This window comes from Silurus meridionalis, chromosome 22 (genome assembly GCF_014805685.1).
Source record: "Silurus meridionalis isolate SWU-2019-XX chromosome 22, ASM1480568v1, whole genome shotgun sequence".
Lineage (NCBI taxonomy): Eukaryota > Metazoa > Chordata > Actinopteri > Siluriformes > Siluridae > Silurus > Silurus meridionalis.
In genome coordinates, this window is record NC_060905.1 from 11,769,891 (window position 1) to 11,841,979 (window position 72,089).

General features: G+C 38.0%; 2 protein-coding genes across 3 annotated transcripts; one reads left to right on the forward strand and one right to left on the reverse strand.

The window, feature by feature from the left end:
* Window positions 1-7,238: 7,238 nt before the first annotated feature.
* gatad2b (GATA zinc finger domain containing 2B) lies at window positions 7,239-46,318 on the reverse strand. Its single transcript, XM_046835376.1, has 11 exons — window positions 44,570-46,318; window positions 20,443-20,793; window positions 19,254-19,383; window positions 17,816-17,947; window positions 16,621-16,734; window positions 16,100-16,270; window positions 14,232-14,601; window positions 13,363-13,565; window positions 13,153-13,263; window positions 12,403-12,598; window positions 7,239-12,281 (listed from the first exon to the last, which is right to left on the reverse strand). Exons 2-11 carry the CDS (start codon window positions 20,790-20,792, stop codon window positions 12,154-12,156), a joined length of 1,905 nt encoding a protein of 634 aa, XP_046691332.1. The 5' UTR covers window position 20,793; window positions 44,570-46,318; the 3' UTR covers window positions 7,239-12,153.
* Window positions 46,319-55,668: 9,350 nt separating this feature from the next.
* On the forward strand, window positions 55,669-65,535 carry gnrhr1 (gonadotropin releasing hormone receptor 1). Of its 2 annotated transcripts, none has more exons than XM_046834936.1 (4): window positions 55,669-56,025; window positions 60,440-60,971; window positions 63,688-63,895; window positions 63,968-65,535. In XM_046834936.1, exons 2-4 carry the CDS (start codon window positions 60,441-60,443, stop codon window positions 64,381-64,383), a joined length of 1,155 nt encoding a protein of 384 aa, XP_046690892.1. In that variant the 5' UTR covers window positions 55,669-56,025; window position 60,440; the 3' UTR covers window positions 64,384-65,535. The 2 variants fall into 2 exon arrangements, with proteins under 2 accessions (XP_046690892.1, XP_046690893.1); XM_046834937.1 differs by having other exon boundaries at window positions 63,971-65,535.
* The last annotated feature ends 6,554 nt before the right edge of the window (window positions 65,536-72,089 follow it).

Consider the following 72,089-nt stretch of genomic DNA (forward strand, 5'->3'; position numbering starts at 1 on the left):
TCTACTACTCTTTCCCATAACTTCATGGTGTGACTGATCAACTTTATTCCCCTGTAGTTACTGCAGGTCTGCACATCTCCCTTATGCTTAAAGATCGGTACCAGCACATTCCTTCTCCATTCCTCAGGCATCTTCTCACCAGGTTAAAAACTCCACTGCCATCTCTTCTAAACATCTCCATGCTTCTACCGGTATGTCATTTAGTCCAACCGACTTTTCACTCTTCTTCCTCTTAATCGCTGCTCTCATTTCCTCCTTACTAATTCTATCCACTTCCTGCTTCACCATCTTCACACCATCCAACCTTCGCTCTCTCTCATTTTCCTTGTTCATCATCCTTAAGACCATACCTACCCATCACCTCCTCATCACCTCTGTTCCCTTCACCAACAAGACCTGTTGAGGTCAATGGTAACCCGGGCCTCGACTGATCCGGTATGAAATTCTGGTTTGTGATCCGCATACAGTAAAAACCCTGTTGTACGAGGAACCTATAGTACGAGCAAACGGAGATACGAGCAAACTTGCTCGCAATATTTGACCCTATTTCACGAGCAAATTTCGAAGGCACGAGCAAACCTACGCTGCTGGTTCCCCGCTTTCGGCTGAGGGTCGCATCAGTTGCTTAGTTGATGACGTATCACTCGGCCGCTCTCGTTGTTCAGTGCAGCAAAAACGTAACTTTTTTTAGTTTTATATTTTTATTTCACTAGAATTCTTGAAAAATGTCTCCCAAAAAAATCGGTGATGGTGCTGTGAAAACAAAAGTAAATAGAATTACCATGGAAACCAAAAAGGTTACGAGCGTGATGTGCATCTCACACTCGCAATCAACCACTACCACATGGGTCAGTGTTAAATTATGTTTATATTACAGTAATTTGCGGTGTATTTGTTTGTTCAAATAGGCTACAAATACTTGTTAAGTGCAGAAATAAGCGATCGAATGAGATCTCGGAACGGATTAAATCGATTTTACATTCATTCTTATGGGGAATATTAGTTCGAATGTACGAGGAAATGGACCTACGAGCAATTTTCAAGAGCGAATTATGTCCGTACAACGGAGTTTTACTGTATTTGATTTGGCACGTTTTACGCTGGATGCCCTTCATAACGCAACCCTCCCCATTTATCCCGGCTTGGGACCGGCACTAAGCACTGGCCTAATGACATTGCTTTATTATTTAATATTATTTATGATAAACAATTCATCAAGTCTCTTTTCTTTCTCCCTCAAACACACAGTCACACACATGATGGATGTCACAAATAGCTTTAGGATTCATCAGTGTGGATTAAAGTTTTGTTGTATTAATAAATTACACTTTTTAAAGATTATAATCTGTAAACTCTCATTCTTTTCTACCTATCATTATATGGCTTTAGTGCTTTTATGAAATAGGAGATATACATAGTCAAGAGCGTACAAAGAAGGGTAGTATTTGTGATTGTGTGTAGTAGGCAGATCTGGGACAAAATGCCAGGGCCGATTTTTACATGTGTACATAAAATATTGTAAAACACTTCAGATCATCGGATCAGAAAGCCTACTTGAGGCAAATGCAAAACAACATGTTTGTGATAGGGTATGTATTCAACTGTGTACATGCGCTTGTTTACTGTGTCTTCACTGACTTCCCAGTTGTATCACACTCTGATACTCTGAGGATTGACAGGAAGTGAACTCCAGCTTGTGTGTGGGACAGTGATTTAGAGTGTTATGTGTGAATTCATTGTTCGAATGAATCTGTTGATCATCAGGGTTGGGTCAGTGTGGGACTTGTGGGGAAAAACTTCATCATTATGTTCCAGCTCTTAACTTGTTTACAGTTACCATGGGGATGGATATACAGAAAATCCAATTCAGAAATGTGCCATTGGGTCAGAACTGTAATGCATTTAAGAGTCTGAGATGATCACCACTGTTCATTGTGGTAGAGTTGCTATTTACACCCAACAGCACTGGTGCTTAGAACATTGCTCAAAAACCTTTCAAACAGCAATATTTTCATATGCCACAAAAGCTGGCTTAAAGATTACTGTGTTTGCTTTTTTTGTACTTATATACTGTACTGTATATAAGTACAAAAACAGCAAACACAGTAATCTTTAAGCCAGCTTTAAGACAGCTGTACATTTTATTTCTAATTTTTTTATTCATTCTTTGCTGCTGTAACATGAACATTTCCTGACGTCCAGTCATGCCCTGTCTTATATTTAGATAAAAGCATTTATTAGGTGATCCTCCATCATGTGTCCAGAAAAGACAACTTTATACATTACCCCCTGTTTAGCAGGAGTTTATTATATCATGGCCAAGCTACTGAGTTTACTCAGGCTAAAGGAACGGGGGTTTAATCTATGAGTATTGTTCTCTATCAGTGGCATGTGTGTGATAAAAATATTTCATTACTGAAGCCACTGTATGTTCTAAATGTTTCAAAGCTTTCAAAAATGATCTGGAGTGGTTGCAAAATAAAATATTTTATATATATAAATTATATACAAATTATAAAAGCTAAAGAAGCATAGTGATGTCCAGGTGTTTCTACTGAGGTGAATTCACGTACAGTACATTGTGATCAGTGTTCTTAGGATTGGCTCAAGATTCTCAGTGACCCTATATGGCTATAGTTGATCATTGTAAATGATAGCATAGTACCAAACATCAAAAGCGACAAAAGTGTGAACTAGTGTCTAATTCAATCCTTCTACTTTCTCATATTAACCAAGAAAAACAGCTAACTACGACTTGTCAGATTTTTCCCATGCCCAGGTCCTACTGACCTCCAGAATGTTCCTGCATAACTTAGATATGCTTATCTGTGGGTGCAAAAAAACATAAAAAGAATTAAAGAAAACAATGGAGAGGAGAGAGAGCCAAGCAGAAAAATAAGACAAATCAAAGTATTCCCATGTCTGATGTTGTCCCAAGAGGACCTAGATGTTCCTTTGCTAAACAAAGCAAACTTAAAATAATCAATATTTTCTGAGAATTTATTTAGAAAAAGCATCACAACTCACAAAATGGTAAACAAGGTAAATTCCTGCTTGTAAATAAAAAGTTTGATATTCTTTAAAGGCTTCTGGGTCAAGTGACATCTCCAATGAGCCATGCTCAACATTACTGAGCCTGAGGCAGTGAATATTGGTATGAATAATAAACCAAACTCCACCTTGATCCAGGAGAGCGTGTTGGGAATAATCATATGGTTAGTCCATTCTACAGCAAATAAGATATTGAAAAAGAAATAATGTAGAAAAGTTTTTTATATTGATTTAGTTTTCTATTGTGACATTTACACTACTTAAATATTGTGTCTCTGTTCTATTTGCTCCCTAGTACACTGGAAACCATTTGAGGATGTTGACTATATAATTGTGGAAGGTTTCAGCAATCACTGATGGATTAAACCCCAACAAAAGCATCTGTAGATGAATCTCTGGGTGAGGCTCCTCCATCAAAAGACAAGATTGTGGTAGAGAGAAGCTTTTTATAACTCAATAATTTCATTAACTATCAACCAATAAAAGCATAAGGCTTTCATTCTTTCATGAAGGTACATGCTATTCCTGTCATCTATGAAACAGAAGAGCAGTCTGATTGATTTGTCACATAGCTGAAGAATGGCACTGCATGATAAGTACCTGTTCTTTATACACAGGAAAAAGCATTTCTCCTGGGCATTTGAGTTCCCAAATCTCTCCATAGCTCTGGGGACATACTGATCCCTAAGATTACTATGCACTATTGGTTAAAACAACGTTCCATTAATCTCATTGGGTTTGGTCAATTTTAGTGCAATACAATGACACAAAGTTTGTATACATATTTGAAACTAGAAATAGCCTGGTGATTGATAGCTCAGACAAATCATTAGGCGCGTTTTCATGGAGCATTGTCATCAGTTTAAAAATCTAATCTAAATAAAAATGTTCACTATAAACACCTCAGTCATATTCAAAATGCCCAAAGCAAATGAAAATTGAATCGGTTTGATAGAGGGTTGGAATAAACCTTTCTAATACCCAAACTAAAACAAGAATTGTGCCATGTTAAACCGATTTCTTGCAGAAGATATTCACAAAATTTTTTACTGTGCTCTTGTGAACACCGAATTGATTTTCCTGATGATATTCATGATATTCTGCACAGCTTCCGAATTTGCATAAAACAATCGCAACACACATAATTAGAGGAATTGGATTTTTGACGTTCTCTTCTTCTGGGCCAATAAATCCCTCTACCAGTCTACACAAATGTGTATAACCTGCAAAAGTTTAGTTTGCATTCTAGGTCAGTAAATTGCCAGTCCTTACTGTGGACCTTCATCCACACGCTTCTGCTTTTCAGAGGAGGAGGAAGGGGTGGTATTGAGATGCTCCTTAGAGATGCACAGCCACCAAAAAAGCTCAACTTCCTGCAGCAGTTGTTTCTGCATACCTTCCAGCAGTAGTATACCTACAAATTCATGCTGTTGCTTGATAAAGAGCAACACTTTACATAATAAAAATAGCAGGTAAGAAATTATTTAACTCCATGTTGACAGGAATAAAAGGTGTCAAAAAGGACATAGGCTAATGTGCACGTCACAAAGACATTCCGATTGAAAATGCCGGCACATGTAAACACCATCGGATTAGATAACGTCTCATGTAAACACCATCGAATCTTTCATTTGGAATGACAAAAAAAGTTTAGATGTAAACGTGGCTATGTCTATTGGGAAATGCAACTGAAGGATCATGATCAATTCACCGTTTGAGTTTTAAGTAGAATCTACATGGAACTGTTCTTTATAGATAAAATCTTCATCCAGCTTGAACTAATTTCATTCTGCTGGGACTTTGCAAACTTTCTTACCTAATATCATGGTGCATTCATTTGGCTCTCCATCATTATAAATTCTTCCATGCCAGCATTTTCTTACCTTTCCTGACTACTGAGCTCAGTACAGTTGGGTTCTGGTAAATAAAACATTTCTTCTCTCAACAGTGCCTCAGCAAGGAATTTAAAAAAATGATGCTATTGGGGAAAGAGGATGAGATTTAAAACTAAACAACTTGTTGGACTATTGAATTACTGAAGTTCAGTAAATGACTAATACACTAAACAATTTGCTTATGACACAAACTGTACTATTTAACCACTACCTGTATTAGAACCAGTAGGGGAATGAGAATCCATAGATTTTGAAAAAAAAGCCAGTACAGTCATGTGGATTAAAGGCAAGACAATACAGGTATACTTTTTTTGCTTACATTGCTAATTTATTTAAGATATATTTAAGTCAATTAATTTTATCTTTATTTTGCTTTAACAATGAACATTGTCTCAAAACAGCTTTACGGATAAAGTGTTTATATAGTTGTATAACAGAAGGTATACGTTTAGTGCCTATAAGCAAAAAAAAGTAATCATTATTCAGAAGGATGTTACAAAGGAAATCCCACAAGATTGATCATTGTTAAATGCATCTTATATTTTTATTTGGAAACAAGTCACAAAATGCTGTGCTGGTTTGTTGACTGAGTAAGAAATTATTTTTCAACAAACGATAAATGACTTTCTCCTCGCTGTACCTTCACAGGATATTATTAATTGCCAAGTACACTGCTAAAGTCAAGATTTTTTGTTTTGTAATGTATGGAAATCTATTTCTATTTAATTAGTCAAAGCCTTATTTGCATAAACACAAACGTTGAAAAAAATTCCAATACAGCAAATATCAGCATATCAGAATAGAAACAATCAGCTGATCAGGAATGATTGCGATTTTTATTTTATTAAAAGGTTTAATTCACTTATTGTGTCCTGCCTTAATTGCACTCTGGTTTGCTACAAAACGAGAACCTACTGTGCTCAAAATATAAGAAGAGGATTGATTTTCTTTATTCATTTGCCATCTGTTTTGCACAATCTCTGATTACACAATGGTAGAACTTCATAACAAACACATACCTAGGGGCTGAGGGTGGGGTGAATGCATGCATTTGTTCTGGAGGTCAGATAACACCACATTGCTCTCCCAACAAAAATAAATAAAAATAAATATCACCATCACTGGAAGTGTCTCGTTTTAACAGATATTTATCGGTCGTCCTTTTTAAGGAATGTAGGCAGTTACACAATATGAAACAGGTCGGTGGATTAAAATTTTTAATGATTATCTAAACTTGTTGCACAGAGAAGTAACTCTGGTGAACTGGGTTTCTGGAAAGAATGGCTGCACTTTCAAATAAATTAATAAAAAAATTTTTTCAAAGCTGCAAGGAAAAATGACAGTTTGAGTGAATGAATTTTTGTTTAACATTTTTGTCCTCTCTGACCTTTTTCTGTTTTTCAAGTACATACTTGTAAGAAATCTACAAACCGCTTAGATCACAACCACTTCAGATTTCATTTTGCATACAAATGCATATATCTGAAACATGAAAAAAGATATAGATACAGATTGTATCACTGTGTTACCCTGCAAGTGCCTAGTTTAAATAGAACTTCATAATACATAAAAAACCAAATCGATTTTCCCTTCAGAAAAAGGCTTGAACTAGTTGGAACCTCTAACAAAAAGCATATGATCACGAAATCACAATCACAGACAAATATCTGTATTTAATGTGAACGTTAACTGAAGCACTTAAGCTGTATCTGCGCTGATGATAGAGGATTAGCCAATAGTAACTGCATGCATTAGAAATTGTATAGGTGTTCCATTAAGTGAATGCATCATATGTTTAGTACAATAAAGGTAAAGTCACACAATCACCAATGGAAACAAAGCCCCAGGAGACACATTGCATAGAGGAAGAACAAACAGTACTGGCAATCTTTTTCCACAGTGTTCTGCAAAATCACTTACAAGCAATCACACCTTTCCATAGACACGAGGCAAAAAGAATACACCGAGCCTTCTCTACTCTATTTCACAACACGACCTGCAACCGCGCACATAAACAATGGTGAAGTATCCCCAAGGGAACATCGCCCTCACCCACTGCGTTCTTCTGGCTTTGGAGTTTTTCTACTGCTTTTTTACTAATGTCTTGGGGACACATACATAATCTAGAGCTTTCTATATAAACAGTTAAAGCACAAACAGCAATATTGCTAACATATTAAAGTTTATATCAAAGAGAAAAAAAGCCAATATTGGATATATACATAAGAGTTAAAGGTCTTTTTTGTGTAAATAAATAACACCACATATAAAGAAGTGACTCACTCACAGATGTAAACTGTTCCATCCTTTATTAAACATAGCTTGCAAGAGATAAATATTACAAAGTTATTTCCTCCAAAATTAGCTTATTTTCTTTTTTTTTTCAGTCAACGCATAATTGTTAATCAATCGGCAGTAATCAAACAGCAATTTCTTTATTTTCAGCGTCATTTTTAGACAGTTAAATATCAAGGATGTGCAAAAGGTCTGGATTAAATGTTCCAAAAGAAAAAAAAAAAAAAAAAAATCCCTTGACAAAAAGCACAGTAGCCTTGATTCAAAATTCATTACTGTTCAAGCCAATCACCAGTTGTCCATACAATAGATTTTCAAACTCAAACAAGGTTTTATTTATGTATTTTTTTTTTTTAAACAAAACAGATTTATATATTGCCAAGTGTTCTAAATATTTAAATTGGTGGAACCACAGCGGAGTCTGTGTAAAAAAAAAAAAGAAAAGAAAAATATTTTTTTTTAAAAAAGACTATTTTCTTCCACACTTAATCAAAAGTGACTTTCATTTTCCAACAAATACTAAATAAAGGTGTGGGGGGGGGACACAAACAAACACTGAATCAGAAAAAAAGAAACTGACAAAAAAAAAAATAAAAATAAAAATTATAAAAAGAAGTGAAAATGGTTTGAGTACTTGAGAGACATTACATGGTGGAAAGACAAACTAAAGTCTCCAGAAAAGCTGATTGTCCAATCAAGGAGTTACGGACAGTTAAGTCTATGATAATGAAAATTGAAAAGGAGGTCACACTCTTTATAATTAATACTTAAGTGTGCAAAAATTGTCATTCTTTTTTTTTGTCTTAAAAATGTACTAAACTGAAAGCAAGAAGCAATAGAACAGTCAAAGGCAAACATTTTCCTTAACCTGTGGACGTATACAAATGTATACAATTATCCATGAAAAATTAAGAGCATTGCGAAATCCCCCACTCGGGGCAAGACATGAAGAAAAGGCATAATGAGATAAGATGGTAAAGTATGAGAAGTACAAAATGAGGATTTACATTGTCTCCCAAAAGTGTCAAGTGTAAAGGTCACCCTGGGTTGAACTCAAGGGAAATGAAGTGTGCATTGCCTTATGTCGTTATCTACAGCTGAGTGCTTGGGGGTTTGGTCAGGTTTAGGGTAATACTGTCAAATATCTGATATGCTGCAGATGTGTGAGTCTGACCCTTTGCAAGAGATAGCAGGAGAAATTCAATGCATTCACCAAACATTGGTTAAACTTCAATGTTCTTGACAAAAAAAAACTAAAAAAAAAAAAAAAAAAGCAACACACAAAAAAAAAGTAACATATACAAGATTATCCCATTGTGTCCGAGTCCGAAAGACTGGAAAATGGATCAAATGCTTTTTCGGTTTGCAAATACTACATACTACAAAAACATATATTCTGGGAGAAAAATGCATCAAAAAGAGCTCAAAAACAAGAGAAGTATAATCCCGTACATTTTGCACATTTGTTACACAATAATACACAGTGATCACTAAACAAAATGACAAGCTTCACAATATTCATGGCTTTTTGCTTGCGTTTCTACACAATATACAACCATTTTAATTTCATTTTTTAATTCAAAGGAGAAAAAAAAGCGTATGTACAATAAGTCATTATTACTTATGACCTAGTAAATATTGTGTTGCCATCTCATAGTTTTTTGTTTTGTTTTGTTGATTACATGTAGGTTTTATGTATGAAAGTCGACAAATTAAATAAAGAAATCAAATGAAACTAAAAAGAATAAATCAAAGGAAGTTTCATTTTTTTAAATCCTAGAAAAAAAAAAAAATAATTTTTTTTCAATTCATTTCAATATCCGACTGGGAGATCTCAGGAAATGTGTATGGATGCAGCCATTCCAGTCTGGCAGAGAGATTAGTAGAGGGAAAGGAGACTGACTATACATACAGCCTATTAGACACTCGAACCAGAGGGGCAAAAACATCATATGCCTTTATAGGGGACTGATTAAAGTCAGGAAAATGGAAACAATGAAATCTCTTATGCGTAAACTTTCTATCATATATCATAATATTGCACCTGTGAATCAAAGTCAAGGTAGTTTTAACAGCTGTGTCTGAAGTCACAATCTATGACCGCTTGCACACGAGAGAATCGAAAAAAACTTAAAAAACGAAGCGTTTAGGAAATGACATTAATCACACACGATATAAACGATAGTGCCAGATTGGGTTCAGTGCTACCTGATGTTAGCTCGCAAATGTAACTAACATTTGCTGTGCTACGTTGATTTTTCATTTTAAATGTCAAGTTTGGGTTTGGGAATGTTTAAAACAGCACCGCACACGCAGATATGGATAATGTCTGCTGTAAGCCCCTCCCCTTTGTTCTGTGGAGCATGATGGGACAGATCAGTGCCAAAAAAAAAAAAAAGGTTTTCACACTTCATTTGTTCAGAGAATAGAGCGCACCAGCCGTGTTATATTGGCATTTCTCCGTGTGAACACAAGACAAAAAGTCAAAGTCTGTCTGGCATGGTGCACATGTATGAACTCTGAAACAACGACTTTGTTTAAAAAGTTGCATCTTTTTGTCTCAAGCTAGAAAAAAAAAAACACATAGGCTTTAAAACAATGGTTTCACATGACACACATTGTTTAACTTGATTTTGTCATTTAAAAAAAAAAAAAAAATTGGCACTTAAGAAAGTGCTTGTATGTAACACATGATTTCAGTGCTTGTTGTAGTCTATGTCGATGGAACAAGTTCTTGCAGAATTTAAGCGATCAAATGAACTTACAAATGGGTGTCGAATAAAAGAGAGAGAAAAAAAAAATTGCCATCGTATTCAGGGTGTGTTCCATTCTCATGCCCAGTGTTCCTGGAATAAACTCCAGATCCACTGCCTCCTTGATAAAGCCCTTTTACCAAAAGATATTTACTCAGTTGGTATTCTGATGATGACATTGGAGAGATTAGTTCCTCTACTCTTTGCTACAAGTTCTCCCAGAGTTGTTGATTTGGGTTTAGATCTGGCGAGATCATTACCATCAGGGTAGAAATGTTTGATCAAAGAATAAATGCGTTCAGTTAGAAGAGCTTTGAGTTGATATATGTATAATAAGCCTTGAAATGCCAAAGCATAACTAAAAGCCACCAAAGCATAAAAGAACCACCAGTTTTTCCTTTGTAACCCATTTGTATTTTGCTGAGCAATCGACACATATTGCTTCAATAAAGCGATTTGACAGAAGTCAATTCATTGCGAGCTGATTAGCAGAGGGTGAACAGAAGTGAATAACGCCTGGCACCAAAAAAAAAAAAAAAAAGGGATTTGATCTAAGTCTGAAAGTTCCCAGAGATTACTGCATACTAACCAAACTCTGCAAATGCTGCCACCTAGTGCAACATCTGCCATACTGCCCTGTTTGTATTCTGGCCTGAAATGTGTAGACTAGTGTCGACAGTTGAACAGAAATGTACTGGTGGACCCGAGGCACGAACAGGACTTACAGCAGAAAACGAACTGATGGTCTGGGATTCACGACACTGTCTCTCTCCTAACTCTCTCCGAGACAAGCCTGGTGACATCCATACCTGAAAAGCCTGGGAGATGAAACATTCTTGTCCTTTTCCTAACCATTATTTTTTCAGTTCTTGATTGAAAAAAAAGAAAAAAAAAAGTGCTCCTGGAGAAAAAGGCATCTCGAATGAGTTGCCCTATCACGGTGATTGATCCTTGCCTATGCTATTATAGATATACGACCTCCATCTTTTCAACCTTTATCTCATGCTAAGAATCTATACATAAAATCATATAGATATTTGAATAGTTTCTGTCCATTTACTGTTTTGATGATTATCGTCTCCTGTGGTAAGTACCTCTCAGATACGCAACCGTTTCGGCAGGAGACGCCGCCAAGGAGGGAAATAGAAAAAATTAAGGACGCTGCAGGAGAATTGATACTGACAAAGGGAATTAGTTTCGTTTGGATGCTCACTTCCTCCATATGCAGCTAAACACATGGCACCGCAAGAAACGTTCTCACAGCATCGACGTCATGAAAGTAAAGGCATTGAGGGAACGTGGAAGATGCGTTAATCCAGGCCTCTGAATTTGCTGCAAATCCTTTATCACAAACACTGCATGTTTTGTTTTTTTGCTTCATCATCGCGATGCTCCTGTCGCTGCACATTTTCAGCCATCCTTCTGCTGCCATTTTTTGACCTAAACATCCTTCAATGATTCTGCACACAGCACCTAGTGTTCTCGTATCATGTTGCCTTCTCAAGGCAGAACAGCCGTCAGCGTCTCAGTGCATTAGGATTAGCTTACTAGAAAAGTCAGTCATTCCGTCAGACGCCGTCTCCACCAAGGCTCTTTCTCTTTGAAATGTATTTGCTACAAAGATATATATATATTTTTTTAAACACATGGCATAGGTGAGCTGTTCTTGTTCCTGAAGCTTGACTATAGCTTCAATGGGGCTAAATCATAAGAAAAAAGGGGTTTTCGAAAAGGGAGGGAAAGCTCTCGTCATTTTACAGGGTGCAAAAAGGGAAGAAGCCATGAAGGAAAATAAGAGCAACACATTTTCAAGTAACCCTGAAATCTAGCCCCTTCCTTGAGAAATAAATAAATAAAAAAAAAAATGTCAAACAGAAGGAAAAAAAAATAAAAAAATCCACAAGTCACTAAAACTACTAACAAACATAAGGATACCTTTAACACAAGCAATAATGATATTAATAATAATATTATTAATAATAGTGAGAAATGACAGAGCAATAGCAAGAAATAAAGAGCTTTGTTTTAGTAGGAAATGGAAGTTGAGACAGTCTGGTGTTCATCTGGCCGAGTTATTCAGATGGGTTAGTTGGGTAGGCACACGGACAGGCACTGCATGCGACAGGGGTGATGGTTGCAGTGTGGGTGTGTGTGTGAGCTCATTTCTGGCCAGTGATGGATTGAGATATGGAGCGTGGGGGGATCATGTCCAGCAGATACTCCCTCTGCCGGTCCGCCAGGCTGGACGCTTTGTGACCTCCTGGGTTCAAATAGGCAATATTCAAGCCTGAGAGAACAGAGAGAGGTAGAGGATATAAAATCAGGAGGGAATGAACTAAAAAAAAAGGAGACCAAACCGGATCGCATTTATACGAAACCAATCCAGGTCGACTTTTCGTCACGCTCACCGGGGATGTTGTAAAGCTGTCGGCGGCTGTCGTGCTGTGACCGACTGCTGCTGGCACTGCCTCCTCCACAGCGCTTGCTGGTCATACCCAACAGTCCGCTTGCCACGGAGAGCTGTGATGCCTGGGCAAAGTTAGATAGCACGCCACGCGCCGAGCTGGATAAACCCCGCTGCATAGCTGCCTGTGGCTGAGGAGCCTAAAACACAAAATAAATAAATAAAATGTAAAACAGACTCCACCATTAGAAAGATGTTTATGCTGCTTAATAGCTAGTTTGTGTGTGAATCTTAGGATTGACATTCATAAAGAGAAATGGTTGAATTAAAAAAATGTTTTTGATTGGCTAAGGTTAAAATATTTGAGAATCAAGCAGCAATAAACTGAAACAGCCTGAAAAATTATACCATGGCTGCATTTCGCCTGGAGCTTTTTTTTTTCTCCTTTCTATTCAAAATGTACACATTTTTTGATTTACACAAAAAGCAATCAAAAATAGAATGTTATGATGCACCTAACCACCCAAAAGTTGATTCTTTTCCCATAACAGCAGGTCCCAACAGGTTTCATTAATCTTATTTTATGGCACTTTGCTAACAACAAAGTATTTTTTTCATCAGTCTGGTGTTTAACCAGCCCTGAAATATTTGCATCTGATCAGATATTTCTCAGGCTTTGGTTACATGTCAGAAGAACTAACCAACTTTCACTTCTAAAGTGCCAAATGACATGCAATGACGGTTCTGGTGGTACCTGTCGGAGCGCGTGGTGTCGGATCATGCTCTCGGCCTTGCTGACGCTGGGGACAGTCTGAGCCGCACTTGGGGACAGAGCCGCCTGCTGCTGAAGCCTCTGCTCGATTTCCTACCGCACACAAAACCACAAGAGAAAGTGAATATCGTCAGAGATTCCCTTAATGCTGTGCATTATGCGTCTGAATATGGATTTTGGCTGTAAGTGAACCTGCTCCTGTTGCAGGGCCTTGACAAAGGCGTTTTTCAGACGGTTGGTGTGTTCAGCCTTTAGGGCCTTCTTCTGGTTGGAGGTCATGCATTGCTCACACAGGATGCGACCGCTCTTCTCCTGCTTCCAGTGGGGGGTGAAGTCAGTTCTGCACTGGGCACAGAAGAACGGCTCCATGCGTGCTAGTGAACCCCTCATTTTACCTGGCAAGACAGGTAAAGACCACTGAGACCTGCTACATGCTGTGTTATAAATAACTTGGCACTTAAGCATATAATAAAACGTTGGCTATATTATTAGGTTCTTATGGCACTTTTAACTAGAAAAATGACACCATATTTCAAAGTTGTCTAAAGGCTGGTGTGCAGCTGTCAATCAATTCTTCAGTTTATAAATATGTTTATAAATAAAAAAAATAAATAAAATAGAATGACAGACTTCACATATTCCTCTTATAAAATATGTTGGTTATATGAGTTTATGTGTGTTCTGAGAAATTTGAATGAAAACACTGGTGAATTCCTTAAACGTATACACACATATACTACCACTAGTTATATATATATATATATATATATATATATATATATATATATATATATATATATATATATATATATCTATATATATATATATATCTATCTATCTATCTATCTATCTATCTATCTATCTATCTATAAGAAATAAAATCAAAAAGAATTAAACCCCTATACGCTAAAACATAATGGGACATCAGTCCTAATGTAATAAATTTAATTTCGGAATTAATGACCCATTTTTTTCTGCCCTGTCCAGAACTCCAAACCACCCAGAGTATATAAGGAGAAAAAGAAAGCAAGATCCATCATTTTTGGGGTCATGATTCTCACCCTGGCTGTCGAGGACACTCTGAACCACCTCCTCCAGTCCCACCATGTAGATGAACTCACTGTTGGCGGCAGAGGGCAGGAAATGGAGCAGCGGTGCGGGAGGTTTGGGTGGAGGGATCTCCAGCAGTGTTTTCTCCAGCTGTTTGCGCAAGGCTAGTTTGGCAGCTGCCTGGCTGCTGGCCTGATCACTCATCGTGCCCACAGAGCCCACACTAGAGCTGCCGGGAAGTGCAGAGGGGCTAACTGCACTCACACCTACCCCAACACCCGGCACACCTGCTGCCCCGGCCGCCTGCATGTGGGCCAGGTTCATGTAGATGGCCGCTGAGGAGCCAGAGCGCTGAGAGGCCGCCACCTGTTGGCTAGCAGCCTGCAGTGCACAGAGAAAGCATTATTTAGGATTTCACAAAAACAATCATGGCTCTGTGTTCAGAAAATCAGTGTTGATACATGATGGTAAAGCCATGGATAGACTCATTAAAAATCCTTCCAGTGGAAGATATCGACGTAAGGCTGAGTATGCTGCGACATGCAAACATTAGCCTTTGTCCTGCAAATCATTCCGGTGTTCACAAGAGCACAGTAAAAAAAAAAAAAAAAGTTTAAGTACGTCTTCTGCAAGGGAATGATGACTGGGCCGATACGAGAGGAGGATTCTGAAATCGCATGGAGATTTGAGGAAGCGCATTTTCTCCCTCAAAGGCAGTAATCGGTTTATGGCGTTTACATGGCAGAATTTTTTTTGTTCGGTTTATAGAAAGCTTTATCTCACCCCTCTCAAACCGATTACAATTTTATTCGGTTTGGTCATTTTTACTCTGATTGAGGCGTTAATATGGAGCATTTTTATTCAGATTGGACTGATTTACAATGCTCCATGTAAACACGCCTATTGAATAATCCCTCGGATTATGTGCTTCATTCGTGCATCGTGTGTATCGTCTGCAATTTCTTTAGTGTCCTCCTCGGCAGTAATTACTTCCTATTTATATTTTGATGTGCTCACTTACTACTCTGAATACAACCCAGGCCAGTAGTAATTCCTCAGTTCACTAACTCATTTGTTGCTGTAAATGTTGTGAGCCTTTAATCATTATATAAGACTATTCCTGTTGTAAGGGTCAACTGTCCCAAAGCTGGACACTTCCTCAAAACCCTGATTCATTAAAGTTTGGTTTGGTCATTTGCCGAGAAGTTAATTCTGGAAATAATCAGTATTATGGAAAATGACAAACTACTGAATCTCCACAACTGCAATTATGAACCTCTTAAAATGGTAAATCAGACTTAAAAAGGACCCACTACAGCCACTTTGCTAAGTTAGAGACAAATAAGTTATATATATTTTTTTCCTGTAGTTTTTCCTAAAAACCGAAAACCAGTAACTTTTTAGAATCTGTTCCAGAACACATTCTTCAGTGAGGAGGAGCGTGTTGTGCTGATTTGTGAAACAAATCCGGACTAACCCACTTACTCAGCATTTTATAAATCTGCATCTATTCAAGCGATTATTATGTTTCAAAGATGCCTGTGTACACATGCTTGTACTGAAATCCCCCCCCCCAAAAAAAAAAAAAAAAAATGTTAAATCAGCTCTGTGTACATAGCTGGTACAAAAGATCTCATCTGCACAACAAAGCAAATACAATAGGACTTTAGTCTTAGCATTATAAATGCTCCTTGTGATGCTGTTTTTTTGTCACATGCTGAAGAGTCAGCTACTTGGTGAAATCCATGCGAATGTGCTCTGTCACTGCAGTGAAGTAATAACAAAACCAGGAACAGGGCAGTAAACCATTGTATATAGAGCATGCAAGCCTGTGCGATAAAGTAGACATCCTTGTTGAAGGCTGTTAGGATGCATGTACCTGCTGGTAGTTGATTGCATTGCTCATGCTCCCTGCTGAGGGTCGGCCCATGCCAGGCTTAGAGGGAACTCGCTGTCCTTGCAGCTGGGCTGGATTAGGAGCGATCACTCTCTGAGACATCATCATGGGTGGCAGAGATGCACTGGCTGCAGACCTGATCACCGTGTGGCCCTGGAACAAACACACAAATAAATTAAGTTGTGTAGTACAATGAATGACCACTAGAGACCAGCAGTCACTTGATTTTTTATTTTATTTTTTTTAACTCTTCAGTCACATAATACAAAGACGTTAACCAGCTGTGCAATATCTAGAATTCTATACAACCACTATGCACAATAGATGCTCCTTTTGTGTGAATAAAAAAGCCTTTTTTACGCTGTCTCTTAATTGTAATCTGGGTATCCAAAAAGATCAGTGACCTAAGATGATCTAAAGAAGTAAAACAGCAAATGCGAGGAGAAATCATTACACTGCAGAGTACAAAAGGAAATCCACCAACATGCCGCACACATACACACCTGTGCTGTGCGAAGGTTCTGGGGCTCAGGCCGCACAGGCAATTTGGTCATCCCCTGTGTGCTGTGAATTGTGGAGGGCTGCACGGAGGAGGGGGGATTCTGAACAACTGGAACCTGGAGAGTGATGTACAAACACGAGCATTAACACCACAAGGAGGTTTACATGTTCACAACTATGCTAACGTGGATCATCAGGTACGCCTTTAAGTTGTCAATATTACAGGGAAATAAAAGTTGAAAACCTGAACACATGAGTGCTGTGGCCCTAAAGCAAATATTTCACAGTTCTGTGACAGAACCTTAGAAACACTACTAACACCTGTGCTTTCTGCTTTCTTGAGGATCCCAATTTAACCCTCTGTATATCCTGAAATGGACAGGAAAACTCATTTGTACTCATTGTAATAAAATTTAGAATGAGTTATTGGACAAAGTATTTTTGACAGTGGTTTCTTTTTCTGTCTGGGGTCTAATTTACTGATTGTGATTTTGCCATTGCAATCACAACTTCTGTACTTTCACATGATCGAGATCTCATTTCACAGATTTGCAAGGAAATCTAAAAATTACAGTCGACAGAGTTATTGGCAGCCACAACAAGAAAACAGAACACGATAAAGGACTGAGTAGACAATGAGAACTATTGAGGGCTTCAGAGAACTTCAGAAACTTTTCTAACAAAACTCTTCTCATTGAATCTTTAAAACGTCTCATATGAACAGTTCTCCGTTCATAAGTACCAAGATTCCTATTGCACAAAACAAGTCCTGACACCCCTAAAAGTGAAATATCAAAATATCTTCAGGCAAATCAGACTAAAGAATCAACGCTGTTCTAACAAGTATTAATGCAATTTTCCTGTAAGTGCGATTATAACATATCATTACGTTGTGAAGGGTGCCAATTATTTAAAAAACTTGGCTCGAGATTAAAATAATTAGCAAAGTCCCCCTGCAATGATGCACATACAAGCCAAAAAATGGCATGATTGTGCTGAGCAGATTTCCTAATAACACCACTAGCTGTATGAGATTCTTAGCATAGTTCAGCTAAGACTGATCGCACACAATATTGTTCAGGTCAAATGTGCGTCTTGGCATTTCACTGTGAAAACCAAGCTGGTGTGAGCCAGGTGTCCAGCTGGTGTTAGCAGCACTGCTAAGTGGAGCTAATGGCAGGGAGTGGGAGTGTTGACCTTCTGTACGACGTTCTCCTTCTGCATCTGGCTCTGTCTCAGCTTCTTCAGCAGCACGAGCCTGGCCTCCTCCAGCCTCAGCTCCTCACGCAGGGCTTTGATCATCTGCTGCCTCTCTTCGCCCGTCTTCCCCTGTAGAGCAACACACACGCAACAGAACAGTCAGAGATATGCAGACGATGATCCTTACATGGACGACTATGATGCATCTGCACACCAGGCCTGACACAAGAGTCAGGTCTATATGTACAAATATAGCCAGCAAAGCTCTCTGCATCAGCACTAAGGCCATGTCCAAATATTGTCGATTTATAGCAGCTGTTGGCCAAGAGCTCTAAGCAAATTGCCCACTGGAGACAAGAGCTGAGAGGCATGTAGCCAATCCACACTGATTAGGTATATTTCCATCCAAATGTGAGCACAGATGGTGTAGTATTTGACATGATATTTAGTATGGTACTTTGGTTGGAGACAAGGAACCTTCCTGTGGCTAATAAAAGTGATCATTAGCTAGCACAGATGACCTACTATTGAATGCAGCACTATGTAGCTGTAGATGTTTGAATGTAGCCATGAAGTGACTCATGCACACACTTGCTGAATCCATTGCTTTAAAAAAAAACTTTACCGCTAAAGAAACACTTTTATCCAGGTCAGGGCCATTGTGGTCACAGGACTGGCTGCAGACTACTGTGTGAAGCAGAAATGCACCCTCGATGAGATGACACTACCATGTACACATGTACGTACACACATACCCCTAAGGGCAATTTAATATACCCAGCCCTGAGGAACCCTAGAGCTGTGAGAGTGCAATACTCCCCCACTGCACCACTATGACATCCGTACTCCTAACTCTATGGAAATTCAGAACTGATGGTTAAAAGTACCATGTTTTAAGAGATGAAAATGATCACTGACAAACACTCACTGGGGATTTCGGCTCAGGTGCATGGCAGGGATAAATACACACCATTCACCTTAACTCTTAAAATTCTGTAAAGCTGCTTTGAGACAATGTCTGTTGTGAAAAGCGCTATAGAAATAAACTTGCCTTGAAAAGAAAAATGGCTGTAGCAGAAGAACAAGTATTGCATACTGTGCTCCAATTGCTTTGACCTGAAATGGCAATATGGCTTCCTGATACATTTATCAGGGCTTATACCACACATATGATAAAATAATTTATCTACAAGCTGGCTGTTGCTCATGATCACATAACACATTTTTGCTAAATCAATATTACAATATATCCTTCAGTCAGGGACATGGCATGGGCAGAAGATGAAGTGTTTGTCTTATTCTAATATCCTATAGGCAGCTATAGTGCATACAGTGCAGAGGGCTGAGTGTATTAAAGTCAGTAAATGAGATGCTGGAGCAGAATCAACAATGCTGGATAGTGGGATTGAGATGCTCCATGTGAGGAAAACTGTACCTTGAACATGTCTAGGTTGGGGTGATGGCGACGCTCCTCCGGGTGTGGAGTGCTCCTTGGGCTAGATGCTTCATTATCTGACAAGATAATCACGTCTGGAGATGGAGTACACCTCTCTCGCTCCACACCGCTGAAGGAGAAAGAGCAGGGGAGGAAAAACATATTGTGAATACATTTTTGGTAAACTCTTGTTCAGTCTGAAAGCAGGGAATATATGATTTGTTTCTTTAATTCAACATTGTCTTCTATATTAATGACAACTGGTATTGTAGGTATGTGTGTGTGCATGCACTGGATGGCAGGACAAGTTAAACATGGCTAGTTAATCTTGCTACTAACATGTTGTGAATCATATTTTACATGAAGGCTATGTCCAGAACTACAAATATTCACTACAGACAACAGGGACATCAAGTGAAAAGGTTATACAAGGTCCTCCTGCCCTGCATTCCAGCTACTTTCTGCTCTAACGTGAAGAAGTTCCATACTGAATGATGAAAAAACATGAAATCCAATTAAATGAACTTCAACAGTCACATGTACAGAAACCATATGCTCATGGAGCAATCTGTAACAAAAACATTTTAATTTATGCATTTTTTTTTTTTTGCCACAAAAACAATTCTTGCTGAAATCACATCTGCCAGAATTTCAAACTGCTTTTCTGAACATTGTCTCAAAAGACTTCATTGTTTTGACTCTGGGGTCTGGTACATTTTGTAAATACACATGGCTAAGAACAACCTGTTTCCACAAAAAGAGGTATTTTAAGTGACACTGCTGGCAGATAACCAACCACCAGTAGCCCATCAGCAGACATGCAAGTTTCTCTCACTGACTTTCCACTACCTGTTTCAAACAAAACTCTTTTATATATATTAAAAAAAAAGGGGGATTTGTTTTTTTAGAGACAGCAGCCATCAAGATTCTGAAGCTGCTTGCCAGAAAAGTGAAGACAGTCTGATCAGTATATAATAATATTCTACAGGAATAATTTTTAGTTCTTTATATAGGAGATCCATTCTTGGATTTAATACTTAAATATTGCATAAACTGCTAATAAAGGCATTAATTTGAATACAAATGTATGTTAAATGTTAGCAACCAAAACCATTGCAAAGCACATGAGGTTTAAGTGTGAATGAAGAAACAACCCTGTCAGCTGAGTCAACCCTGCATGTCCTCTCACCTCCTCTTGGCGCTCATGTCCACAGGTTCATCCATCATGTTCTCTTTGCCATTCTTGCTGGGTCCTCCATGACCTGTGCTCCTCAAGCTCCCATTCAGCTTCTCCTCATACACCGCTGAGGCTCCCATCAGCCCCTGGCTGGCCCCGGGTCCTTTCCCATCCGCCACATTGGCTCCTTCCAAAGCGGCAAGGTCCTTGCGCTTAAGCAATGCCAGCATCTTCAGTCGCTCCATCGCCTCATGACCCTCCATTTTCAGGCGCTTGGCCAGCGCTTCCTCTCTCTCATCGGCCGTTTCCAGACCCCGCTTCAGCAGGTTCAACCTCAACGCCTCCTCAGACATCCGCTCCATCCTGTGTGCACAAACAGAGACAGATTCAGAGGATGACACACAAAATGCAGTTATTTAGAAAATCATGCCATGTTCAAGTGTCTTCATTCAACCTGCGATCGATTCAGATTTTTACAAACCCCGCTTGCGCCCAATGCAAATCAGTCAATTATTATAAGGCCTTTCCTGACCAAGTGCCGTGACGGAGCTGCGTGAGAGAGACGGCGAGTGAGAGTGAGCATGTTGTCATGACTCCTTCTCACACACCCACACACAGCCTGCCACTCACTAGGCCAGGAGGCTGCAGCGCTTAAAACCAGACTTAATTAATTAATTACAATCGAATCACTGTAGTTTTCATGGTCCGACAAGAGTGGGCTGAGTGAATGAAAGCACCATGGTCTAAGCCTCTCTCTCTCTCTCTCTCTCACTCTCCCTCTTATATCTGTGAGAGAAAGTGTCCCCAGCCTGGCAGCACAGTGAGAGAAACTAGCGGTCTTTCCCCAACAGCTCCAGTCGGCTTCCATCTCGTACAGTGCACATGGATAAAACAGGGTGTCCTTCAAACATCCAGGAAAGAATCATATTCCTGGCTTCTAATTACTGAGATTGAGAATTTAACTCTTATCTGAGGAATCTAATTACACGAGACTCTGTTCTCTGGTGAACAAACCCTTTGCTGGGGAATGAACGCCCAAGGCCTTTGTATGAAGACAAAAATTTTGAAAGGGTGATAACTTTGTTTTAAAATGCAAAGGAAAATCTTCTGGGGTTCGAAATGTGCTATTTTAACTCACAACTGCAAATCAGTTACAAGTAGGGAATTTACCAGTCATTAATCAGTATCGGGACTGATACTCATTATGGTATGAATCACACTTAGCATTTGGAATTTTGGCTCTTATCAAATTTTACCCCTTGAGCATTTAAAACTGACAGAACCCAGATATCACAACTAAACAGACACCAGGTTTCATCTTGGAAACTGCTGTAACTGGATCAGAAAATTGTAAAGTGATCGGTGAGATGCAAACTACCAAATATTACTCAGGACAGAAAGAAAAAGAAGAGGAAATGGTTGCTATGGTACACAAACCAGGTCTTTACTATTTTCTAGAGCTACACTATAATAGTAAGAAAATCTATAAACCTATGTCTGAGTTTTTTCTTAATGTAATTCAATTCATAATTAGCCCTCACACAATTAATGCATGAATCCAAGCTCCACTATTGCCCCTGTTCTCTGTGAACAAGGTCTAGAAATCACATGACCACATACATGCACCTGTAAAAGCACCCAAAAGTACAGAGAAAAACTGCACAGCGAGTGAATTTGACCTGCACATCTGCCAATAGTCAAAAGAAACTGATTTGTCCTAATGTTATGCAGTGAATATTTAAATCCCAATTTTCTTGATGACTAGATGTATGACAGGAGTGCATGTGGTGTGTGAGTCATGGCTGTATGTACTGTCCATTTTCAAACAAAATGATTACTTTTGGACAAGATTAAGGCCACGGTAAAAAAAAAGTGTAAGAAAAAAATCTTTTAAAATGTTTTACAGTGTGTTACTGTAATGCATTTATAATAAGAAAATTACTTAAATAGTAATATACACAAACACATCACACAATTCCTTGGTCACTGATTGGCCTAAAAGAATTATGAATCAAGATTTTCTTTTAAAAGTTCTTTTTAATTCTTAATTTTTGAACCTATTTTTTGTTTTTACTCCTGCTCCCTCCTACACGTCTCTTTTTTAATACTCTTTAATTATAAGTATTTTGAAACCAACCCAAACACATAGAAAACAAATCTAAACCTATAATTTTGTCTGACACAGATAAACCTCAAACCTTCTTTAACCCATTTGCAATAGGAAAAAAATGGCTGAACGTATGACCATTTTCTGTTTGCTTGTTTTTTATGTTTCCAACTGCACATCAGTGTTGGTTGGTTAGTCGTTCCTTCCAGAGAAAGCAGATGTTTCTTGGCCATAGTAAGTGACAAAAACTACCAGACAGTAGTACAAACAGGACGAGTGCATGCTGCTTATTAGGCTGCTACTTGTACGAGATCCTCAGCTAGGCTAATCAAGAATACGTGGTCATGAAATGGAAAACAGAAACAGGATGAAACTGCACCGTTCTCCAGAGCTGCATTCTATCAGGCAATCATTAGACTAAAATTGGACAAAACCACACCACACCATCCACAGGGGAGAAGATGCTCACAGGCCTGGGCCTAATTGAGCCACTCTGTGTGTGTGTGTGTGTGTGTGTGTGTGTGTGTGTGTGTCTTCCTGTGAAACACATAAAAGGGAGATCATAAATAATCAACTGTCTGTAAATCGGTGTATATACACAGGAGTCTGTTCAGGTTTGGCCATGTGTCATGTATAAGCGATCTAAATGATCATGTGTGTATGCTTGTCTCCAAGAGTTAGACATGCATGGTCAAACACTGTGTAGCCAGAAGGAAGACAGAAAACCTCCATCCTCTCTCTCTCTCTCTCTCTCTCTCTCTCTCTCTCTCTCTCTCTCTCTCTCTCTCTCTCTCTCACACACACACACACACACACACACACACACACACACACACACACACACACACACACACACACACACACACACACACACACACACACACACACACACACACATATATATATATATATATATAAGAGGAGTCTTGAACAGTGGAGACTGCGTGTACACTATGTGGGCTATTGTTAGTGGTGGAACCTCTTTATCTGTCTGAGGCATTTGTATTCTGGTCCTAGCAGCTAGTATGAGGTTGGCCATTAACATCAGACATGGCAGTACACGCATGTATTCACGCCGCTCACACACACACACACACACACACACACACACACACACACACACACACACACACACACACACACACACACACACACACACACACACATCTACATACTCTATAGTAGTAATGTAATGATGAATTTAGCTAGTTTATACACTGAATAATGTAACGTGTACAAAAGAAAAACAAAAATGCATCGCATACAAATTCACATGCGGTCGTTAAAGATGGAAAAAAATCACTCACAAAAGCTTCTGCCTTGTGCCCAAGATCCTGCATACTGACTAACATCCTCATGGTGGAAGAAGAAGAAAAAAAAAAGGGGACTAAATTTAGAAACTCTGGCTTCACTCATTCCTCACTTTTAAGAAACCTGCACAGGAAAAGGTGCTGTGTAGCCACATTTTTGCTTCCCAAAGCACAAACAATTTAAACACGCCTTTTAAAATTGGCAACAGTGGTCCTTAACCTCCAATTATGCTTCTTCAATTAGATTTTGAAAGGGTATTTACTTTCCCTAGGAATATACAAAAGGAACAAAAAAGACAAACTCTTGAATGATACCGCCTCTGTTGTATTTCTACCAGGGTCGTAATGATGTCATGGTTTCGTCGTTACTTGACTGTAACACTGCTAAAAATGCTTTTCTATTCAATTACCTTCTACCGGTTTAGATTCAATTGTGCAACTTCCTCCATCTGGACTCCTGGTAGCATTCAACTTTCAAACTGTTAACAACCAGGGTTTGAACGCTGAAAGGTAAGTCTTTTTTTTTTTTTTTTATCTGAAAGTGTGTAGTGATCACACATCACTGTGGAATCTAACTCGCAAGAAAGGAAGTTTATAATGCAAGAGCTGCAATGCTATGGCCATGTGATTGTTATCGCTCTGCTGCATGTCAGACAGACTACAGCGATGCTCCTTGATGCAATCATTACATTAAATTCACAACAGAGGGAGCATGTGAGAGAAAGAGAGAGCGAGCAAAAGAGAGACACACAGACAGAGAGAGAGAGAGAGAGAGAGAGAGAGAGAGAGAGAGAGAGAGAGAGAGAGATTCTATCTAATCTATGACAAATGATTGTGTATGTGAGGCTGCAATGAGTGCACTGCACCAACCATACTGCAAGACCTCAGGGGAGAGCAGTAATCACGCACAAACCAAAACGCTTTTTTGAGGGATGGCCGTGGGAGGGGGGCATTCCAGGGGATCTAATATTAGTTCCAGCTCTAAAAAGTGCATGAGCTGTATTCTTCCTTCCTCCTGTAAGACATGACTAATGAACATGTATAGCGCACGCCCGTGCGGCCGATGTGACCTTGTGTAAACAAAGCGAGTGGGTGGAGTGTACGTCTATTAAATCTGCGACACCTTTCCAAAACTACCATCCATGCCTGCCACAGACCACATACACAGAAACATTTCCAAACTTTTACACACCCTGTCACGAAAGCTTAACATTGTGTAATCGGATCACGCAGGAGGTAAAACGATCAAACCGCTCGCCAAACGCGACGTCACCCCCCCACAAACGTCTGTACTGCTGCGAGCGAGCCAATCAGCAGCCGTGTTAATGAGAGCCCCTGACTGCCGTACTGCACCCTGAAAGCAATTAAGCTCCGGGGAGCCACGTCTCGCTGGTCTTAAAATGCCACATTGTACAGCCATCCCCAATTATAAATTAAACACAGCTGTAATTGGCCCCTTGATCACTTAATCATAGCTCGATTATCTCATTATTGCTCGTTCTATCGTTTTATCACTCACAGCCCCACATATCTGCACTCCGATCGTGCCTAAGTCGGTTGCTTGTCACGCTGCTGCAACTGAATATCTGCAAGATCTACATTAGGTTCATTAACACAAACGCACAAAAGGAACCGTGATCGCAATCCGAGACGACCTCTTTGGGGGGTGGGGGGCAGCTAGACAGAAAGAAAAGCTCTCCTGCTTTTAGTAAAATATTATTCTGGCGTTCCACGAATACTGACTTAATGGTCAACAGGGGTGAAAAAAAATTAGCTTGGCTATGTAATCCCATGCCATCACTCAATACCACCCACCTTGCATGTAAGAGAGAGAAAGAGAGAGAGAGAAGAAGAGATATACACATGCAACCAACAATGACAGCAACCGGCCAATGAAAAAGGCGTTGCGCTGTACGTCAGCATGAAACCCCTTCACGCACACCCCGGCCCCCCTCCTTTACATAATATAATGACTGTTTCAGTTCAGTCAGCTGCTACAAAAACCAGACTCTTTCTCCTCCCTTCCTCCTCCTGTGCATCTCCACTACCGCCCCCCCCCCTCCCCAGAAACCTGCACACGCGCAATCCAGCACACACACTCGCAGCGTCGGGAGCTCGGCCAACAAACGCAACAGCAGCTAGGGGGATGAAAAGAAAGAGACGAAGAGAGAGAAACTGAGCAGGAAAGAAGGAGACTGAGGAGTCAAGATACAGTCCTGATTACAGAAGAAAGACTAAAGTGATATGGCTGCAACTACAGAGGAGATCACCTAACCACTCAGACACCGAGGGGGGGGGGGATAACAGGCACCCTACATTTCTGCCCTTTGAGACACCAGTTACACTGCTATTGCTATGAAAGCTCTGTATTTGTTTTACTGTTCAAGTGTTAAGTGAGGATGCTGCTGACCTCATAGTCTGAAGCCATGAAGGTCTTTATAGACCTTGTTTCTTTTGGCCGGAGGTCCTCATGTATCGTGCCAATATAAGGCTGTCTTTTGTGCCCTTAAGCCCCCCCACCCTTCCATTCAGCTTCAGCTGTGCCACAAGCCACAAAGCCAAAAGTGGCCCCTCCCTCGTTTTGCACCCCTCCTCCCCATTCCTTAAAAAAGTGCCTTTCCTTTCCCCCCTTATTTCTTCCCTCGCTGTGTTGTAAAAATAAACACACACGCTTGCGTTCTGGGGGCCCCTTTAAGGTACTGAGTTAGCTGCGGACTTTTTTTTTGCGTAGTCTTTGCATTTATGATAGACAGGTTTAAAAAAATAAAATAAAATGAGGGGAAGTGGGGATAAAGAGTAATAAACTGGAAAAAAAAGACCAAAAGAAAAGCAGCGCAGTGTGCTCTCCTGACATACTACCCTGTCATAATGCCAAACCTTAATTCCCCTGTCTGCCCATCCCCCCTTCAGTATTATGCTTTCTTTATGCACACACCACGGCTGCTTGTCGATCAGATCGCTGCGTGAACAAAGATGTCCTCCTCCCTCTGCCCTTTCTCCAAACGCCATAACACCCTGAAGACCCCGTATACCTAAATCCTCATCACACACATGCAGGGTGAAGGCAATCAGTTTGACACTAAGACACAACAGATTTTCAGAGGTTGGTAAAAGCAGGCCAAACGCCAGCCGATGGGGTGTAATAATAATAAGGCCATTTGTGAGTGCATGGTGGAATCCACAGCTCATTTCACGCATGATCTGCATCATGACAATTCATTTGGCTGATGCAACTCCCCACCCCACCTCGCAAACCCGAGTGCTAATGGCATCACATCCCTCACACAGGGCAGCAGTAGTGCACAGAGACAGAACACTGCTTTATTCAAAGCAACAACAAAACAAAAATGATCTTGATTTCTTCACGCGGAAGCATCTTCTTAATTTTCCAAACGTTCACTGCAATTCGTCCCAGGTCATGGTGCTTATCAGGAGCGTGCAGGGGTTGTCACCCCAGCCACGTTGGCCTGTATCCCAAACGTGCCCGTGCAGATCCAGCCCGTCTGATCAGCCACCCGCTCAGTTGGCTAGATTAAGCCTTCCCCATTTGCTCCATCTGATGTCGAGCTTCACAGATCTCAAAATGGCTCCTGCATCATTACTGAGGTGTGTGCTTAGAATAATGCGAGTATGCGAGCTTAGAAGTTCTTAAGCACAGTTGCACAGTGATGCTCAACAATGCGCAACAAACATGCTGCTCGAAGCTCTTAAACCCCGTGATCGGGGGCCGTCGCACAATACTTTCCCTGACCTTAAATGTAAGGAGCGTGATTTATTGCAAACAGAAGCCTTTGGCGCAGTAACCCAGTTTGAAGCTGCTAAGCGCAGGATTGGTACGGGGTCACACAGGGTAAGCGCTACCAACTCGAAGGAAAAAGATGACGGCTGGCCTTTCCGTTCAAGCTTTACACTGCTACTCTCTTTCTTTCTCCTGAGGATGTGTACAAGTTGGTGGGAAGTTATGTGGAAAAGTTCAAAATTACAGCAGAAAATAACAAGTTTCGTGTTCTGCTGAAAATCTTCCTCATCAACGACACAACAATTGTTATAGAACTGTTAGAGAAAAGCCTGTTCCGATTGGAAATATAATTGGAACTCATATTATAATCTACACAACTGTGTGTGTGTTTTTTTTTTTATCACTTAATAAACATACATATATATACATACACATATATATATATACACATATATATATATATATATATATATATATATATATATATATATATATATATATATATATATATATATATATATATATATAAAGATAATTCCTCAGAACTCTTTTGATGCACATCCTTTTCCATAGAGTGCACAGATACAATCCATACCAAGTTACAAGTAAGGCTTTCCCAAACACACACACACACACACACACACACACACACACACACACACACACACACACAAAACCCAGACTAATGTAATAATACAGGCGAGTGCTACAATAACACATATATATATATATATATATATATATATATATATATATATATATATATATATATATATATATATATATATATATATATATATATATATATATATATATATATAAAGGATACATAACATATCTTCCAACACTCATAATTCAAATCAAAGCTTCAACATTCCCATGACTACTTTCTGGAAAAGAGAAGATATTTATACAAACTTCTACATAGCCATGGAAGAAGTTGTGGATTATGGAATAATAGTAGAAAGGAAACACAGGAGCAAATAAGTCAACCATGTTGAGCAAAAGGCTGCAGACACTTTTGTGACTGCTGGATACAGTAAGCAGCCAAATCACAGCTAAAGCGTTTGTAGTCCTTTCCTTTGTAAAAATGCCTGTGATTGGCTGCAGACTACAAAAAGCGTTTAGGCCACTGGCTCCCTGATCATTCTGGCAGAACAACAAATCCTCTAGCAACGGAGACCCTCTAGAATTTCCAGAGAAGATCTTAGGATCGCTCCACATTACTGGAATTACTGTAAACATATGTACTGAAAAACTGCATAGTGTCGAATTTCTTCGTAATGTTGGATATGAAATTAGGAATTCCTCCTTGATGCTTGCCTTATTTAAAGTTAATTGCCTTATAATTAAGATATTTATTAACCAGGAAGCAGGTTTATTAATGGTTGCAAAAAATATAAAATATCTTATACTTTACCATGACCTGCTGACAGTGTTTTCCCCATGCTTATAAAAGCATAAATGATGCATAGTTATTAAATAAATAGCATCATAAATAATTTGGTTTATTTATGAAGCTTATATAGTTCTTCCTGGTCATTGCCTACTGCTTAAAGAAGCGTGTAGAGTGTAAAGTAAGCTACCTTTTCTTACAGATTCTGATGGCTATTTTCTGCTAGCCAGCTCGTATGGTTTTATCAAGATTCCTCTTTCATAATCAGAGCTGTTAAAGTCTAACAGCAGACAGAGAAGGAAAAAGTTGCTTTTTGTCTTACTTAGAACTGACATTTTGCTACTTCTGCAATCGATTGTGAGTCTTGATTACTTCAGGTTTGGCTGAATTAGCAGGGGAATCTGGAGTGACTGGTCCAGCTAATTTGAGTGAGGAGAGATTGAATAAGCCTGGATATTCTAAGCTTGCATTGTAGAAAACCTCCAAGGTATGCCTGCCCTGGTTGGTTTTGTGTGGTGTTTTACGTTGACAAACATTTCAGAGAATAATCTTGTGTGCCTGAATCATTTACACAAAACCTAATTTAAGAACTAATTTGTCCTCTGTGTGAGCCCTGACACCACTCTTTGCACTTTCAGACATGGTATTTCTTATTTGTCATGAGCATGGGTGGCTCGTGCTTTGGTATTTAACCAGGGTTTCAATGTAAGCTTGTTGTCAAATCTGATTAATGCTTGTTTCTTTTTGCCAGTTGCCATTGGAAAATGTAATTAATCCAACTAATAAAATGCTCAAGGTGCAAAAACCCAGAGTTTGCTCCCTTGACAAACCTGAACAACAGAGATAATGGCCGAGAGCTGTATCCTCTTTGAACAATGTTCGAACATTTCAAAACTTGGTTGCAACTAAGGGTGTAAACAAAAATTCACGATTCGGTACTTAACTCGGTTTTTTAAATCACGGTTTGGCTCAATTTCGGTAAACTTAGGGGGAGAAATGCATAACATACAATTGCTTGTTGTTTTATTAAATGTTAATAGTATTATTAGCATTTGTGAACAAGAGTTTGCATTATTAAAGAAATTTTAAATAAGATGCTTGGTTAAATAATATATAAAATAATATTTAATAAAATTCCATAAAAAAAATTTTTATAGAGTAAATCAAATTAAAATTAAAAAAGTATATTGCTTTATTTATTAAATTAAGTCATTAAATAAACTGGCGCAAATAAAATGTATTAAATGAATTAAACGGAAAGATTTTATATTTTACATTTGTTAGAGCCCATTTGTGTAAAACGTGTAAATAAGCGCGTTTTTTAACATTTTATTTTTAGAAAATTAAATATGTTCTAATGAACTTTTCTACTTACTTCAGCATACTTTAACAGATCTCTTTATTCCCTCCATCCTTCATTTATTCACTCCCTCGATATGTGGAATGGTCAGGACTTTCTCCTTTTAAGAGATATTCTTGAAGCTGTACACAAAATGCTAAATGCTAAAGAATCCATATTATTAGCGCTGACCGTTATCATGAGTTTTACAACGCACTACAAATTATATTTCCGGTACGGAGTGAGTAGCCACAGTGACACTGTGCTGACACTAGTTTATTTTTATACCCCTGGCATTGTTGTCGATGTTTTCAAGTTTAATAATAAAAAACAGTGACGGCATTTAAAGTGCAAGGCAAAGACTTCGCTTAGAGTGTCCCTGAAAGAACTCAAGACTTTAACTATGTTCCACATGTAAAAAAAGATTAAATTTTCTACATGTGCACCAAACTGGAAGCCCTGTACTGAAAAGAGTTCAGTATGAATACATGTGCCATTACACTCCTAGTTGCAACAGAAGCAAAAATAATTGCATGAGGTGAGAAAAAAGCAGGTTTTTACATGCTGTATAAAAAGTGCTAAAATTCCCTTTCATCCATGATTCAGAGAGAGACAGATATCTGTATGTTATAAAGTTTTGTTTTAAATCAGTGTAGACTTGATAGTAAAGTAGATTATATCAAACCCAAGTAGTAGCCTGCAAAGGGTCAGAATCTTGTCATGCACACATACTATGCTATGATGCCAAAAAAAAAAAAAGAAAGGAGTACAAAACTCTCACACTGTGCTTAGGCCAAAAGTGACACTTAAAAATTGCATCACATGTTAGAGCTATTTTCTTTTAATGAAGAATTTGGTAATTCCCAGCTCTAAAATCCAGTCATATTACCACAGAAAATAGTTTCAAAGATCTTGCTGGGAAAGGAGCAATAAGCCTCATCTGACCTTAAGTGATATGGCAGCAATGATCAGTGATTAACGTGTCAACAGGGGAACTTTGGTTTGGGGTTTGGTGTGATGCTTCCTGAGATACTTCTTTCCTAAATATGTAGCTACAGCATCCCAATCAATCAACATCATCATTTCAATATTAATGAGCTACACTGCATTCAGAGAACTCAGTTTTGTTCATGAGCCGGCCTGTATAACTACACTTTGCTCATGGTATTGAGAAATATCCACAAAAAAAACTTTTGCAATATAGAGATTAAAGATTAAATTTGGGGAAAACATTTTGGTATTTTGTTAACAATTGGGATTTTATCGTGATTCGAATCTCGCGGTCCCACTTTATCGCAATTTTTAAATTTGGTACATAACTTTTTTGTTTCACAAATGAGCCCAGATTCAGCTCATATAAAATGAGTAGCATTACAAGAAATCGCAGGTTTCCGCTATTTATTGGTTGTAGTATCCTCTGATGTCAAAAAAGGGCGGAGTTGAAGACTTACGTCACCAGATTTAGCCAATGAAAATAAAGAATGCGGTATCGTATACAGTACATGTATCTTTAACTCAGTCCTTTTTTGACATCATAGGACACTTCGACCAATAAACAAGCAGAGAAACTATGCATAGGCTACACTACAGTCACTATATATACTCACTATAAATGTGAAATTTCTACAAGTTTACATAGAATTCATCTCTCTTGCTAATGTTTTATGTGTGTGTTTAAAGAGTGTGAAAGGATGATTTATAGCTGAAACAGTAAAAATTAAAATAAAAACAGGTTTTAAGCAGACGATAAACGAGAGACGACTGTATATTGTATTTACTGTATTATTACATCAGCCATTTCTAGATGCATTACTATGTTTCAAGGGCCCTGAGTGTCACCATAGAAAATAGTTCAGACTCTTTAATGAAATTCAATTCAATTTACCAATCAACATTGTCTCAAATCAGCTTTAAAAAAAAAAAAATTATGTGTATTTATCACCAACGAGTAAGCCTGGCGGACTGGGCAAGAGAAAACTACCTTAGACGGTATGAAAAAGAAACTTTGAGAGGAACCAGACTCAAAAAAGGAACCCATCCTCCTCTGGGTGACAAGAATCATGATGATGAATTTTTACTGCAATTAAAATACACTGTTTGCTACAATGGCTTGGGTCTACCACAAACAGTTTTTCACCCAACTGCCCATTAAGGAACTGCTGATAACCTCAGCAATGATGTAACTGAATAGTTTGTTGATGAATGGACATTTGGTATCACCCAGATGAAGAGGGGTTCCTTTTTGAGTCTTGTTCCTCTCAAAGTTTCTTCCTCATATTGTCTTATGGAGTTTTTATTGGCACAGTTGCCACTGGCTTGCTCATTAGGAATAAACTTAGCGACTAATTTATGAATGTGAAATTTATATCAATAATTATTTAGTTCTGTAAAGCTGCATTGGGAAAATGTCCAGTAGTTTAAAGCGCTATACAAATAAAATTGATTTTGAATGGAATTACTAGTTTGAGTCCAATCATTGCCACCATCATCTGTGGCTGAGAGAACAAGGGAGCAATCTGGTCATGCTCTCTGGGTGAGAGGGAATGAATACTCACTCTCCTGTCAATCATTGCAACACTGACCAACTGTGGACATCTGGAAGGTTGTGTAGGTGCACTAGTTGCACTGTGCTGTGATACAGGATGAGCTGCAGTTTGAAAAGATGCTGCGGTCTTTGGCTTCACGTGTCTTGGATGAAGCATGTAGTGTTCATATGCTAGAGGAGAGCTGGTTTGTTGGATGGAAGAGCAAATGAAGGAGAAAATGTGTGTGTGGGGGGGGTGGGAAAGCGCAAAGGGAAAGTTTTTAGACTTTTGAGCAAGTCCGCTTCCTATTTCCACAGCAATGATATCCACTCTTGCCTTTGTGCTCCTCAGATGTTAAAAATGACAGTGAGGCAGCGAGTCCCCTTGTGCTGTAGTCACCTCTATGAGCTCACTTTCACAGGCAGCAGCACTCCAGCACTAGTGTGACCTCCCTGAAGGCGTGCAAAAGCAGAAATACAACTTCAGCAATGCACTTATGAGATCATGAAGCAGCCATTACTACATTCACAGCTCGAGAGGAGACCTGATGCTTGGCCGATCTTTCTCTCATCTCATCACACCAGACCAGACCAGGGGGTACTGATCTGTGAAAGGGAGTAAAACTTGTTTGTAGAACTTATATAAAAGATATAAGTTCTACACTGTACTACATATTGAGCAACCAATCAGATCGTGGATTGGATTGAGTTTTTCAAAGAATATTAAAGATTTAAATAAGTTGTGCCAAAGACATTATAAAAACGGCTAAAACCTAAACGTGTACAGTATGCATATAAAAACCTGGTGAATGGGACCCGCGTTCTATTAACGACTCCTTGCACCTCAATGGAATGCTAAAAATAAGCAAAGCAAAGAGTGCGAGGGTGAGAACAGCTCAGCCCCATTCTTCACGGGAACATAAAAGCGGCATAATCAGTTACTAAATCTGATAAAAAGGGATTACCAGCGTTCACAAATGTACTGGAACGTTGCAGCAGAGAGGAAACGGAAAAGCGTGTGCTTATTAGAAATAAGAAAAGCCATCTTGCCGTATCACCTCTCAGAACAGCTGCTGACTGTCCTGCCTGCAAACTATAAAGTGTCATCAGCGAACAATTATCGATTAAAAGTGAGGTTATCTAAAGCAGATGAGCAGACAACAGCATTCTTTCTTTCTTTAAGCAAAACCTGAAATCAAGCTTTCGAGCAGAAAATTGGTGAGAAGGAATTGGTGAGAAGGACAATGCATGACATGTTGTATGAACACTAATCATTTAAAGCTGCTGAGAAGCGAAACTAAGCTCATTGGATTCTTCTCTAATTGGACCACAGATCTGACCAGCCCACAAATTCATCTACTGTTACTGTACATTTATTGCTGCAGGGGAGGGGCTGTTGGAAATGTGACGAAAATTTGCACAAGTTTTCTGACACTAATGAGGCCAATTAGTCGGACGGCACCCTCAGCAACAGAGCTGTAATTGGTCGTATTCTGGTTTATACAAGCTGGGAGTAACAAAATGTGGGTTTACTGGCAATAATGCATGTTCCGACTGCAAGTGCATGATACAATGTCACTATATCTGTCTTCACCCAAAACATCCACACACACACACACACACCTGTGTACATGTAAACACAAGGAAACAGCAGTATGGTACAATCCCTGCTGTATAAACGAGCAAATCAGTCTCTCTGTACGCATGTACGATGCATTTGACGCACCTAGGCGTGAGCAGCGTCTCCTGCACAAGCTCATTCAGCTATAACACTTAAGACCCTGATCTTCATTAAACAAGACAACAGCTCATTGTGTCCGTTGCCATGACAACAGGCCCTTCTATTTTTACGCCATGCCACTAATCAATTCTTCTTCTGCTGTCGCCCGAGGGAGGGAGTGGATGTTTGGGAGAAGGGTGGAGGAGATGGGCCAAAAGGGGAGGAAGGCTGCATGCATGTATGTGGGGGTGAAGTTCAAGACAAAGAAACACGAGAATGAGAGAGTAAAACAGAGAAGGAAAAGGCACAAGTGAGTTTCTGTAAGGGAATGCTGGAAAGAGAAACCCCCTCCCTAGGTCTATCCAGATCAAACAGGGAAGCCCTTTTAGACACATAGACAGCAGGTAGAGGAGGCTGCAAAGCATATCCTGCACATCATATCAGAAAAGAGTCAGCAGTCTTGCATAACCTAATATTGAAATTAATTTCCATTTATGTCGCTGTGGATCGGCTGGATGTACGTCCGGTGCCAAAAGGACACAGAGAGACCACTGCTGTTCTGTCCGACATGCCTACCCAACACTGTTTCTCATTTTCACCACTGACTGGACTGTCTGCTCCAGCTAAAACATGAATGAATGAAAACAACTCTATAAAAACGCCAGCAAGAACAACATGAAGAGATTTTACACACAAAACTCTGAAAATGTCCAAAGTATTTTGTTCACTCCTTCTACATCACCAAAAACGAAACAAAAAAACAAACACAGGTGTGCTCACAATGGCTAGACATAAAAAACAACAACAACAAAAAATAATTTGATGATTTTGATAATTTGACGACCGGTTTACTAGATGCTTCAGAAAACCGAGATGGGACTGAGCATACCCACGCTCCAAGCCCTGGATTAAAGAAGAATGCACTGATGCTCATAATGAAACCACAAGAATGCTAAAGCAAACATATGAGGAAAAAAAAAATGGATGTAACTAACATGAGGCATTTTTTTGTGCCACGTTAGCCTGGTTATTGTAACGCAATGGAAAAGCTGATATAGTCTGCATCTGAACTGGTGCAACGTAATAAACCAGACTGTCTCCCTTGATTGTGAGCTGTACGTGCACGTGAAGTACTGCATCAATAATGTGTCTGGCTTTGTACCTTGGTGTGCAATTGAAAATTAGACTGCTGCTCCTTTAAAAAAAAAAAAAAAAAAAAAAGCCAGTGAGTCACAATATGTTTTTTCTTAAAAAAAAAAAAAAAAAAAACACCTAAATAAATAAATAAATAAAATGGGTACCCAATGGAGTCAGAATGCGAGAGAGCCGGTCTAAGCCGGTTTGTAACCTCGGGGTATGGAATTATCTCTTAATATGTAGCCGTTAGTGGTCAGGACATCAGAGGAAGACAGAAAGAGATGGAGAGAGAGGAAAAAGAAAGACAGAGGGGGCGGGGAGGGGAGGGGAGCATGAGAGTGAGAGGAGGGGCATAAAGCTCCTGTGCTTTCAGGGCAGCAAAAGGAAAATGTACTTCTTACGAGACGCTGAATCTAAAACCTGGCACCTTGACAAGAAGCCTCATTGCGGAACTTCAGACCACAGGGTGGGGCATACGTTGTTTAAACAAAAAAAAAACAAAAAAAGAGGGGGGAGAGAAAGAAAAAAAAATAAAAAAAACGTTGGAACTTGAGCCATCTGGAGAGAGTGAGGTAGCAGAGAGATTTTAAAATGGGGCTGATCTGGGTAAGAGGGAAACAGACTATGCTGAAGGAAACAAAGAAATCGAGCAAGAAGCAGCAAATGCAATTAAGCATGCGAAATGACACACAAGCAATCTAATCTGAATGTGCATCCTATTAATCAAAAGCACAGACTGAGTGCAGACAGTCTGAAAAGTGCACACACACATACTTAATGGAGCCTGTGTGTTAATAAGTGAAGCCGAAATCTGGTAAGGAACATTTGTGAAGATGAAAGTAACAAGATTTGTCATACACATGCTGGAAAATCCCCACACTTACACCAGAAAGCAGAGAATTAAAAATAATTGACTGCAAGGGTCAGATATGTCAAGTTTGGTTGAGTTACACCTTCTGGAAAGCCTTAAAAAATAGATCATTCGATCAGGCTTTCAAATAAAATGACCAGGTGCTGGGATCTGTCTGTACAGATACAGAGAGCTGTGGTTTCAAATGAGGCAGTCAGGAATAAGGATGTTACAGTTACAGAAAATTTCACGGTAGGAAACCCGGGTCTAAAAATATCCCAGTATTCCCCCATCATGCTATTAATTGATCATTTCAAACCACAAATCTTTCGGAAGAAATATATTCCAAATTCTTTATGCGGAAAGATTTCTATAAAGAACTCGACTGCAAAAAAAAAAAAAAATCTCACTACCATGGCATTTCGCAGCACTGCTAAGACAAAAATAGACAGATGGCTTTTTTTTTTTAAAGTTCTGATCACATGATGTTCTATGCATTGAAAAGGTGGTGTACATGATTAAATTACCAACATGTCATGTGATACAACACGCTTTTTTTTAGTTTTTTTTTTTTTTTTTTTACAAAGGAATTAAACATGGTTAGAAAAAATTATATAATTTTTTTTATAAAAAATTTTATTCGATTTTAATAAATTATCCATCTGATCTAACTGTGAAAACCTGTGAAATACTGTAACAACCGTGGTCAGTAATAAGACATGGTGAAGACGTACCATATGGGTGAAAACATTCCCTTTATCCAATACAGAAGAGCTCTCAGTTATGATCCAAAACATTTCATCTTAAACATTAACTTTACTAGTATGACAGTAACATTGGCATGACAGGCGTCTTCAGAGCAGGAACATAGTTTATGGAAAAGGTCAACGAGCCTCAAAGATGACAGATTTTTGCAAGGAAACATGCCTGAGGTGATGAGAAGGTGCCAACTTGAAGAACCTGCTATGGGTAAAAGAGCAAAGTAATGACATGTCCCAGAACTGCTGTAAAAGTCAGGCAAGGCAAGAAGAAACGATGAAGTAGTGGTGTGTGATTAGTCCAAAGGGGTCGTGTTATGAAAATTAATAACATGGTGTAACCTACATAATGGGCCCCAAATCACAAAATAGAGGTACCAGAAGAGCAACAACTTTTAAATAGTCAGCAGTGGAGCTTTATGACTAGATCATTTAGAGTCCCTTAAAAAGCAGCAGACTAGCAGTGAGTTCACTGAGAAAGCTGCAAACAGATTTGATTTTCATATAAAACCTGGACACTCAAAGCGCATCTAAGATTCGGACACCCTTCTGACATACACAGGAATATTACATGGGCCGTATATACACTTCTGACCTTGTAAATAAACTTCACCAAATGAAAGCACCTAGTACACCATAGTAGAGCAGGGATTTGTATGTGTATGGATCAAAGATAACAAGATTTGTCTTTTTATGTTCAGTCAAATTAACAGAAAACGATCACATGCATATAAAGGGACATGTGGTTGTTTGCAGGAAATTTAACATTAGTTAAGAGGCCCTAAAGTGTACAATAATTAAAAATGTATGATCAATTAAAGGTCAAAAGCAATAATCATATGTTTTTAGCATATTTAATTTGAGTTGAAAACAGACAGTAGGTCACATCAGTGTCACATCAATCTTACACCCCATCAGAGTAGTGTGCTGTAAGATTGAAAAAGGCAGTGCATATTGGCTTCCAGACAGAACACCTAAGCGCTATCTATTCCTCCAGGACCTGTCCGTGACCTGTCCCCCTGCCTGTGATGGGTCTAAATATCACATGATGGCTTGCATCATTGCACAGAGTAGCAGTTTGATTTCCAGGTCAACTGGCTGCACGTTTGCTTAACAGACCGTATATACGATTACCTTATATATGGTCTATGGCTAGCTTTTGGTTCTGGATGAAGCAGCATGAACCAGTACAGGAAAAAAAGAAATAGAAACTCAAACCTGCCATCTACTTGTCTGTCTCTTACTCATTATTTAGTTTGTAAAATATTCAAACGCCTTTCGTTTTCACATGTTATGCCTTATTCACTGTTTTTTTTTCAATCAATTTGACTGGGCTGCCTTGCATGCAGTCCAGCAGTAGGGCTACTACATCAAAATGTACAGTAATGCATTATAAAAAAATGGAATTAAAATTCTACGTGCCCAAGTCCACCTGTCCCAAAGTAATCTACAGCAGCATAGGCCTGGCTACACTAGCGTTTTCAGTCAGGTTAGCTCACGGTACTTTTTAAACATCAAGAACAGGAATCTAAAACACACCATGCAACCAGGCAAAGTTTTTGATTTGCCTGTGCTAATAAAAGAAGTGGAAACCTGTGCCATTTTTTGGCTGTTGTAGCCCCATCTGTATCAAGGTTTGATATGTTGTGCAATATGCTTTTCATCTCACCATGTTAGTAAAAATGTGGTTAATTTGAGTGTAGATTAACTAAAGCTATTGACCTATACAGGACTTGGACACCACAGGCTGATTAGATAAATGCATGAATGACAAAGAGCACAGCTCTCCATATAAAGTGGTGGTGAGTGTATCATATGGCATACAAAATGTCAAGGTTTAAGATGTCATATGCCCATTCCTACCAAATATTCCTTCAGTTAATTCGAAGTGTACAACCAGATTGTGTTCAACCCGCAATTCTCAAATCGAATTGTACCCATATTTAAATAAAACTACAGACCAGAGAATCTAAGCAACACTCAGAAACTCCTAAACTGTCAGGTTCTTTTAAAAACCTTCATGCCACACTGTAGGAGCAGCAGTGTAAAGTAATTCCAAAAACTATTATGCTACTTCATGTGGGTTACTATGTTGCCATCTTCAGTTCTACTTCTCGTAGGTATGAATTTCTGTTCTGTCTTGGTTTGAGGCACATTTCCGGCGACTTTTTAAATCTGGCTCTACAGTCAGAAACTGAGCCATTTATCCAGCTTAAAATACCAGGTTTACAAATGCTTGCATGAGGCCTGCCTAAACCAGCTGGTTCATTCATTCAACTGTACAGCACCACAGTACAACCCGAACTAGTCAAGTGCATCAATTGTTTCTATTCTCTATCCAATAGCCATGAAAGAAACAAAAATAAAAACCTGCAATCCACATGCAGTTTCAGGCAACTCGAGGGAAAATATGTTAGTCATCCAACATGGAGCAGAGACGCTTCAAGAAGCCGTTTCAAAATGACACAGAAGCAGGTTTCATATCCATCAAAGACACTGTGTGTGGTTTTCACCACTCCTGAATTGCAAGAAGATAGACTTCTAAAGAGATGGTAATTGGACGCCACGAGATTTGCTGTAAACACGCAAATGTGTATATATGGGTGAGATTATAGAGCCTGCAGCATCAGACGGTGATGCGTTATCAAATGGGGACAGGGCCGTAAACAATTGTGCAGGCAAAATATGCCGGCAATCTAAGTGACATCCTTAATCACCGTCACTGCGAAACAGGTAGTAAAGTTTTCAAATCCTGAGACATTCTGGCAAATCAGCAGCAGCATGAAGATTTTTCACCATTGACTATAGTGTTATTTTGCTACGGAAAAAGAAATCCTCGTTTATTAATAGACTTCACAAGAGTTCATTAGCATCAATTAGCAGCGCATGCAGCAAGCAACAAAGCTTCACGCCCTCAAGAGTTTCATTTAAGGGTTTAAAGATGATAAAAACTTTATACAATTTCTCTTAATTACAGGCTATTGATGTTCATTTCCTGATACTAAAAAACTATTTTTGTTCAATTAAAAGATTGAACAAAACACTGGGAACCCAATGTCATGCAACTGTCTCCACATATACAAACAAGAACTATTTGATATATAATTTAACTACTAATTTATATATATATATATATATATATATATATATATATATATATATATATATATATATATATATATATAAAATATTTTATCTTACATTAATTGGCTCAAATATATTTCTTTGTCTTCTTCAGGCGGTCCTAGGGGTACCCAAACGTCTGCACTCAGTGCACTAATGTATTCCATGTAGGCATATACAGTTGAAAGTTGACCTATATACAGCTGTACAAGTCTTAATGGAAAAAAGAACTTTTCAGAAAAACAGAAAAGTAATGTACAGTACTGCAGTATGCATCAACTACAAAGTTCTGGGCTTGCAAAAAAACATCCAACATAAGCATGCCCCTTTTTTGCAGTGTGAAGTCAACAAAAAAAGTTTGCTTATTTATTCCTTTTCTTATAGGTAACATGTTTTCAACACGACATGTTGTTAATCCTGATACTCCTGATAGAAGGTGAACAGCAGCCTATCAATGTGCCAATAAATCAAAGACGGAAGTTTATCCTTCGTTTTTTTTTTTATCCAATTTTTTTTTTCTCTCTAAATTCAAATTGCAATTAAAACACGGCCCTGAAGTTGATAAAATATGTTCAATGCACTGAAATCTTATGGTCTTTTTGTGGTTCTGGTGTTAATTTGTTAGTCTGTGATGTATTGTCAAGGTTAGTGATTGTGTGCTGTGTGAATATCACAAGGGCAATTTTTCAACAATCTCAAACACAAGTGATAATGGAACAATATCAATGTTACCTCCGGAGAACAAAACAGCAAGTCTCTTTACTCATTTCACCAGTTTTTTGTGATGTTCAAAGTCGCAGTAATGAGAAACCCAGTGCATCCAATAGATCCAGAATGCAATGCGATGCAGTTGCATGACATAATTGCGCTGAGCTGCAGAAGAGTTTCAGCTCGGCTAGTTCGCAATATATGAGATGACAAGCGTGATGTCGTTGGCAGCGGTATTAGCATAAGTTTTGGAACATTCTGTTAAAGCTGAGTGTAAAGTAGAGGAAGTGTGAGAGCAGGACGGACTAAAGGACTAATGTGTTGCTGCATCACTCTGTTTAGGAAGAGAGGATTAGCAGGTAATCAAATGCCACTGTAATTAATGTAACCTTTTAACCAAAATGAAAAAACATTTTGAAGAAAAACATTATTGTAGAATTCCATTAAAATTGTAATGTCCCTGGTGGATTTTTCCTATAAGCACAAAACTGATCATGACTGAAAGCTTTTTATTAAAAAAAAAAAAAACAATAACCAAATGTTGAATGGTAGATCATATATGGAAAAAAATATAACAATCATATTCTCCTCATTCAGAAATGACTTGCTTGGTTCTCCAGACTTTCGACCAGTGCATTTTCTGCTGTTATAAATCTACTGGTACGTATTTATGGTACAAGTCACATTGTTTCGTCTACTAGCAGTCTTTGCCAAACGGACACAGCTAATTCTAAACACTGCCTTTTCTGACGATTTTAGCCAGGACAAGTGTCTGTGCTGAGAGGCCAAGCCTCCAGAGCGCTTCTAAATGCGGTCTATTTCCAGTGTGTTACATCAGCAGGGAGCAGAATTATGTGGACGCATCAACCCGACAATTTTTTTTTTATTCTTCGGCAAACAAATACCCTGCATTATATTGGGATCAATTCTGCTATTCTATTCAAAACAGTCACTTAATGCATGAAAGGTGTTAAATTGTTCTAAAGTGCTGAACGGAGCTGCACCACCAACACGACATCTGGTAGAAAGTTCACTTTTACAGTGGGATGCCTCAGATGTGAAATTTATGTTGATAAAAATTAGCCAGCCCACAGAGTCGTACCCTAGCACGGTGCATTCCATCTAATCACCTGGTGACACATAATGCAGATCTCATGGGTTTAGCTCTACAGCAGGCAGTCGCTCGAGATGCGGCAACTGTGCACCGTGGAAATTAAAGAGAGCACACTGCATGAAATCCCTTCACAGGCTGTGACCACAAGTTGACTGAAGTGATGAATAGCTTAAAAAAAGGAGACAGAAAAGAAACAAATACGACCCTGCTTTTCTTTCCCAAGTCTGTCAGAGAAGGGGGGAAGGAAAGCGGTCCAAACTAAATGTCTTAGAGCACAACAGTCAATAAGAACATTGTCTAGACCCCTCCTGAGGATGTAATACTAGTGGGGTGCCCTCACAGTGTGCAGTAACTGCTATTAAAATGAACAGAGTCAGAAAACAACAATTGGCTCCTGTTTGACGTGGCTGTTGTGGACATGATAGAATAAGCATGTATTTAAGCTGCAGATGAGGTGGTGAGATGGACAACCCAAACAAGGAGGGGATACGAACAGAAACGAGAAGAATCACAGACACCAGGGCCGCTAAGGTGTAGGATTATGTTTGTGAAGGATGACAGAAATACAAAATATACAGTCTGAATGAGCTACGATACAGAAAAGCACGATAAAAAATCATTTGTGGAATAATTCCACACCTTTCTTCCTTCCTTCCTCAAAACAGTCCAGTAACAGAAGAAGAAGAAGAAAGCAATACTGATCTGACACGGATACAGAAACTCTGACCTGATCAAATCTGGCAGTTTTTGATGCAATCAAGTGGTGCATTTACTGTCAAGAATGCTTGTGATCGTGCCTCTGATGTCTCACATAACTTGGCAAGAGAGACGGCGGAAGAAAGTTTTTTGGGATCTCAGAAACGGTACAGATTCACATACCCGGCTATTGAAAACAGAAAATGTTCAGAAGATCCTGAATTGTTATAGTCACTTGTCAAACATTATCACATGACAAAATAATCCTTCAGTACTATATTTGGATGTCAGAAGCATTAAAGTGCAAATCTAAAAATATACATGGACTAAAAACAAAGTCACTCAAAAATATCCCTGCAATGATATACCCCATGAAACGCGTCCTAAAAACAATAAGTTCTCGTTGTCTACACGCGAGTCTTGTCTCGTGAACAAAAAACGTAACAATGTGCTGCAAATTGCCATGTTATAACCTTCTGTTGTTACTCTTTTTGCTGAATACTATAAAGAAAAATGCATGATCAGCAAAGAAATTAGCTCTTTAGATCCTCTAATGCAGACTGATCGCTTTATTCAGGGAATAAAGACCAGAAAAATCAGACGCCTCTCACTTTTTTCGTTGTCTGTAAGGATCAGGGGGGGGAATAAAAAAAACCCACACAAAAAAGAAGACATCTATTATTGATCAGACTTTCTTCCCGAAAGTCATCTCTACCCGTGTCAGTCAGTGGCTGTGTTTTTGGTGGTGATCAATACATGCATTTGCGCCGGATTTTATTTTGAAGCCTGCCTCACGCCTGCCTGTCAAAGTGCTTCTGGGCAGCCATTTGCGTGCATATGGAGCAAGTTGAGAGTGAGACAGCGTCCTCACTTACGTAAATGGCTGATGCATTTTCGGATCTGCTCCCCCCTCCTCCTCCTCCTCCTCCTCCAAATCATACACACATCAGCTCTCCGCCGTGCGCTTCCGTGTGCCCTCACCCAACACCACCACACTGATCCCCGGATGGCCAGCTCTCTGAGCTCGCTCGGAATTAACAAACTGTATCTAATAGAATTGGCGGATAAATGACAGCGCTTTACACTGAGCTCTCAGGGCTTTTATACTGCGAAGCGCCTCGCTGGAGAACTCGAGCTTTTCTCCAGTAGAACCAGGACGCTTCGGCTTCCTCCGCCGATCTGCCTTAACCCCCAGAGACTCGAGATGAAACAATGAAACGGCTTTTCAGACGCCAAAAAAAAAATGTTGCAGTCTGTATCCAGACTGCGTGCATACATTTATTCAATGTTGCGTTTAAATATATATTATTAAATCCGCCAGACACTTGGATCGGTGCGCGCCGGAACGAAAAAAAACCCCGAGACCATTTTAATACCGTATTAGTGAAAGCACTTTAAAACAGTTTGAAAGCTTAGCCGTGCTATTGTCTAAATGCGAATCCACTACGGATTCAGACTGTTTATCAACGTGGTCTGTTGAAAGCCATGTATTTTTTGGTTTCAGCTCAGTGTATATTCTGACGCTTCAAAATCCGCCGCTGCATATTTAAAAAAAGAAGAAAAAAAAAAGAAATCTCGTCCGAGCCCCAGTAGGCCGCGATGCGAGCCTCGGTCTCACCTGACTCGCCTTCACCGCCTCAGGTTGCTCTGGCTCCGGGCTCACTCTCCGATCCTGAAGCGCTGCGGCACCTCTGTTCCCCGTGCAGTCCCCGGCGCCGGCAGTGAACACAAAAGCGCTGATTGGGCCCCGGCTTGCGCTCGGCCGCTCGCTCTCTGCCCAGACACGCGGCTTATTGGTCGGCGGCGGTGTCGGAGACGCGCCCCTATTATCGTGAATGTTGTTGTCTGTGTCTGGAGGGGAGGGGACAAGCAGCTCCGAAACGCTGCGAACTCCACGGGTTTGTTATGCGCGTCGTGTCAGCGGCGCAGGGCGAGATTACTACTACACTGGCAGATGAACTGTGGACAGCCATATTAACTCCCTCTTCATTCCAGCAGGCCGGGCGGCCGGATCGCATTGCTGCTCCGCTGCTCAGACGCTCAAACGGCACCATTTAAACGAACAACAAATACACGCTTCTACACGTGTCTAAAACCCCATCCTGCTACAACGGACCGTTAGATGATCTTCAACTTTGTGCGTCTTCTTGAGCTGGATGATGAGAAACGTGTCTGATCACATGTTCCTCCGCAGCGTCTCAGAAAAATTATTGTCGCCATATTAGATTAAGACGCGCATAATTGGCGACGAGGCGCTTCATATAATGTATTCATTTATTCATTCATTAATCGGGCTAATTACACATTGTAGCTTTGATTCATTAAGATCGTACCTAGTTAATGTTTTACCGGTAATACAGTCTTGTTGTCGGTGTTGCCTACACAGAAAACAGTGCGCTCATTGTCTCTTAATGACCTACTTTAATAAGTATTTAGTAAGCTTGTATTTGGAAAGCGGTTCATTGAACGAGTTCTCGGCTTTGATTGTCCTTTATTACATTTATATACAACAATAATACAGCATATTTACTGTAACACATTCCGATTCAATTATTGATCACTGATCAGCCTGTTAAAGGATTTTTATCATTTTTATATTGTGTATATATTTATAATAATAATAATAAAAATAATTTTCTATACAGAATAATCAAGTCATTTATAAGAATGATCAGGTCTTTGGGGTGATTTAAATCTTTATTAGGGTTTATGAAGTGTACTCCGCCCTCTACAGGCAGCACGGGTCAGTGCAGCGTCTTGTACAAAAGATTCGGATTCATTTGCTTATTTCTCAAATATTTTTTTAATATGGCTCCTGCGCTTCCTTTAAAAAATTAATAAAAATACACACGCAGTGGTTGTTTCCTGCAGTGTGCAGAAAGTAAAGTGACATTAGTTATAATGGAGCATTAGGTAAAGTTGGACAGTTAAACCTGGCAGAACTTATTTTAGGAACTTTATATAAACACCAGGTGTACATAGCCAGAAAGTGGACCACACCCTTTGTATGTTGGTACAGTACATCACTTAAGTCCTATCAGCAGGGGAGTCAGTAGCAAAATCAATCTAATCAGCAAAATAAATCTTGAAATTATATGGTTATTATATTGCATGACTATTACACATATTGAGATATATGAGCAAACAAGCAGAAAGTTTAGAATTGTGATAGTCTGTACATTATAGATATATAGATATAGATATAGATTCTGCAGCAAACGTAGAGAGATTTTATTCTTTAGTAGCAGTATATAGTCCCAGTACAGTTTTTCCAAACGTCTCTGGACACTATTGCTTATATATACTTTTAAACATCTCATTCAGATTAAGCCCCCATTGCTGTTATAATCTGGGAAGGTCATACACTAGATTCTGGACCATAGCATTAGGTAATTTGCCCAATTAATAAAAGATCATTAGTGAGGTTTTGCACTGATATCAGGTAAGGAAGCTGTGTGATGGTCAGGTGTATGTTTTCTTTTTTTATATGATAATTTATTTTGATATAGTAAGATTATTTATTTTTTACTGCATGGTGTCAGAGCATGTCTATTATTTTGCTGTTAAATAGTTTTGCATGGCCAAAAACGTTATCTTAGTTCATACATTGTAGCACTACAAAATAAAAAATCTTCTTCATGAGTGATGATATGTTATTAATGCCATGGGATGATGATTTGCTGCAGCTTCTGCTGATTTATTATATGCCCACACACATAGCGTTGCATTCTCCAGCAAGGTCCATTAACCAGAAGTGTCCAGTATGCAACACCTTACCGGAACTATAGTTGTTATCAGGCATATCATCTCATCTTTCCCCCTTTTGAAAGTAAACTACTTTTCTTTGAAATGTTTTTTTTTGTTAATAGTTTGTTCTTATGCCAACAATAAATCTTTTATAACAATATCACAACCAAAGCATCACTGAATTTTTAAAATGAACTTTAAATGTATTTTTCAAACAGGCAACAGATTTTAAACTTTCAGGAGGTCTAACGGTGCGTTTCATCGTTCCATCCATATCGGTTGCAAAAAAAATTGTTAATTGTTAATTTTTTTCTGGGGACACGGGAAAAGAGGTTACAATCATGCCAACACACACTTGTATGTCTGCACATTTGTCAGATTTTCATGCTTGTTGACAGCCCGAGAGAGTGTATCGGCAGCAAACATCAATTTTCCTGCTGTTTAGATCATTATGACGTCGTATTTTTGGAGTCTGATGAACATTCGTTCTATTCTCATGGGACAGTCAATTAAAGCCTTGGACATTATGAACACCAGTATCTTATGCTCCGTTTTCACTTCAAAGAACTGCCCATAGACATACTGGTGAAACCTTTCACAGGCATATGCACAAGCCAAAAGTTTCTTCTTGATGTGTGCACCCATCAAGGTCCTTGATGCGTAAGCTACTGGCTGCCAGCTCTCACCAAAAGCCTGTATTTGAGGCATATTTCACATGAAGCTGTAGTCTGACTGATTTCATGGTTTATTCTTGGCCAGTACATTACCTCACGGGCCTTGTGCTTACATTTCTCCTCTCCTAGATGTCTCTCATTAACATTGTGCAGCATTTGCATGCCCATCGAAGCCGGGATGACAAACTTGTTTCGCTTGAAAATTATATCATTCACTACTGAAAGCTAAGTTTTGCATGACCAGTAATCTTGAATTTGCTTTGGACAGTCAGTTTTCTTGTCTGGCCAAACATTTAGTAAAATCTCTTTGAGTTGTCTCATTTACAGTCAGGGTTACAATCCATTCAGCTTCGTCTGTCAGGTTTGTTTGAACAGAATCAACAAAGAATTCCTCTGGCTGCTCTTCAAATGTTGAATACTTTTTTCTTTGCAATATCAGCTTTGCAAAATGATCATTCTTCCCAAAGTTATTACAGGTATTTCCAAAGACAGGAAAAGAATGTGATATGTGTGTCCCTCCAAAAATGATGCACTTACTTTTTGGGGTTTTTGCTCTCTGCTGTCTTTGTTTTGTGGGTTGTTTTGTATGCTGCTCCACTCTTTTTACTGCATGCACTCCAGCATCATCTCTATGCAGTTCCTTGTCTTGCGCAGGAGTTATTTAAGCAGCTTTACACATGTTGACAGGTTTCTCTAGTGTCAAAGCTGGTTCACGTAACAGTCTTTTCCTGAGACCATTATCAGGAATCCCACAGACTGTTCTGCCTCTCACTAGTGAATCTCAGTTCTGCAAGGTTTTGGTCAAAAGTCACTCCTTGTTTCTGTTCAGAAAAAAGTTGTATCTCTCAATGGCACAAAGTATTCTTTAAAATTTGTCATGAGACCAGTCTGTGTTAAATTAGCCTCGTCAAGTTGAACGCTATTATATATGTCCAGTGAATCCTTACCTATAACATGCAGAAGGATTGATGCCTTTAACTTCTCATCATCACACCCACACCACTGGTAGCAAGATAGATGTTGAATCTCTGCTTAAAACATTTCCAGTTATCAGCAAGATTTCTGACGAGCTGCATAGGCTTTGGTGGATTGAACTTTTCCATAACGGGAAACACTTGTTCTCTTACTTTGTTTCAACTATGTCTTTTCGACCTGCTTTTTCATACATTAGTATTCGATTCTTCTGTACTGGTTTCCTGGATCTCGTCTTCGGGCCGCTCTCCGTGCACCTTGCATTCTCCAGCAAGGTCCATTAACCAGAACTGTCCAGTATGCAACACCTTACCGGAACTATAGTTGTTATCAGGCATATCATCACAAGTGACAACCAACAATTGTAGCAAAAACTTCTGTCAAAAATATAATGCTCAATGATGAAATTCAAAAATAGTGTTTGACACAAAGTAACATGTCAGAGGGCTACCACAACTGTAAAGCCCACTTCCACATCATTACCAAACACTGAATGAGCATTATCACCATAGTCATACTGAAACTGGTGCAGTGCAGTGTGGTTTGGGTTAAGGTTTGTTTCGATTGTCGAGCAAATACAACCTACCACAATACATCAACTTGCTTTGTGTTAGAGAGGTTAGAAAAGCCAGATCCTTCTCTTGCAAACAGATCTCAATTCAAGAAGTCAAGTCAAGAAGTTTATTGTTATTTCAACCATATAAAGCTGACATCAGTACACAGTGAAATGAGACAATGTTTCTCCAGGACCCTGTGCTACAAAAACCAACAAAGAGCGACATCACACATCATAGAGCTACATATAAATATTTTTTAATTCTGAAGTAGGATAAAGCATTCTTATTTGATTTCCCCTACATTTTTATGAAATATTTGGAAATGTTTATTGTTCCTTTTAACAAAATATGCAACAGTACAATTGTACAAGAAAGTGCTAATGATCATCAATTTGATACGTAGGTTGAAAGAGTCATTAACTGGAACAGATACAGCTGTGTAGGAGGCTTAAAATTAGGTGAGGAATAGACAAACTCTGCTACTAAGTTGAGGTTGTGAAAGACTGTTTCGTGTCACAGGTCATATACCATGGCAATACTGAGCACTGCAACAAGACACAAAGCAGTTATAATGCATCATCAAGGTCTCTCCCAGGCCAAGTTTTCAAAGCAGACTGAAGTTTCAAGATGTGCTGTTCAAGCTATTTTAAAAAAGCACAAAGAAACGGAGAATGCTAGGATGAAGCAGTGGTCTGCCAAGGAAACTAGCAAAGGAAAAACACATCATGATTACTTCTATTTTGCCATTGGTAGATGTCCAGAAATGCCATCGGCAAAAAACTGGTGGAAACCAGTGGGACCCAGGTACACCCATTTACTGTCTAGAGAAGTCCAGCCAAAAGAAAGAATTGCAGCCAAAAAGCCACGCCTCTGACTAAGCCGAAGTGACTCATCTATGCATAAAAACAAGAACTGGGGCACAGATCAAAATGAATAATATTTGGCTATAGTTGTTAGCTGAGGGGGTAGAGAGCGGTACAATAATAAGAGTCTGCAGGCAATAGTGAAGCATGATGGAGGTTCCTTGCAAGTTTGGAGCTGAATTTCAGCAAATTTAATAAGAGATTTGGTAAAAAATTAATGGTGTCTTCAATGCTAAAAAAATGCAGGCAGGTATTTATCCATCATGCGTTGGCTGACGAGCCGAGACCAGGTAAACAGTTTAACAAGTGTATCGTTTTTCTTGAGATGCAGGAGTTCGTCCACATACATGAAACTTCTCTACGATAACACCTAAGCATGCATAGAGACAAGCTTAGAAACTGAGAATTTAAAGCACCAGAACAGTTATGTTCTACATCATGCAATACCACCAGGGAAACATCTGATTGACAAGAAATTTAATCTGCAGAAAGACAACGACTCCAACATTCATTCAGTGTCATTAAGCAGCATCTTTAGCAGAACAAGGAGTCCGGGAAGAGATAGATTTTGCCCCTACAGAGCCCCAATTTCAACATAATTGAGTCTGTCTAGGGATTACATGAAGACAGTAGGATTTGTGGGAATCTACATCCACAGAAGATCTGTGATTATTTCTCCGAGACATTTGGAACAACCGACCTGCAGAGTTCATAAAAAAAAAAAAAAAAATCACTGTTCCTAGAAGGGCAAGTGTACCATGAAGAATTGATGCTGTTGCACAGGGAAATAGTGGTTACACCAAATATTTATTTGATTTAAATTAATAAACATTGATTTTGTTTGACGTGTGTTTACAATATGATCACTCCTTTATGCATCTCATTGCTCTGTGACATTTTTTTAGCATAGAAGAAAATAAAGTTAATAATCTTTGATCATTGAACATCCAGGTCTTTCTGGCTGAAACAAACAAAAGCTTGGGAGTCTCAGGAGTCCAATGCACAGCTCAATAAATCTCCTAGTGACATTTAAGTTTTCAGTCTTTTTCACAATTCAGTAGGTACCCATAAACTATTTTTTTCTTTTTTAATTACACAGGAAAAAAATTACTGAAAACAAATGCATAATACTCCCTAACATTGCAGTTTTAATTACATTATAGTTATGCTTCATACATTATAATGTTCATATGTTACATCTATCACAGGAATATGACATAGCTGTTGCATCCAAGCAAACAAAAGAAAGTCAGTAATGTCTTGGATAATAACTAGGTTTTGAAAACATAAATTAGACTGCATGCTCCACAGTCAAAGTGCGATAAATAATATAAACATTACATTGGACATAAAAAATAAAAAAGTGCACCACTGATCTGAATTTGCTCTACAAAGATGATTCTACTGTATGTTCAAATATGGTTTAGTTAACAGGGCAATTTTAATCAAATGATTTATCATCATTTATGCCTTTAAATTAGATTCTTTTGGATATGTAAATTAAAAAATAAATTAGTAATGTGATAAGTCAGTTCTGAAGAACAAGATGTGGTGATTTACTTCTTATTTCAAATATATATTTTTACCAAATCTGCTTGAATTACTTTATTCCCAGTTATTTCACTCGGTCTCTAATCAATCACTCCAATTAGGTATTCATTTCAATCATGAAAAAAATAAAAAAAATCATCCTCCAGGAGAATAAACTTCAATGGACTAAGAAGCAACATTTAAACAAGGAGTCAAAGACATATTCAAAAGTACTGGTTGAAACGTTTTCTAGAGCTACTGGTCGAAAGAGTTTACCACATTGTTTTACCAATTTCTTTCTGAAACTCTACAGATATTATCTGTATAATATTTCAGTATGGATAATTATTTCATAATGCAGTCAAGCCCAAATGCAACTATGCACCTTTGTCTAACTGATATCTGATAGCGATCTAGGCCTTCAAACTACAGTGGAACCCGCTTATCTCGCCCTCGGTTAACTCGACAACCCTATTAAGTCGACGTTTTTGAAGTGGAACCGCCAAATTCTCGCTTTTTCTACGCATTTTTTATCGGTTATGTCAACTTTTTTTATGTCGCCGAACCCTGATATCTCGAGCACAAGGGGGAAAATTATGCCGATGTTATCTCCCCCTCGGCATCGCGGACGTAAGTTTTTTCGGACACTTTGCTTTGTGTGTTTGTGCGGATTACTTCAGCCTGATGGTCATAAGTTTTTAGAAACTTAGTTACTGGTTTTTTTTCTTTTTTCCCACATGTGGACTAAATGTGAGACGGCACTGTGCAGCCGCTGTTTTTTTTTTTTTTTGAGCGATCTGTGTGTTTATAATGTTGGAGAATATAATAAAGGTTTGTATGGAGAATGGACGGTGGTTTGTATTGTATACTGGTAAATCTCTGCTGTTAGTAGGTGCACTTATGCCTTTTGTTGTTAACAAACGTATGTACATTTTTATAGCATGCCTTCATCAAACAAATCGCGGCAACGCTGTTGTGTAAAAACCCCTCCAAAAACACGTGCATGCACATTCTCATTTATTAACGCACATCATGTATATAAAGAAATTTCAAGCACGTTAATATATTGCCGCCATTTTGATTTTCGTTTATCTCAATCATCGGTTACCTCGATGCTTTTTGGCCACCCACTAAGACATCGACATAACCGGGTTCCACTGTACATGTTTATTCACATATACTCTACACATTTAAAAAAACAAGAAAATATCTGTTAAGAGAAATAAACATGTATTGTCCTTATTATTTCTAATTGGTGGAATAGTTGCAATGAATATGCACTAACCATCATCTTACTTTGCACAAAAGAACACAGCAATGTTTAGAGTATTGCCTTACAGCAGACACCAGCTCTGAATTGGCATTTGAAAGAACGTGAAGGACATGCTTCTGTCTCAAATGTACAGACAAATGCATTATTTAAGTACAGAAGCATTGAATGCACGGAGTCCATAAAAAGTCAATTTTGTTTTGTTTTTGTTTTTAAAACACATTCTGAGCCAATTGTTGCTAAGAAGAATATTTGAAGCCAAACGTTAATTTCAAATGACCTTTTCCTAAAATTATATCTTAAAAATATATCACTCATCTCATTCATAGGTTCTAGTGGAAATAATATTCCCAAAATAGTCCATCATATCTCAGCAGAAAGTAGGCCTAGACAGTAATCTATATACTAGAAACTACCATGGCTAGCTTAGACCAGCTATCTGTCCCTATTTATTTTACCATCAGTTTTCATGACTGTAAACTGTTAAAGGCTGGTCCCTGCTTACTTGTAAATAAACATTTAAGCAGGACTTATAAATTGATAAAATAAAGGGTAAAGGCAGGGTTTGGGTTTAATTGAAGAAACAGCCCCAAACATGACTCAAACCTGGAATTTCCACACTTTGGGAGGTATCCACTACCACAACATCACTAGGTGGACTGGCTGCAGGAGTTTCTAATTTTAGATTTAACACTTTTTTTAAAGCACCAAATGACAAATCTAGAAACATTTTGCACAAGTGATTTCTGTGGAAGAAAGTCTCAAGTACCACTTGGCCCATGAGTGGCCCATAAGCACATGAAGTCATCTCAAATGTAGTGCCTCTGCTCTGAGTGAGAACTTTAAACGATCATCTTACAGGTAAACCAATACAAAATCACAGCACAGCCACTGACTATCGTGGATGTATGGTGATTTTCTTCAGACAACATTACCAATATAAAAGTAGGGCTATAGCAATGAAGAGCAGCAGCTTGGAAGTGGCTTGAAATTAACTGCTGGTTAACATGTAGTCAAAATCAACCATGTTTTTGTCACTATAGCAAACCTGTTCTAATGTCGGACAACAGACAGAAAAGTTAGAAAAGCAAAATGGGAGCAGTGTGCATGAGCTTTATAGTGAATGTAGCTGTATTTAAATAATATATATGGAAATATATTAAAGTAGAAGGAAGCAAGCTGATGGAAATGAGACCAATATTAAAATAGCAATTGACCATCACAATTTCTAATTATTTTAGAATTTTTTTTATATATATATTTAGAGATACTTTTAGATTATTTTAGCTTTCACTTCTTCTCACTTGCACCTCACATCTACAGTTAAGGTTCTTTTCTCATTCCTGGCTTGATTTTAGGTAGTCTCTTCCTTTTTCAGATTTCTGTTTATATTTTCTGTTTATCCTATCCTATCCTATCCTATCCTATCCTATCCTATCCTATCCTATCCTATCCTATCCTATCCTATCCTATCCTATCCTATCCTGCCCACTTCTGGTTGGCAGAGGTTTATTGGAATTTACTCAATGTAAACAAAAGCAGCACGTAGTGTGCAATAATTCAGATCAAGGCATACATACTTTTTTTTTTTTTTTTTTAAAGCCAAAAGTCCTTAAAGATCCAGGATATATTCTAATAGTCCTTTAAAATATAAAAGTAGAACATTGACATTTCCTGGAGTGTTTCTAAAAATGATAATGAAGCAGTTATATATTTTTGTAAAATATTGTTTTTGCTTGGCATACTAAATGTATAAATCCACTGTGGAATGATTTGTTGTATTACCTCATTAAAAGCAGCACTTTTTTTTATTTATTACGTTAACATTATTTATATGGTAATAGTACTTCATGCCATTATGGAAATTAAAAAAATAATTGAAGCAAGTTCTCAGTATATCAGTTTATCTAATATGGCCTAATGGTTTATTTGAATGCATTATCAAAATGTAGCTTTGCCTTAATGCACTGAGAAACTTCTCATATTGTCTCTGAACACTGGTGATGCTGTGAGTGTGTTTTATTATAACATACAGCTTTGCAGAGTTGTAAACGTTATAGCATTTTCTGCCACAATAAGACAGTTTTACTTTTATAGAAAAAGGATTTCGTAGCAGTATTTCCATAAAGCTATACATTGACTACAAACGCTTAACCAGATTTTCCAGCAGATGGCAGCACTACAACAGAAAAATCATGTGTAATTCCGTGTGGTCTTCAATCTTAATGTGTTAAAATAAAAAATACAATAAAATAAATAAATGAAAAAAAATGGACATTTGTGTGGAAATTAGTTCCAAGCTAAAACCAACCAGCACACTGTAAAGCTTAGGGAAGGTATGTACATTTGGCCGGCAGATAGAATAAAATGTTTAATATTTAGTAAACCAAAAAATCAGAAAGAATACGGTTTTCTTTTTGCTTAAAGCACAAATATCCTTCACCACCTGTAGGTATGCATGGGCATCTGGAGAAATAAAAACAGCATGGTAAACTGACCCTCCTCCATCTGTTTCCCAAACTGATCTGTAACGTTAGTGATTTTATACACAATATAGACCTATCTAGAACTATCAGAAGGATATAAAAAAAAATTAAATTTTGCAAGAATTTTTCTACTAGAGGAGCAAAAATCAACACAACATTTGGCCATATTGTGTTGAAACCATCACTTAAGCAACTCAATATAAATTTCATATTTATAGATATTATTGAAAACTTTGACGATAGGGTGATTGTATTTTTTTGTTAAATATATGTCTGTCTGTCTGTCTGTCTGTCTGTCTGTATGTATGTATGTATGTATGTTTGTAAGAATTTGTTCTTTTTTTTCGAGAGCTCTTGTCCCATCCCCTCAGTACAGAACATCTGTCCTGAATATTTCGTGCTCCTGCAGTGACGTCACAAGACACGCATCTGTATTGGGAAATGACTTTGTAAGTCTACTCACCGTCCTGAGTAGTCATCTATTTAGCATTGCACGTCATTTCTAGTACAGTACACACTATTTATAACGGTGGTGTGACATATTAGATATGAGTTAATGAGCAGGGCACCGCTTCACTTCAGTTCAGACTGCACCAGTGTAACTGAGTATACAGTATACTGTACCGCACAATACTCAGGCCACGATGGAGTATGAGTGATTTATTGCCTTCCATAGCGCGCGGGCGCGCACACACACACACACACACACACACACACACACACAGCCCACTTGCTTAGCGCGCGCGCGCACACACACACAGAGAGCTGATGAAGAGATAACACCCACAGCAGCATCGTCCGGATCATGGGCTTCTCTGAAAGGGATTTCCAGGATTTCCTAAAAACATGTGACCCACTTCTTTTTATTCGATTATTCGAGCTTTCCTCTGGATACTTTATATCGAATAAGAGCATCGCGGTGAATGGGGAAAGTGGGCGTCCTGCGGATTGATCACTAGCATCAGCCAGCTTCAGGTATGTTTTAGGATTTTACAAGAAACACTTGAGTGCGATAGACTATTACAATCAACTTACAGTATTACACAGATTAATAACTCATGATGTTGCTCAAATTTGTTTTTTTAAAATAAAATAATCATTCTGTTTGATTTCCTTTAATCAGACTGGAGATTTGTTTAAGACACTGAATGAGTTACTCCATCACTTCATACTCCATTCTGAGAATGTGTAAAATATGAATTTAAACAGAAAAGGGCTGACAATTGATTTTAATGTCTAATAATATGCCTTAATTATGTTTCTTAGATATAAAAGACAAGCTTTAATTCACCACCCACCATTAGACTGGTCATTACCTTGTAGAGATTGTATTTGTAAAAATTGTAATTAGTAAACAGGATTTCCGGGGTTAATCAATGTTTGTTTTTTTGTAAACATTTTTAACCCTTGTATGTTTGAGAACATGAAAACATGAGATAAAATGTAATATACCTTTATAAACAAATGCAGATCCCTTATAGAGGTACATTACATACACCTTTCTAGGTAAAAGATGCCTAATGAAGGTACAATGTGTGAATGTGTGAATATGGTGGAATACCATTAAAATAATCGGATGTGTATGTATATACATTGGGTTTTCTCATTTGGAATATTTAAACCACAGTAAAAATCCAACTGATAGTTAGTGATAACTTGTATCAGTTTTATGTTATACAGTTTGTCATTTATAAACGGTTGAGGAAGTCAAGACAAATGTTCATGATGTGTGGCATCTACATCACACCTGCTGCTTTGCTCCCCAAAGATATGTACCAGCTGCTCCTGTATTATCTGAGAGTCAGCACAATTTTGGCAAAGATGTCTCGTATGTTCCAAAGCTTCAAAGAACAGCTATGTATTATAATGTGAAGAAAGATTTAAAATGCTGTATCCTGGTTAAAAACATTATCTCTGCAATGCAGGACACACCTCTGCTTTAAAGGCAGTTATATCATCACTCTGCTGCAGGATGAAATGCCATCATTTTAATGATCCAGAGATGTTTTAGTCTGTATTAGGTACCTTCTTGCATATTTCAAAAGACAAATGTTCTGGCTGTTGGGCTTGTCATACAAAGATGAGAAAAATCAATTGACCCTTTGCAGAGGATACAGAGTGACTACAAATGGCCAGAGCAGATTTAATAGAAATAGTAAGATTTAAACGCAAATAATGAGTGAGATGGCAATAAGTGGGTGTTGTTTGCTAGATATTTAATGAATAACACATGACAAGGTATGCTTATATTGCAGAATAAACCAGAGATTAAATTATTTTCCAAAAGCAACACATCCTAGTGTTTTTTTAATCGTGTACTACAGCAATTTAACAATGATTAATTGCTTCATTTATAGTGCATTTCTATTGGGTAATAGTATGCTGAATATGCAAAACTAGAATTTCTAGCAATAATAAAGAGTCATTCTGTCACCAGAATGACTGACAGAAAAAAATACAAAGCACTCAACTTACAGTTTTACCTCTGACTGTTACAAAGTACTGATATTGGAGACTAAATAAACATCTCCTGGCAGATAAATTCACCATATCAATGATTAAACACTTCTTGTGTGGAGCATCAACTAGATATGTCCATGTCTAAGTTTTACTGCAGGAACGATACTGTATTAGAACGAGTGCATAAATATATAAACCTTGGGTTGGAAGTACATGGGTTGGACTAGAAGATAACTTTACTATCACCCTATGGCTGAATGAGCACAAACATCCACAACCACTTTCCAAAATGTAGTAAAACGTCTTTCCAGAAGAGTGGAGGTTATTATAACAGCAAATCAGATGATCAGTACTTTTTACAGATTTTTTTCTTGTGGCTAGCTACAGCAGAATAGAGTTGGTTAAGCTTTATAAATGATTGGGATTGTGAAGTGTATGCATCTCAATCACCAATAAAACATTGTTCTGTTTAGTTTTTTTATGCTACGACAATAGATATGCGGCTCAACTTCTAATTATACATTTATTATATCACGTATACTGAAAATATACAAATCGAGTCACACATGAGAATAAGGGACTATTAATATTTCTACTGATGCAAAAATTCTTGGTGGTTATTATTAAAAGTATGTCTTTGACTACCAGGCTCTAGCTGTCACACATGCCCTGTGCGTGCGCACACAGACACACACACACACACACACACACACACACACACACACACACACACACACACATATTGAAAGTGTCTTTTTCAGTCCCTCTGGAGATTTAGACCGCTATTCGGATAATGTGGCTGGGCAATGAGACGGCAACAGCTCAAACTGAATGTTGCGTCTTGAGCTGTTGAATTCTCACCATGTCAAATCTGCCTGGGAAAGAAATCCAGGAATATATTCTACTGCTGGCTTGCCTGTGATTCAAATTTCAGGGGATTCACCAGCACCAGTTCCGATCTGTTCTTCAAAAATAAAACTCGGCAGCAGCCTGCAGAAATTCAGTTTACATTACAATCTGGTATGTTTTGTAGGTTCTCACTGAGATTTCACACTCAAGATGTCATATCAAGATAATAAAAAATAATCAACAAGAAATGAACGCCATCCAAACAAAATCTTGACGTTGTAAACATCTGTTTTTATATTCACAAAGTGATTGCACCACAGCTAATGTTGCTCATAATGTGAAATGCTACAGGCACTGGCTGAAACGAAATAAGGTGGACAGCCTCACTAATGCCATTATAGAGGTGCACTAATGTATAACACTCACTGGTTATGATGTTACCAGATAATGGAACTATTATGCCTTATTATGCTTTTAAAATGTTAACGACAGCTGTTCAGGATGTATCACCCCAGTGCTGTTTACACTGATACAGTGACTAGGGGGTACAAAAAGACATAAAAATGAAAAATACACTATAATGCCAACGAATATCATATATCATAGCAAGTTCTCATATCTTTCTATTATCTTTAAACTTTATATTAGGAATATGTCAGGAAAGATCATTTTAATTGCTCTATAGGAAATATTTGTTTTATGGTATATTTTAAATATAATTATTTGTATTTTCAAGCATAATCTCATAATTAATAACAAATATAGATAGGTGACAAATCAAGGAAAAATCATTTGCTCTGACATGCTTTGGGGCATTTTTCTGACATTGTTTAGATGCATTTGACTTCTTAAAAGAAATCAATACAAAGTTATTCTGATTGATCACCTTTATCATATGATGAAACATTTCTATTCTGTTGGGGACAATTCCCCCATTCAAAGGACATAAGGGCTCACTGAATGCTCGGAAAGTATAAAAAAATAAAGCATCACAGTCAGCACATCTTATCACAGTTGAACATCTCTGGGAGATTTTGTATCAACATGTTAGATAACTATTTCCATTAGTCTCATTTTGGCACAAACAGAGGGCATATTTTTTTGTTTGCAAGAAGGATGTTAAATCCTTCAGTACAGTTTCTCAATATATAAGAAGAATGATATTCATAAACAGTTATGAATAAAATCTTTTATTAAATAATAATGTTTTCAAACAAAGCATTTTTCAGGATGAAATATAAACATTGTATAGTGCAGTGGGAATTATTTGCCTTTTTTTCATCAAAGTCATCATGTTAGAATAAGATGCTATGAAGAGGAAAAAGGAACAGATAAACAGGCATATCCTGTTGATGAGCCAGATAATGAGCCTAATACAGACCTATAAATCTACAGAGGATTGAAGTATATAGCACAGCCATATTAATTAAAGAAGCGTTATGTGATTCTCAAGTCATATTTTAAATACCAATTCGAGAGAGTCAAGTTAAGAGTCAAGAGGCTTTTACTGTCATTTCTACTATACACAGTGATGCACAGTACACAGTAAAAATGAGACAACGTTCCTCCAGAAGCCTGGTGCTACACTAAACAACATAGAGCTACAACACACAACATAAAGCTACATAAAGTGCACAAACTACAAAGAAACAAATACACTTCATTTGTGGACCTGCTCTATTTTCCCATCAATATATAAAGTGAACTCAGACATAATCTTAGATAAATCACCCATTTCCATTTTTATATTCACTGCTAACAATATTTTTCATCATCTGAGAATAACAGCGCATTAAATTAGCACTTGAAACTTTCCGATTAACAAACTAAGTAGAAGAGCCAAAGGAAACATCAGTTCCGTGTGAAATTCCTTCTTATCAACAGAAGTATTCAACTACGAGTAGTACTTCTTACCCTTATAAGTATTTGCTTTGCAATTAATCTATAACATATTTACTTGTTAAATTTAAAAGGTTAAATATACAGTTTGTTGTTTTGAGAAGAGTAATATTATAAATCACTCAAGAAAGTCTAACTAACTATGAACATGTCTGTCTTGTTATTTTTCATTTATTTCCAGCATGTCAGAAAACACAACATTACTGCTTTCCAGCCCCACATATTTATTGGACAGCTCTTCTCTGCCGAATGTCTCTGTACCACCGCCGCTGCCTGCCTGGGAGACCCCGACCTTCACTACTGCTGCTCGATTCCGCGTTGTGGCCACGCTGGTGCTCTTTATATTTGCAGCGGTCAGTAACCTGTCTGTGCTGCTCAGCGTGACACGGGGTCGAGGCAGACGCTTGGCCTCACACTTGCGTCCGCTCATCGCCAGCCTGGCCTCGGCTGACCTCGTCATGACCTTTGTTGTGATGCCCCTGGATGCAGTGTGGAATGTTACGGTGCAGTGGTACGCTGGCGATGCCATGTGTAAGCTGATGTGCTTTTTAAAGCTGTTTGCTATGCACTCGGCTGCGTTCATCCTAGTGGTTGTGAGCCTGGACCGACACCACGCTATCCTGCACCCACTGGACACACTGGATGCAGGACGCAGGAATAGGAGGATGCTGTTGACTGCATGGATACTCAGCCTTCTCCTTGCTTCCCCACAGGTCAGTGCAGCTCTGCTTACACACAAATATGACATCGGTACCTTATGAATGGGTTTCTTTTTATAATAGATTTATTTGTATGAATCAGTTTCACTGTCAACGTGCTGTTCTTATTTCTTATAAGTAATCACATTTCTGTCATGGAATATCTGTCTGTACTTTGTGTTGCCAGTGCAGAAGTCCAGTACATAATGCATGGCATTAGCCACAATGTGCACAATAAAGTGCAAATATAAGCCATTGGCTCCTCGGAAAGACCTTTAATGTTCCTCCGATTCTGGCACATAAGCTTCCATTTGATTTGAAGCAGGTCTCTGTACAGTTATTCACAACAGAGATGTATGTCTGTAAATGTGATTTTGTTTAAATTAAATACACCAGATATTTGTGCACATTTGTCTATAGACTCGACAAAGCCTAAAATTAAGCAAAATCACTACTGAATAACATCTCAGTGCCTGGCTACACCAAAGTGTAAATTTTTGGTCTTCACGTACTATATGGCAGTCCTATGTCCTGACCTATGCCATGTCCACATCAGGTAATCAGGTGCTCACATCTGGTACGGGTGCCTAAAAAGGGGTGATCAACAAAAATATAAAAAAAATTACCCAATGTCTTCTACTTCTGGCAGATGTGATATACAGAAAAAAACACTGATATTTATACCCTTAATAAATCCTGATATAGTCCATGTTTTACTGTAAGATTGTTTTTTTTTCTGCATCACTTTAATTTGTGTTCAATATTACTGCTTTGCTGAGTGAATGTAAATAATATGTGTCTCAGATGCTGATGTTACTTATAAGATTTTTGTCTGAAATGCTTGCAGAGGCAAAATTTTCACCATGATATGTTTATATAAATTATTTATGTGTCCAGCATCCATAGCGCTAAGATTACCATGTATGTTTATTCAGTTTATTGGATATAAATTAAGTATTCTTCACATCCTTATAAAATGCAGATGGGGTTAAACTGAGGTTACAGTACAGTTTACAAAGATTTATTTAGGGTGAACTAGCATGCCATTTAGTAAATACAAGTATTTCATTTTAAGGAGTAAACATTTAACAAAAATGATAAAATTAGAACTATACACACTAGATATAAAACAAAACATGCAAACTGTGGGTAAGGTTATGGAACAAAACACATACAAGACAAAGACAAACGCTTGGCAATAGGACAAAAACAAAACAAAAACAGAACCTAAACAGAGGTGTGTATTAGTGATAACAGGACTGATGTGAGTACTCAGTGACATGTGACAGGTCATGTGACAAGTAGGGGTTAATGGGTAGTGTAGTCATTGTGCTGATTTCAGATGTGTGCATTCACTTTGAATTCCCATTTCACATTTAGTTTCCATTTGCTGTTAAAATAACCTCCACTCTTCATGAAGGATGTTCCACTAGATACACTAGATCCATACTCATTCAGCCACAAGTGTGTTTTTTTAATTATATATATATAAAATTTATCCAATACAGGTGATTTAACTAATGAACATAACAAAATTATCATGTTAGGGTAGTTAGGTCAAAATCCTTTTCAGGCAATAAAATTCTGAAGTCATTGATCCATAAACATCACCAGATGCTAATTAGCTTCCCTGGTGATGATCTATCGAGCCTGTAATGCTATTTCCAATTGCTGCTTACTTCAAGGGCTTTTTGCCAGGCTGCCATTGCAGGACAGGCATGATGAGGCTTTTAATTTGACAGTTAATCATATCATTACCTTTGCTCTACCCTGTGTGTAACAGCCTGCCTACGTGCATACATAGTTTAAAGCATGAGTACCTGATTTTTTTAACTCTGTGTCTATGTCAGCATCTAGTTGTGTGTCATTAACGTTAGTTAGATTTTTTTTAACACAGGCTGCCAAGCAGTTGCATTATTACCTGACAAAACAATACATGATCTTGTTTAGCTGATCCTGTATTAATATTTGGTGCTAATTTGTAATTAATATATTTGTTTCTATTTCTGAAATCTTATCTCATCTCATCTCATCTCATCTCATCTCATCTCATCTCATCTCATCACATCTCATCTCATCTCATCTCATCTTATCTAATCATTCGCTCAAAACCTCTTGAAAGTATCTTCCAGAATTCAGTCTATACGTATCAACATCTGTGCTTGTTTGAAAATATTAAATGTTCATTCTGGAAAATGTATTCACTTATCTATAGTGTGAAGGATGAATGGATGTAGTTCCTCTGGTGTAGCTTACTTGCATGTGTTTGAGAATTTTAATGTTGTATTCCTTAATATTTCTTGATTTTAATAAGTTAATTTGAGTAAAAATCTATATTAAAGATTTGCTCATTCTCACTGCCTTCGCACCTCATGTTGAGCTCATGTGTGATTTGGAAGATATTTTGGAAAAAATAATCATTATATGCAGTAGCCTTGATGTAGTAGCTCCATCTTTTATTTTAATAGTATGAGTGTATGACTGGCTTTAGGAATTGACAGTAGACATGGCTTGTCATGTGCTAAATGTATTAAAAGACCCTCCAGATATGTCTACGAGGGTTTCTTTGGCTTAATATGCAGAGTGATAAATGATACAAATAAACATTTTTAATTGTAAACCGTTATAATAATTGTACAGTATTTTTTTATTTTATTTTATGTGATTATTTGTCCTTTACTACTACTAGTCTATTCACTAATAATTTCTCATTTATGTCTCTATGTGACAGTTGTTCATTTTCCAGGCAATAAAGGCCAAGGGAGTTGACTTTGTCCAGTGTGCTACACATGGAAGCTTCCAGCAGCATTGGCAGGAGACGGCATATAACATGTTCCACTTTGTTACGCTCTATGTGTTCCCACTGCTTGTCATGAGCTTGTGCTATACACGTATACTGATTGAAATCAACCGCCAGATGCACAGAAGCAAGGACAAAGGTGAGTGGCTGTCCTGATATGGTTGTGTAATTGACATGCCCTAAGGTGTAGTAACTGCATATGTCTTTCCAGCAGGAGAGCCCTGTCTGAGACGCAGTGGAACGGATATGATCCCCAAAGCCCGCATGAAGACCCTAAAAATGACCATTATTATTGTTGCCACCTTCATCATTTGCTGGACACCGTATTACCTCCTTGGAATCTGGTACTGGTTCCAGCCACAGATGCTGCAAGTAATTCCTGATTACGTTCATCATGTCTTCTTTGTTTTTGGAAACCTCAACACGTGTTGCGATCCAGTCATATATGGTTTCTTCACACCGTCCTTCCGTGCTGACTTGTCCCGATGCTTCTGTTGGAGGAACCAGAATGCATCAGCTAAGTCTCTCTCGCAGTTCTCTGGCCATAGGAGAGAAGTCAGCGGGGAAGCAGAGTCAGACTTGGGCAGTGGTGACCAACCCAGTGGACAACAAGCACAAATGATCTGAATGTAACTTAATAAAGATTTGTGCCAAGACAACATAGAAAGGGAAATGTGGTGATTACCTGAAATCATGTTTTTACCTCTGCCTTATCTGCCAGTCTGTTTCATGTGCCATAGAAATCTCTTATCATCTCCCAACATGAGCTTATACTCTGATGTTAAATTGCAATCTGACCCAGATATAACTATTTAATATCTGTAAGTGATTTTTTTTAAATCAAAGATCTCCTTGAAACACTATAGAGAGCAGGTCATATGTAACCTGAAACTGACACAAATTAGTTTTCCTTGAGTCTGTAATCGATTACACCAGCTCTGACATGAATCAGTGACATGTTAATTTGCAAACTGCCACCATTAATTATATGTACATGCATTGTGGTTGTGCTTGGTATGAATTATAGCTCTTACAAAGAGTATTTTTCTGTTTAACATCTGCTATTAAAGGACAGTTGATTTCCAAGACCAGCTGTAACTTAGTGCAACATTAACTTATGTTTGGGTGCCTGAAGTGAAAATGCAAACACCTTGGTCAGTTATGAAAGAACGCAGCATGGGATGACCAAAGAACAGCTTTGGTTGTGATGAAAAGCTGTTGAACAACACTCTCATGGATAAACAGTAGCAATATAAACTTTAAAGCATTACCATAAAAGAACAAATACATAAACACAACCTCCAATTATTTTACGTTACGGTTTATTGTATACTTTTACATGTAGCTACTTGGTGGAGGTTTGCACGTTCTCAATATCTCTGCATGGGTTTACTCTGGGTACATCACACAGCTGGGAACATGTCAATGATGTCTGCATGTTTGTCTCTCACACACAAAAAACTAAGGCATACCATGTACACCTCATGGTTATCTAAGTGCTTGTTGTGGCTAGGCAAGTTGTGTTTGATCAGATTGACCAAACGATTAAAGTATGTGTAAATGTTGCTGACCTTTTGAACAAGGAATACATTTACTATAAAAAGGTGAGATGTAGAAAAGAAAATGTACAGACCTATTAGCTTAGCTTACCAAAGCATGTATTAATCTTTGAAAAAAAAGTGTCAAGCATTAAGAATAGGAAGAAATGATCGATAATTGCTATTAAGTTAAAAAAACAAACAAAAAAAATCCTGTGTATATGAAGCACAGGATAGACTGTACCAGACTAAGAAGAAAAAAAAGAAGCTTATTATTCACAATCTTTATCTGTCAAACTCTTGCCTTAAATCTTGCCTTACTTTATTGATGATGTTGTAGCAGCAGAACCCCTGACTTCAGTCTTACTAACCATGTGTTTCATTCACTGATGACAACAGGTAAATGATCTCTGGGAAAGAAAAGTATGTAGGAATTGCACAAATCAAACAGCAACACAAGCTACATTTACAATTTTCAGTGTATTTATAGTTACTCGATCATGTTAAATTAAATAATGTCAAACTCTGATTTCTTGGAGTAAACTGAATAATAGATGTAAGTGCAAATAAGTAGATCACCTGAGGACCACAGTCTAATGCATTACTTGGTGACATGCTGATTTAATTACAGAAAATCTGGGTAAAACACTGATTAAATTGCTATTCAATAAAATATAGCTATTCAATAAAATTATGTCTATTTGTTCTTTAATTTCAAAATATCACAGCTATATTAACTATTTAGGCTACATTTCTGCAAGGTGGCAGTGCTCCCTGTTCATTAATGTTTTATCACAGGCATGAATGGGCTGTGAATGAAACAGGAGAGCTACTTTGATAAAGGAGATAAGACTTGGATTACAGCAAAGTTACTGACTCTGAATATCTAATGGGAATGGGAGTAATGGTAAAGTAACAGGCTGAGAAAATAAATATTGCAGAAGAAAAAAGCATCCAATAAGAAAGGGATGAACAATTTTGCATATTTGTGTGCGCTTTTTCTCAAATTTTTTTTAACAGATTTTAAGAGAAGACTTGACATCTGTTCTTCTGCTTGTCATGCACACTTTCCTTGGTACGTTTTGGTGGTATACTGCAAAAATCACAGCAAATAAAAAAAACATCATTAGATTGTTTTAAAACAAATATAACATTATTATGTATGTCAAAAATATACGTTTTCACTTGTGATTGACAGTTTTTTCTCTATTTCTGTTTAATTCTGAAGAAAAATGAATTATAAAAATTTATAAAAATAATAGTAAAATTATTATTAGGAATTTTAAGAAATAAATGTAATATTCTCATAATTTGTTATATATAATAAATTGATAATCAATCAACTTTGTATTCATTCAAGATATCTTCACAGGCAACTGGCACATGTTTTCTTTTCTTTTTTTTGCAGTGCACAATTCATGCTTTCAAGCTGTGATATTATACCCTACACTATTTCAAATAATACAACAAAAACATGATGATATATGTAGCTGTGTTTGGCATGCAGACATTCAACCCAAATATGCAGATGAACACCTTTAACAAATGAGCAGTGTATGTGTGAAGTGTGTGTGTGTGTGTGTGTGTGTGTGTGTGTGTGTGTATATGTGTGTGTGTGTGTTTGGAGAGGTTTGAATGAAAACAGGTGGGACTGATTGGAGCTGAAATCTTTTGATGTTAGAAATGACCAAAATTGCCCACATTGTTGACAGTCGCTTAAAGTACTATAAGGAGTAAATATTACTACTTTTGAATAGTATTTATGTTATATCAATGACAATTATCAAAATGTAATATTTATGATTTATGAATTGTGGTGATGGTATCCATTACCACTGTCCTTGTGATGTAACTAAATATTGATGTGGTTGCCTGTAAGACCTTCAGGGCACGTTTAACATATACTGGTGGTTAATGAAACTATTGACAGATAGATTTAAAGACATCTACACAAAACAACGCAAAAATATGCCAGTGATCAACGTAGTAGAGGCTCTTCAGAGAAAAGAGGTTTAAATGTCCAATGCCCATTACTGTTCACCTAACCATAATAAATCTTCTCTAATCTTTTTAATTAATAAAACAACTTTTTGTGCTTTATTTAGTGTGATAACATATAGGACTTTTTACTTGTTACTTCGAACACGCATGCGGTAAATGCATTGTGCTTTTTGTGTACTCGGTGCTGACAAACCTGACAGGATTCACCGAAGCCACCGCAATCTAATTGCTTCAGGACACCAGCAGGGCCGTCCTTATCTCTGAGCAGTTTTAGCATCACTGTCACTGACAAAGACAGAAACCCTAACACAACCCACACCCCCAATCATCCTCTCCTAAAGCACACACATGCACACAGGCACAATTTATCATACTTCTCCAGTGGAACCGTATGTGACAAAAACACATAATCACCGTTTCTTTTATTCCTGGTGTAATACAATATAGGTGACTAATCCCTTAATAAAAGCGATCCCAGTGTAGTAATGTAAATGAGACTGGAGTAAACTGGAGCTAAATAAAATTGACCCTGGCAGACAATCTGGTTTAGCGACACCAATAGCTTTTTAACATGACTTAAGAAAGAATGCACAAATGAGAAAAAAAAACCATTCTAAATATTTTCAGTTGAAAAGAGCAGCTATTGAAAATAGGGAACACATTTATAAAGCTGAAGACTGGAATTGTGTAATTAGGTATCATATGCAAGCAGTGAATGTGAACTGAACCAGGATTGGTGAATGAGTCCTTTCTGTTTTTCGAATATTGATGTTTAATGCTTGTTACTAATTGTGGTTTATAATTAGAAAGACATAATCAGTATAAAGCACACACTTGCCCATTTTCACTGCTTCTAACACACACACACACACACACACACACACACACACACACACTTTTGCCAATTTAACTGATTATTCAATGTAATCAATATAATAAAGTAAAACATTCATTTGATTTATTCTGTTTTATTTTTGTAAAATATGTAGCAGGCATTTTCATTGAAATTAAAAAAATATATAAACTGTTCAACTGTTGATGACCACAAATGTTAATAATAATAATGAACTGCCTTAATAAACTTTCTTTCAGCTTCTCCTGTTAGGGGTCGCCACAGCGGACCATCCGCATGTTTTGATTTGGCTCATGTTTTTACGCTGGATGCCCTTCCTAACGCAACCCTCCCCATTCCGGGCTTGGGACCGGCACTAAGGCTTGTGCAACCCTAATGGCTGGGGTTGGTTTCCTAACCGAGGATTAAACCAGGCCGCATCGGTGAGAGTGCCGCATCCTAACCACTAGACCACCAGGAAATGAACTGCCTTAATAAAAAATTTAAAAAACGACAAGCAATTTTGTTTTGCATTTCTGCGCACCTAACTGAAAAAATTTAACCAAACCATGACTTAAAAACCGAGGTATGTCCCAAATCGTAGATTTCATGTACAGTTACACCCCTACAGTGTTGTCTGTGTAGGGGTGTACTATATACTACTGTGTAGTATATAGATATATAGATATATAGATATATGTCAGAGTTTAGTCCGGTATCACCTCATTAACCGTCCGTGTGGAAACATAGCAAAGTTTCCGTTTGGTGTCCTGATAATTTACGTACTTCAAAACATCATAATTACTGTTTATTAGAGTATTAAAAACGTGAAAAGTATTAATTTAAGGTTCATATGAAACAGATAAATATGTGCAAATAAGTTGCCATGAATCATGCGTTAATCAGCGAATAAACATTTTAATCGATAAACAGCCTTAATATTAATATGAGGTCCAGTTACAGGTAGTATTAATGGCTACTTTTTACTTAAGTACATGTCAGAACCCGAACTTAATTGCTTTAACTTGAGTAAAAAAAACATAGTCAGTACTTCAACTTTCACCAGATTATTTTAAAACATGAGTATCTGTACTTCTACTTAAGTGTAGGATGTGTGTACTTTCGCCACCTCTGCATTTGCCAGATGGTAAAGGAGTAAATAGACCATGTTTGGGGTGAGAGGTGCTTTGATTATGCTTCTCACTTTCTGTAGGCAGCATTTGCGATCACAGTCTTTGATGAAAAGTAGTTGGACACCACTGATATAATGAGCAGTTTTCACTGCTCTCTGGTGGGCCTTCTGATCTAAGACAGCTTGTGAGAATGCTTTTAAAAGTTCAGCAGTAAAAGTTAAGTAGGACCTGGGATCCTGAGCTTTCATCATATTCCTGAGGAACTAAAGATGCTGTTGCACTTTCTTGATAAGGACAGAGGTAATGAGTGCCCAGGAAAAGCCCTCAGAGATATGGACATCCATGAACTTTATGCTGGTGACCCCTTTGATGTGAATGGGTGTGTGTAAATATATGATCCGTCCTCCTTCTCAGGTGATCCACGAGTTCTCTGGTCTTGAGGGTGTTGAGTGTGAGATTGTTATTTGAGTTCAAATGAGTCCTTGTCTATCGGTTTGGGCTTTTCTGTTTTTAATCTCTGCTTTGTTCTTTTGATTTATTCTCCTGTTTCTGCCCTTTTGTTTAGACATTGGTTTCTAGATAGATTCGGTGGTTTTGACCTTTTCTCTCCTTTTATAGTTAGTCTTTTTTGCCATTTTGGACAGTCTGCCATTTTTAGGATCCCTTTTTATTGCAGTCATTTTTTGCTAGATTTGTCACAGTCTGACAGACAGCAACAGCTTGTGTTGTAGTTCTCATATGTCAGATTCACTTGACAGCAATGTGACAGCACTTGGTGATTGAATTTATTATAAAAAGTGATATGAAAGTGGGCAACACTGATCAGCTGTGTAACAGCAAGTTTTATTGTTGATGGATTAATGGATTTTGATGGAATGTCTATTACATAAGTATCACAATGTAATTATAAGTGTGTCAAAAATACCACATTTGGATGGCCACTAGATAACCATCATGTAAAGAAGAGCAATAACCTACTAGGTAGTTATAAAAATATATGCCCTTTGTCTCAGGTGTAACTCAGGATGATGGCTGATGTACGATAAATGGATATGTACATTTATTGTAGTTGGCATTTTATGCTTGAGTCACTATCCTGCAATGACTATCTGTTCTAGTGAAAAAAGTAAATGAGGTGAAAATTATTTTACACATACTTTTACAAATAGTTTTTGCTAGTGCCATTAGCTCTCTCAAGTCTGCTAAGGACATTAACAACTTAAACCTACAACTTACCTTTTTGAGTCTGAGGCACTTTATCAAAAATGTGACTTGCTTTGGGACAATATACATTGTTAAACGTGATAGATAGATGACAGAAGACATGCCAGTCCAAATCTGGTGACCACAAAAGCCTAGTATATAAGTAAATCTTTTCTCATACTCATTAAAACACTAAATATCCCTCATGCATTGTAGCTCCCTGGAAAATAGCAATCCCATCAAGATAGAACTGTTTTGTCATACAAAAATATCTGATAAGTATTGATTTTCACTGACCTTTTCAGTTCCATTTCAGTTTCAAGACTCTTGTTAACTGCATCACTAGCAGTGCCTTTATTAATTATTAGTTAACCTGCTGCAAGTCATGTCAGCTGCTTTTTCTAGCTGAATACATTCTAAAGTCATTCTAAATCTCTAAAGTAGGTTTTCATGTATTATTTGTAATAAATCCCATCATTTAATATTGCATGTATCTCAAAAGCTAACAAAGAAATAGCTTTTTATCAGGAGAATTTTTTTTTATTCTAAGTGCTATCTAAAACTTTCAATATAAAAAAAATGGGGGATACCTTAGGGATAGTGTATAATTCTTGGTTTACTACAACCATTGCACCCTCTGAATATGGCCACTGTAAACTCCGGCTCCCAGACAACACACGCTCTTCATAAGCTACTAAAAGAGCATGTGTGCTCAATTAAACTCTCATGCACACTTAAAAAACATTCATTTACAAGTTCATGTAGTATCACTAATAAAGAAACAAGTCTCTATTAGTGATACTACATGAGCTTGTAAATGAATATTTTTTAAGTGTATATTAAGTGTATGAAATATTTTTTAACTCATTGCTGACCTGTTTTTGGTACCTGTTCTGCCCCTTCTCATAGTGCATTTCATAACAAGAAAAGTGGAAAATGTACAATAAGCAAAGTGCAGACAGGTTCTTGTTGTTGTTCTTCTTTTTATTTAAACCACCCCATCTCTATTGGGAGATAAATCATCGGTACAAAGACCTTGCAGGAGCAATTTTCACTCTCAGAGAGAACAAAAGCACTGTAGAGTTGCCATTTTTAGCACTGGAAAGCATGACGTAGAAAACACACCTTTTAGAGAATGATCCTGTATCATTCAACTGCTGTATCACCAATTTCAGTCACTCTTGCACTCTTAACTAATCCGGAAGGTGAGACAAGGAGAGAAAAGGCTCAATAAAACTGATCTACAAAGTTTTAATTCTACTTTCTAAGAGTGAAGAAATTCAAGACAGTGTAGACCTAACATTTACTGGTAACATAAAACCACAAATTCTTTTTAAAAACTAGGTATAAAAACCCACATTTCTTGAATTCCTGGACAAATATATCATATATATCAATATATCAATACATTTATTAAAAAATGTAATTCATTTTAGGAATTGTGCTTAAGTTTTTAAAGGATTGTTCGTGCTAATCATTTATCTTTTACACATTTGATTGGCACAATGTAACCCTTCAGCAAACACATGCAATTATATTCCAATATTTTCCACCTTCTCTAAACAAAACGTTTTTTCAATGATGGGATACCATTGAATTGTTTTTTTATCTTTTGCTCTGAAAAGC

Excerpts from the sequence above, each read along its gene's own strand:
- gatad2b (XM_046835376.1), bottom strand. The coding sequence starts at position 20,792 with ATGGAGCGGATGTCTGAGGAGGCGTTGAGGTTGAACCTGCTGAAGCGG. Across the intron at positions 19,384-20,442 it reads GACATGAGCGCCAAGAGGAG|CGGTGTGGAGCGAGAGAGGT; the intron begins GTGAGAGGACAT and ends TTTCTCCTTCAG. Across the intron at positions 13,566-14,231 it reads GAGTGTCCTCGACAGCCAGG|GTAAAATGAGGGGTTCACTA; the intron begins GTGAGAATCATG and ends CTGTCTTGCCAG.
- gnrhr1 (XM_046834936.1), top strand. The coding sequence starts at position 60,441 with ATGTCAGAAAACACAACATTACTGCTTTCCAGCCCCACATATTTATTG. Across the intron at positions 60,972-63,687 it reads TTCTCCTTGCTTCCCCACAG|TTGTTCATTTTCCAGGCAAT; the intron begins GTCAGTGCAGCT and ends TCTATGTGACAG. Across the intron at positions 63,896-63,967 it reads GCACAGAAGCAAGGACAAAG|CAGGAGAGCCCTGTCTGAGA; the intron begins GTGAGTGGCTGT and ends ATGTCTTTCCAG.